General features: G+C 36.3%; 1 protein-coding gene, 1 long non-coding RNA gene and 5 pseudogenes across 4 annotated transcripts; 1 reads left to right on the top strand and 6 right to left on the bottom strand.

Moving 5' to 3' along the window:
- Positions 1–836: 836 nt before the first annotated feature.
- LOC143603157 (ethylene-responsive transcription factor ERF098 pseudogene) lies at positions 837–1,253 on the bottom strand (annotated as a pseudogene).
- A 5,148-nt stretch (positions 1,254–6,401) lies between these two features.
- Positions 6,402–6,869, bottom strand: LOC143603151 (ethylene-responsive transcription factor ERF098 pseudogene; annotated as a pseudogene).
- Positions 6,870–13,580: 6,711 nt separating this feature from the next.
- On the top strand, positions 13,581–15,199 carry LOC143603154 (uncharacterized). Its single transcript, XR_013147996.1, has 4 exons — positions 13,581–14,460; positions 14,561–14,599; positions 14,687–14,770; positions 15,041–15,199. It is a non-coding gene; the product is annotated as an uncharacterized LOC143603154 (long non-coding RNA).
- Positions 15,200–17,318: 2,119 nt separating this feature from the next.
- On the bottom strand, positions 17,319–18,019 carry LOC143603155 (ethylene-responsive transcription factor ERF098 pseudogene; annotated as a pseudogene).
- Positions 18,020–23,415: 5,396 nt separating this feature from the next.
- On the bottom strand, positions 23,416–26,121 carry LOC143603152 (THO complex subunit 6-like; annotated as a pseudogene).
- Positions 26,122–27,747: 1,626 nt separating this feature from the next.
- Positions 27,748–29,612, bottom strand: LOC143603153 (hyoscyamine 6-dioxygenase-like; annotated as a pseudogene). Its single transcript, XR_013147995.1, has 4 exons — positions 29,331–29,612; positions 28,973–29,214; positions 28,573–28,888; positions 27,748–27,970 (listed from the first exon to the last, which is right to left on the bottom strand). The product of XR_013147995.1 is annotated as a hyoscyamine 6-dioxygenase-like (transcript).
- A 13,033-nt stretch (positions 29,613–42,645) lies between these two features.
- Positions 42,646–44,902, bottom strand: LOC143603156 (hyoscyamine 6-dioxygenase-like). 2 transcript variants are annotated; one of them, XM_077080047.1, is made up of 5 exons: positions 44,678–44,902; positions 44,292–44,503; positions 43,964–44,205; positions 43,559–43,874; positions 42,647–42,978 (listed from the first exon to the last, which is right to left on the bottom strand). In XM_077080047.1, exons 2-5 carry the CDS (start codon positions 44,499–44,501, stop codon positions 42,745–42,747), a joined length of 1,002 nt encoding a protein of 333 aa, XP_076936162.1. In that variant the 5' UTR covers positions 44,502–44,503; positions 44,678–44,902; the 3' UTR covers positions 42,647–42,744. The 2 variants fall into 2 exon arrangements, with proteins under 2 accessions (XP_076936161.1, XP_076936162.1); XM_077080046.1 differs by lacking the exon at positions 44,678–44,902 and having other exon boundaries at positions 42,646–42,978; positions 44,292–44,571.
- Positions 44,903–72,089: the final 27,187 nt, after the last annotated feature.

Raw genomic sequence — 72,089 nt, forward strand, 5'->3', positions numbered from 1 at the left:
AATGGAATGTGACTCCACAAACGTCCCAACCTGGATATTAAATTCCAATTAAATATTGGCCCTAAAAATCTTAAATATGTCGAACTTGATTTTCACACGGCGCGTTGCACCAAAACAATTGGTAAAACCTCAATGTTGAAACCTGAGTGTTGGTATAACCCGAGCGTTACGTCGGTTTGAATTCAGTTAGTATCATTTACGTTTGTTACGACATAGACACCATTGGTTAACCTTAACGTTCAAAAAAATATATTACTCAAATTAACATATAAACAAAATATATTATTTAAAACGGCTTTTTTTTGGTTGATAAACCCAGGTGGTGTAAAACCCAAGTGATGTCGGGCCCCGACATTAAGGCTATAACTGCACACAGATTCGGTCGGTTTTGGCTCCGTTTGTTACGGTAAGAAAGGGGAAATATAATAAACTGAGTGTACCAATGGGGTGATGTCGGTCAGTAAACTCGGGCTTTAGTAAAACCGAGCATTGTCAGTCATGGGCGTTGAGATGTTGAGTCTATGCAAATTCGGTCGTTTTCCGTCACGTTCGGTATGATATTGGGATTAAAACAAACAAAAGAAAAAACAAAATTGTCATTTTACCAGCTTCCATTATGTTCGTTACAATAACAGAACGAAAAAAATTACAAAAATAAAAACAAAATGTTATGGACAAGTTTGGTGCCGCAAAGTGACCCATTGACGACTTAGCGGCACCAAACTTATCATTTATATATATTAGATAATGACAGGTATTATAACATATCAACTTTTGAAAAGTTTTTTATTTGCAAATACAAAAACTACGTTATGGTATATATAAATTAGAGATCTCTATTTGCCATCATCATCAAGAAGATCCTCTAACAACTTATCATCATAACACTCGATTTCAAACACTTCTCTACCTTGCACATTACTTTTAGAAGAAGACTCCGCTGATGATGACATGGCAGCTGCGGTTGAAGCATTATAAGCAGCAGCCGAAAATGTAGGTGGATATTCCGCGGGAAAGTTAAGAACAGCCATGTGGCCTCTCATTTGGAAGGCGGCTCTATCGTAAGCTCTAGCGGCCTCCTCCGCGGTTGCAAACGTCCCTAACCAAACCCTGGCACCATTATTATTAATGTCACGAATCTCCGCAGCAAACTTCCCCCAAGGCCGCCTCCGAACACCACGGTATTTCACTTCCTCAGCATCTCCGCGGCTACGATCCTTGTTGTGATCCTTAGAAGCCCTGTCATGATCCATGGATACAACAGTTGGAATTAAATGGTGGTCATGCATGCATGGATGTTAATTATAATGGTGAAAGTTGGTCAAGAATCAAACTAGTGGCGGAAATACGAGAAAGTTCAAAAAAAAGAGGTGTATTAAATTAGGTTTGAATAAACGTGGGCTTATGGAATTCAAATTGACTTCCCGGTGGCATTTTGGTTTTGTGGTCTATATCTATTCTGCACGTCATATACTAGAAAAGTAAAGTTCGAAAACCGTCAACAAGTGCTTTTCTTGCTCACACCAGACGTGACTCATGATACCCATAAAGTTTTTTTTTTTTTTTAAATTAAAGCCTATTTTTATATATTTATTACTTACTAATTTATGATGTATACATACACGCATATATAGCATAGATGCAAATACGTTAAACTTGATTACACAACCTAAATTAATAATTATGCACATACAAAAATTAATGCACTATATATAAAAATAAGTATGCAACTTATATGATAATTAAAAACCTATTTTCGTAATTACATATGTACATAATCATGAACATTATACGCACATGACATTTGGATATTGAAATTAAAGAAAACAAAATGTTTAACTTTATGTGTAGTGTTTTTCATAAAAATATTGTCGTATAAAAAATTATTAGTGGCACAAAATGAAATCAATATTTGTGAGAGAACTTGAAAACAGTCAACAATTATGTGTGATGTAGGTGGTTTGTTTTAAATGAAATCAATTGCCCAAAAGCCTTTGTACGCTTTGTACGACTATAAGGGTGATGGCGCGATGTGGTAGTGAACATAGACCCTAACATTCACTTAATATGTTAATTTGTTTATTTAAAGAAAAAACTATAACAATATCATTCTCAACTTAAAGATAATAAATGCTTATTTTTATCACTACTACAAAAACGTCTATTAACACCGGTCATAAAAATATTTTACAGCGGTATGAAGGTCAACCGTTTAATAAGATGTAATCCACCAATTTAAAAAGAACAATTTTCTAAACCGGTTGTAAATCAGAATAAACTAGCGTTGTTTATTGAACTTATTGAAAAATAGTGTTGTTTACTGATAATTAGCATTGTTTAAAATGTTGAGGTTTCCTTCATAAGTGAAAATCATTGTAAATAAGAAGAAAAGTAGCGTTGTTTATTGTACTTATTGAAAGGTAGCGTTGTTTAAAGGTTTGAGTTTCCCTCCCACCGTTGTAAATAAGTAGAAAACTAGCGTTATTTATTTAACTTATTGTAAAGTAGCGTTGTTTATTGAAAGCTAGTGTTGTTTAACGTTTTGATGTTCTCTCCCACCATTGAAAATCGTTGTAAATAAGAGAAAAATAGTGTTGTTTATTGAACTTATTGTAAGTAGCGTTGTTTATTGAAACTAGAGTTGTTTAAGCTTTTGAGGTTCCCTCCCACAATGTAGTGTTTTCATTTCCCTCATTTGAAAATTTTCATAAATTTTATCTTCTCATTTTAACCTATAAATATGGTTTTATTTAAATACTCTCTCTCTCTCTCAATCCATTCTTCAAATTTGCATATGCGTTTATCGGATTTGTTTAAAATGAGGTATACTTCGTTGATTATGTTTATAATATTAGTTAGGGCTTATGAGGCTTGATTTTGTTATGTTAAAGTTGTAGATCTCAGTTTACTTTATGCAGATTCAGTAATGATTTGTTTATTATGTGCTTATTTTTATTGATCAGAATCTGTCTAGGGTTATTGTTATGGTGAGTTTGTTGATTGTTTGATGTATCTGATTAAGATACGTTGTTACATATCCATTCTATGATTGCCTTCATTCGCTAAACATAAATTTGCTTATTAAAGGAAGATTCTTTTTCTGCAATAATTCACTATAAGTATGTATCTCATTCTTTTGCTTTTTCAAGTTTTATTTGTTTAGATAACTAATATTTAAGAAAATGAGTAATGTATTGTTTTCAGAGTTATTTGATAATGAAAGAAGCATAAAATTAAAGGAAAACATAATGCACACCAAGTGTTTGATAAATAGCTTACATGATGATTATATATTATTACACAATGTAAAGGAGATGCTAGTGATCAACATTGTCTGTTTTGAACATCGTTAAACTGTTTTTTTTCTAATCCAATACAATATGACTTATTGAGTCACACAAATTAACTTTCACTTAAACTAAATTGTGTTATAGACAAGCTGGATTTATTATGTGTTGTAACTTTCATATATTAGGTTTCTTTATGATGTACCTTAAAACTCGTTTAATGTTTGTTTCATATATAACTTATAATGCACACTAAGGTGGTGTTTGTTTTTTCTGAAAAAGCTCTTCCTGGCCTCTTCTGAAATGGGGTTGGATTCGGGTTTCTGAAATGGGTTTTGGGTGGATTTGGGTTTGGGTGAGTGGATGATCGGATCTGGTGGGTTTGATGGGAGATTATTGCTATTAGTTTCTAGTTTTTTTTTTGTTAATTATTAAAGTTTTTTTGTTATTTTCGTTAAATTATTATTAGTTTGTAGAAAGTTTAGGTTTGATGAATTATTGTTATTAGTTTGTAGCTGAAAAAAGTTTATAGTTTTTTGTTAATTGTTAAAGTTTTTTTATTAAATTTTAGTTTATTTAAATTTTAGTTTATTTTAGCAGTCTGCAACGTTAAAAAACAAATAGTCTTCTTGTTGCAAACTGCAGAGGTTTGGTCCACCTCTTCTGTTACAGATGTGGTCCAACAGCACCTAATTGTTCGATAGAATGCTTGAACTGAAACCTACTTTAATAAAGTTGTAATTTCATGTAAACGGCAAAGTGATCCATTTTAACATATATTATAGAGTTGGTTTCCTTATTTTGATATATTTTAATCTTCTTAAGTTTTGTGGAATTAATATGTATTGTTTTTATCTTTAGTTGGATCGAAAATGGACATAGTGTTATTAGAAGAAGGGAAGGAAATATGGATTCTTGTTCAAACTGTTGAAGAAAATGCATATGCGATATTGAAGATTTATAGATGTTATCCTGGAAACATTTAGAACAAATGCGGAAAAGCATAAATAACATTGCATATATATTTGTTTAATTAGATTTTATTTATAAGTTTGACCAGTTTTGTATAAATGTAAGATGATTTATGTATATAAATTGGATTTCAAGCTTTTGGTTACTACAATGTGTTAGTTACTACAAACATAATTTAATTTAAAAAAAGTTAAATTTGTAGAAGAGTTGCTTTTGAGATATCAAAGAGGCATTTTTTTAATATCATTTACAGTGGTCTTTCCAATATTTTTTTACTACAAAGAAGCTTTGTTTTCTTGGTATTGAAGCGTTTTTTAATATCATTTTGCAATGGTTTTTGAAGCGTTATTTTTGTGTACCATTTACACCAGTTTTGGAACTGTTGTTTTTAGATACCATTTTACATCGATTTCTAAACCGTTTTAAATACGTTCTGCAACGCGACATTTATAATGGTTCTTAAATCGTTGTGTAAATCCCAATTAACCGTTTTAAAATGAACTTTTTCTATACTAGCGTATGGTGCAATTATAAAAAAAATATATTTAGTGTACAAAGAATTTGTGGCCGTTAAAAAAATTAATAAATCCACTATAAAAAGAGAAGAAGAATACAATAAATTTGTTTGTAACTTTTTATCATCGCTCTTGATTTCACAATACATAGCTAAATTTTCTTACTACAAGTCTTCTATTTCTTCTCACGTATTTAATTTTTCTTGCACCTCTTCAATTATTTTCCAAATTTCTCCATTACTTCAGAGGTGCATGCGCAATGCGGTGAGGGAAATGAGACATTGGTAATCACTAACGTGTTAACTTTTTATTTTTTTTGAAAATAAAAACTTAAAAAGAAAAAAACTATAACAATATTAACAAGAACCAAGTACTCGTTTTTTTATGATGTAAGTTTTTTTAAAGGGTATTAACGTACTAAATAACTATGACGTGTAAAATTAACTGAGTAGTTGGTATAAAAGTCAATAATGTCTTTTAAAAGTAACAATTGTTAAACTCTTAAACTTATGTAAAATCTATGGATTTTCTCTTTTGAATCTAGCTAACAATATTTTGATCTTCACGCTCCAAATTTTTCAACACAATTTCTAGAAGATAATTTGATTTTGAAGACTTTGATCAAGAATACCATATAATTTAAATCTCGAATATAAGACCATTTTACTATTTTAAAACACTTAAACGAAGGGCCCTGTTCTTAAACGGACAGGGATTTCTGCTAAGAAGGAGGCCCCTGTTAACTTTCTCACGGATCTTCTTGAAGGAAGTCTACTTTACGACCAGCTGATATTCTTGTGTTCGGGTGGGCAGGGGGGAACACCCCTGTGTAAATCTTACAGAAGTGTCTCCTCTTGTTGGGCTCAGGGACCGTGGGTTTGTTGTGGGTAGGCTGCGTTGAAGATTGAATCGGGCAAAGTTGTGGAACACGAGAAAGCTTGTTTAGAGAATCAACATGTCTTTCTCCCATTTGCTTTTGATACATTTGGTTTTCTTGCCCTAGAGGCTTTGAATTTTTTGAGTAGGATTTAGCGTATCGTACATGGAACATCTTCAGCTCCTAGGTCCCAAAGCTTCGTTTTTAGTAGGATTGACTTTGCTATTCAAAAGAGGGTTGTGGCGCACCTTGTTGCATGTTTACCTGCCACTTTATTGTAATCGTTTTGTAGTATCCTAATTATAAGAAACACTTAACATTTAAAACTAAAACAACACTTACAATCTACCATCTATATAATCTCAACCATTAAGTGACTTTATCCGGTGGCTATAAAGTCTTCCAAGCTAGGCCTCTTCTTCCAACCCCCCCCCCCCCCCCAAATAAAATAATAAAAATAATAATAATAATAAATTTGAACCGTTTTCTAATGTAGTATAGGCGCAGCTACATATGTCGATATTTTGTGGAGAAACGAATACAATCGAGAATTTCAAGCCATGAACGTCATACGTGTGAGCAAATGTTACAAGATTCAGTTTTTCTTTTTACTAGTTGAAATGATAAAATTCACGATTGAATATATCTATGATCTATAGAGGTTGAGCAAGAGATGATACTGTGACGAGACTCTTGAAGATTAATTCAAACATAGCCTTTCAAAGTAACAAAGTGATTTATTATTTATGATTAGCTAAACACACATACAAGATGTATAAAAAAGTAAGACTTGACAGAGATATGATCAATCTTGGTTTTTCTTATCATCGCATCCAAAAGATCCTCTAACAACTTATCATCAAAACACTCGATTTCAAACACTTCTTTTCCTTGCACGCTCCCGCTAGAAGAAGACTCTACTGTCCCCACGGTGGCAGCCGTGGTTGAAGCATTATAAGCCGCTGCTGAAAATGTAGGTTTGCATTCCCCGGGGAAATTAAGAAAAGCTAGCTCATCTTGCATTCGGTAGGCGGCCTTGTCATGTGCTCTAGCCGCCTCCTCTGCTGTTGCAAATGTCCCTGGCCAAACCTCGGCCTTGTTCCTATTAACGTCACGAATCTCCGCTTCAAACTTCCCTGTTTTGGAAATTCGAACACCTCGATATTTCACTTCGCCTGGCCCTCCTTTGCCATCCTTGGAAGCGCCACCACCATCCATGAAATAATATTTGGTTAATTAGTCTGGGTATACAATGAGCAATTAAATATGTGACACGTGTTTTAAATGCAAGAGGAGTTATGCTTGCATCAATATGAATCGTCACAATATTATGAAGCGAATATAGGTAACAATAACAACCCAACATAGTTACGCATAAAATAACACATTATATTTACATAACAACGCATAGTTGTGTTTTAAATACGCTCGCATATGCACATAATTGCGCATGTTATCGTTTAGTAAATAAACTTTCTTTAAAACAAAAGCATTTTTTTTGTTAATGGTATATATACCAATGTTAATTATAATCAAATTAAAGATGATAAAGTTGATAACTTTATGTTTATGGTATAGTTTAAAAATAATAACATAAAATAAGTTAGTTGAGGTATAAAAAAATGACGGAAAAAGTTCAAAACCAAAAAGGTCTCCTGAACAAGAGCATTCTAAGCCCGTTTTATATAATTATGTGAGTGAGTTCTATAAATTATATAGTATGATTATAAATTATGAGTGATTGTGAGTAGAGAAGATAGAATATGTTACATGAAACAGGATCAAATACATTTTATTCTTAACATGAAAATGGTGAGAACTAATTTGTTGTTATGATTATGTTTATTTTTATAAGTGTTTGCTGCTATTTTTTGTTCGTATTTGCTAATTTTTGATTATGAGACGTTATAAGTATTTGCTTATTCATATTTTGTTGTTATTATTAGATGTTTTCTTTTACTGTTATAAGTATTTGTTGGTATATGTTGTTATTATTTTGTTCTTGATTTTGATTCTTTTGTTTTAATTTTTAGGTTATTTTCTTTGTTATTAGAAGTCATTGTTTATGTAGATTGGTATTGTTTCTTACGTTAACATTTTTAAAATAAATTGTCATTATTTTCTACGTACTCATGTTAAGATCAAAATGTACATGAACCTTCCCCTATGTTACATAAGAAAGTTAAATTTTTGTTTATACTATCCACCATGTATAATTTTTAATATTTTCTAGAAGTGTTGTGAGTGGACAAATAAAAAGAAATTGAAAAAAGTAAAAATTATATTTTTTAATTGAAAAAAAGAGAGAAAAAATAGTAACTTTAGTGTTAGATGAATTTACTCTAAGGCTGAGGGGTGTGGAGCGCGAGAAAGGGCGCGTGAGGCCATCCGCTCGCGCCCCGGGGCGCGAGCACCACACCACCGAGGCGCGAGAGGGGCGCGAGAGGGGCGCGAGCGCAGATTTCCAGGCGGGCGCAAGGGTGATCGCGGGAGAAGAGAGAGGAAAAGCTGGTGGGCCCACCCAAAAGAGCCGTTGAGCTCGGGTTTTTTTTTTAAAAAAACCTTTACAAAATCCTATATAATACCCCTAAATCAACCCATTTTAACCATATCAAACACAACTTCAATCTCCAAACTCATATATAATATCCCAAACTCCTTTATAAAACCCAAAATTTTTTTCCTATATATAACCCATTTCATATAAATCAATTATCACAACTTCAAAAAAAAATCCAAAAACAACCCATCGTCCCAATTTTTTTTTAAAAATAATGTCGTCGTACTCGTCTGATTCCGACTCCTCCGAAGAGGATGATTTGCTTCTTCATGTAGGGGGAGTTTTGACCGCAACCGTGGTCAATCTCTTGCAAAATCAAGCCCATCAACCCCGACTCCCGAGGGTTACACGGGGAGCTTCGACATGAGTTGGTTGAACATTTGTGGGCGAGGCGACCAGATGATCTTGTATTAGATTAGTTTTATTATTAAATATTATTGTTTGTTTAATTTTTAGTATGTTTTTTTTTATTATGAATTTTCAAAAAAATGTGTGTTTTTTTAAATAATTTCTTGTTTTTTTAATAATACGTTTTTTTAATACATTTATAAAAAAATAAAAAAATAAACCGCTCGCGCCCCCTCTCGCGCCCCTCCACACCAGGGCCAGGGGCGCGAGCACCACAACCAACACCCATCTTATCAAGTTTCTCTCTCTGCCACACGTCACAATATTATTGGCTGGAGCCCCCACTCGCGCCCCCTCTCGCGCCCCCCCACACCCCTCAGCCTAATGGTTGTTGGTTCCCTTTTCAGTTTTCACCATTACTCCCTGTTATTTCTGATTTGTCATCTTATAAATCAATATTAACTATTTTTTATATAGATCGACGATTCACTTTACTTTCTACACTATGTGGAAGAAAGACTTACTTAAATTTGTGTGTATTTGTTTTTTTTTTTTTTTTTTTTTTTTTTTTTTTTTTTCTTGTTTAACATAAAAACCATCATAATATGTTCATTTGATTTTTGCTGGGTTTCTCGTATCTATTTTAATGATATTTAGCAAAGCAGAAAAGATACTAAGAACGACCAAAGGTAGTCCAGTTGCAAGTAGCATAGAACACGAATATATATAAAACCATAGAAAGTCAAGAACTAAGTACCTAATTATGATGTGTAGAGATTGATCACTTGACTATTAAGTACACATCGTATCAATGACTTGATGGACGCTAGCCCTCACGCGAATCACCACGAACCAAACTCTTTAAGTTTCTTGTTGACTGATCGCTTAAATCGAAGACTGAGCGTCGTTTTTTCTTGTTGCTCACGACTGAAAAACCAAAGAAATGAAGAAGGGGCGATCGTATCACTTTTATAATTTTGATTCTAACTTGTGGCGTGAACCAATATATATAGCTAAAAAAATATTTATTGGCCATTAATCTCCACAATCATATCAAAATTAATAAAAGGAATATATTTTGTAATCAATCAACGCATTTAACAAACAATTTGCGTGCAAATAAACAAACAAATTGCATCTGTTTATTCCTTTTGACAAACTTTCAAGTTTCAACATATCAAAACATGAACCAAAGCTATAGATCTACAAATTAAGGGCAGGTTTCACATGTATCATGGTTTTATAAACGACTAAAGAAACCATAGTGTGTCCAAGTACCTATTGTACATTCTCCATTGCTACAAATGAAGCATCCCCCCAAGTGAAGTGTTAGAAGTAATACGGAGCTTATCTTATATACATACAAAAATACACATACGCAACACACTATACACTATACACATATGACACACACACACACACACACACACACACACACATACATACATACATACGTACGTCGTACACACAGTTGTAATAATATATGGGGGTGCAGGGATAGTGTTTGGTAGTTTGGTTATTCCTCTGCTACAGGATGTTTTAAATTGTAATAATCACTTTGACGGTAAATTGTGGGCAAATCCTAATAAACTAACAATGTAATGGATAGAGTATGGGTGAATGTATTGGTTTATTACAAAATATATTGCTTTTATTAATTTTAATACGGTTGTGGACGGTCGAGTTCTAACATATTACATGGAACTAATTAATGGCCAATAAAAAAAATGTTTAACGACCACTTACACCTATCTATTGTACTTCTACTCGTAAACCACTCCAATAAAATTTACTCTCATGCTGGTTTTGAACCCTGATTAATTCTATTAGTTTTATATATTAATTCATGCTCTACTTATAGCTTTGCTGTTTGTGGGACTTAACATACTATGATTGATTGATTGATTAATTCATGATATAATCAGCTAGAGCCTAGAATAGAAATTATAAAATCATTTTTTCAAAATTTGATGGTACAGTATATGAAACTAAAAAGATGTATATTATTTACTATCAAAAGATGTTTATAATATATTACTAATTTGAAAGTACTTTTAAAGAAAACAAGTCAATTTGGCAATAGTTTTGCTTGGGCTAAATGAGTGGTTCAAAGTTCAAACTTCTCTTGGGGTGCTAGGTGCACAACGAACCAGACAGAGAAATATTAACATTAATCCTTTTATCCCCTCTACAAAAGACTCCACGTGAAGACTGACAGATTGACAAAGATAACTTTTTTTTGTATATTTATGGTTCTGCAATTCTTTTCTGGTGATCACAACATGGGACTACAGTTTTTATTATGTTGAAATATGTGGTTACTTTTCAATTCAATATGAAACATGTAATATTTTCTAATTGTTGGTATTTGTGTTTCATGTACAACTGAGCTATCTTGGGCTGGAGTATACCGGTATTAGGCTGAATTATATATCGGGCTGAAGAAGGCCTACTCGAGACTGTGTACGGGTCTTTAAAGAAATAAAGCGTGGTTTTCTGATGACACGCACATTGCTCACATGAATATCTTTGAGTTTAGTAGCCTCAGTTGATCTAATCAGAAAGATTATCATATCCATCTTCATATCCAAGATTCTTAAAACTGTTTGTTTAAGAAGAGATCGTCTCTTTCAGTTTATATGCAACCTGTACCGTCTGATCATTTTTGGCATTGCGTATGTTCTTCGTCTTCTTGATACATCTCTGAATCTTGTATGTTAAAGATTAAGAGTTATTTTGATTCTGTTGTTCGTGTTGATCAGACTTTGTATCGTTCTTGTATAAAGCTTGTCTCTTCTTGTTGAGGAGATTAAATATTGTATCAAATCTTGTTTTCTAGGGTTATAATAAACATTTGGGTTTGGTAATCTTTTGTTTTGTGTTGATTCCATGATTTCTGACAGTTGCTTCAATGTTTAACTTTGATAAATCAATATTTATATTTGACAGATGTTTGTCAAACTGTGACAATTTGGATAGGTAAATATAGTTCGGTGATTAATTGATTATTGTTTGGCTGTGTTGATATCTTGAAAATTTTTCAATACAATAAAAGAAAAAAATGAACTACTTTCATTGTATTGTACATAAATTACTCTAATATATTTTTAAAATCTCTTTTGAATTTACTGAAGTAATATGAAATATGTATCGTTCAACTAGGTAGAGGTGCACAATACACCCGAACCCCAGACCTGAGAAAAAAAACCCGGAACCAGTTTTTTTATACCCGGGTTTCTAATACCCGAACTCGTACCCGACCATACCTGTAGGGTACGGATAGGGTATGCATTTCGGTACTAAAACCCGAACCCGAACATGACCCGATTTGTACCCGGTAATACCCGAAAACCCAAACCGGTCCCATACCCGGAACCCGGTTTTTATTCCCGAAACCGGGTATTAAAAATACTCGATCTATACCCGAAAAATACCTTAAAATTCCAAAAAAATAACCTTAAAAAGTGCAACCTCCTAAAAAATCCAATCTATAATCGAAAAATACCAGGAAAAAAACCAGAAAAAACCCAAGAATAAGGTTTTTTCAATACCTGAAAATTGGGTATTTAAATACTCAGTTCTATACTCGCCTCGAACCCGATGCATATGGTTTGGTTTTAAAGACAATACACGGACCGAACCCGACCCGGTCATACCCGAACCCAGTTCTTTACACGGAACCGGGTATTTGAAAATCCTGATTTATGCACCTCTACGTTCAACTACGCTTTTATTCAAGCATCATATATATATTTCATGTAAAGTCCTTTTTAAATTAAGTTCAAGTTATTTTTCAAAGGAAGATAAAAATGAGAAAAAAATAAAAATAAAATAACACTCAAAAAATAAAAAAAAATCATAACTCAAAATTAAAAAAAATAACGTTAAGAAAAAAAATGTTTCCTCCGTCTTCATTCTAGAAAAAAACAACGCTGAAGTATCATTATGTTTTTTTTTTATTTTCATCATTAATTTTTTTTTTGAAATTGTGTCTTTTTTTTCTTAATATTGTGTTATCATTACAAATAAAATGTCATTTAGTGGCACACGTTTTTAATAGCATTTAGCTCTTGTGCCACTAAATTAGGTTTTTAATGGCATTTTGCGTATGTCATCTTTGCTTATAACACATTTTTAGTGTCACTTAGTTTTAGTGCCACTAATTTACGATTTTAGTGACACTTTGCGTATGCCACTAAAAATCTAGTGTCACACGCTTTTAATGACCATTTAGCAAGGGATCATCGATTCACTTGAATTCGCGTTCAATCTTACTGCAATTACTTTCCTCTGTTTTAATTTGATTCATTCGGTTGTAATTAGGGCTCAATTTGTGTTTTTTCTATTCGCTTAACCGTTTTTGTGTTCTAATGGTTGTGATTATGAGAATTAATGACCACAGATTAGGAATTTAGAACTCAAACTAGTAATTAGGGAATAACGCTTCATAAGATTTTCTTAAAATTGATTCACGTTATTGTTGATTACGTTTAATCTATCGATTTCAGTATTCAATTTCGCTTAAAATGAATGCGGTTTGTGTATGTCAATTTGCTTGTTGATTGTTATTCTAGGGTTTCAACATAACATCTGCATTTATGAGACAAAAGTACTGATTATAGGTTAATTTACTTGCAATATGTGTTTTTCTCATAGTTGTCAATAAGTTTATACTTGCATAATGTTATTGACTAACTTTTGGTTTCAGTTTGTATCTAGTAAGTGTTAATTGACTATTAGGTTTAATCTGTTGAATGTGTTTGTGTTTGTGTTTGAATACAGAACGGTGCTCTGTATATTGTATTATTTTCTTCATGACACATATAGGTGGGTAAATAAACCGGTTAACCGAACCGACCCGAAATCCGAACCGGTTTGAAACCGATTATGTAAAAATCGATTTGGAACAGACTGAAACCAGAGGTTTGGAACCGGTTTGTAATTTTCGTCACTAAAACAGGTTCCAAACCGGTTAACCGAACCGAAACTGACCAAAACCGATCAAAACCTGAACCGAAACCGATCAAAATTCAAACCGAAATCGATCGTAATTAGTCAAGAAACCGGTTTCAACCCGAACCGAAACCGATCATAAACCGGTTTTGACTTTTGTTGACCAACTCGAACCGGTTTCAACCCAAACCGATTTTGAGTTTTAAACCGGTTTTTGCACCTCTAATGGCACGTATGGCTTCTACACATTACCATGGAGGGCCTCAATCAGGATCTAGTTTGTTTTATCTTTAAATCGGTATGTACTTGGAATATTATGTAGTATGGTTGTTGAGTTTTGATGTTTCGTTTTTTTCTTCAATGTGTAACCTATACCGGTAATGAAATATTCTTGTTTTTCAGGATCTCTTATGAATGCCCCCGTGAAGGAGAAAGTGTTTGTTACATCCCTCAAGGCCACATGGTCCATGGAACAGGTTCTAATTTCTTCCTTTACTAGTTCATTTAGGATCTTTGTTATTAATGCACGTAAATATGCAATCCTCATCTGGTTATTATGGACTTAAACCTTTCTTATTTCACTTCTCAACAGTGATTGCAAATCATCATTCTTTAATTTTACTTTATTCTTGTTATGCTCAGTTTTAGCGTTTATTTATACCTCCAATGACGAGTTTTGATTATTATTCTTACAGCTTGAGGCACCCATGCATCAGGGATTAGATCAGCAGCTCTCGTTATCTGACATACCCGCAAAGTGATGAATGTTCAGCTACGGGCACGTTTATAGTTGGGCCCATAAGTTTGATGCGTCATAACAGTTTTTGTATTTGTTTGCATTTTCTAACGAATCTTAATTTGTTTGCAGGCTAAACCAGAAACTGATGAGTATATGCAAAAATAACTCTGTTGCTAGAACCAGAAACTGATGAAGTTATTTTTATTCAGGTATGCCTTGTTTCTTGCTGATTTATCATTTTATCAATTACTTTTTCACATGTTTCTGTCGACATTTTTTTTGTTTCTATTACTTGTTATCACATTGCAGCATAGTGCTGAACCTGAGGTTGTGGATCTCTTAATGGAGGTATTTTGCTCTACAATTATTGACATATTTGATATACTAGTTATAAATATGAATATGAATATGAGTTTTAGCTCATAATAAAAGCAGGTTGAATTTTTTTTATCTAGTGAAGCATGTCGACAAGACAAATTACAAGACAATTTTATGGAGCCATATCCCTTTCAAGCTCAGGTTCGGCTCGAGCTCAATTTGTTTGTTATTTAATAATTAATTTATATATATTTTTATTTATTTTTGTGTATTAGAAAAACCTTTAACGAGCCTTAACTCGGCTTGAGCTTGATGATACCTTAAACGAGCTAAATCTCAGCTCGAGCTCGGTTTTGCAACGTAAAATTAATACATGGTACAAAATTGGAAAAACTTAAAAATACACAAGGCTCATTGAAAAGTTAGTGTCCATATATTTACGTATTGAAAGATTTTTATTTTTCTTATTAGGTACCTTGCATGAAGATTGAAGATGGTGAAAGAGGTTAACGAGTGTGGTGATGTTTTTACTTCTTATTCAAATATTTGTTACTTTGCTTTTTATATGATTGATATGTTGACTTGACTTGAGAGTTATTTTAATATGCATTTGGAATGTGATTGATATGTGTTTGGAATGCCACTAAAAGTCCAAAATGGTTTTAATGGCATACGGAAAAAAATTGCCACTAAAAGTCTAAAATGTTTTTAATGGCATACGGAAAAAGTCACTAAAAGCCCAAACGTTTGTAGTGGCAGACGAAAAAAGTGCCATTGAAAGTCCAATATGTTTTATGGCATAAGGAAAAAAATGTCACTAAGAGTCCAAAATGTTTTTAATGACATACAAAAAATAGTGCCACTAAAAGCCCAAAAGTTTGTAGTGACAGACGAAAAAAGTGCCTCTAAATGTCTTTAGTGGTATCGCTTCTAGTGACACTTTTTTTGTGTGTCACTTATTCCAACAAAGTTCTTTAGTGGCACATATTTGGTTTCTTGTGACACTTTTTGTTTGCAATTAAATGGCTTTTTATTTGTAGTGTATATTACTCAACGTCATGTTATATTTTGATCAGCATTGTGTTATATTATTCGATCTATTGTGTTTTTTAATTTATTGTTGTGTTTTTTGTTTATTTTGTCTTTTTTCTCAACATTGTGTCTTTTTGAAGGCTACAAATCCTTACACTTTTCATTTTTATCACCCATTGTATTTAACCTTTCCTATAAATTATACTTTTTTGCCATTCTCGCCTCGATATGATCGTAAGTGGTAAGATGAATAAAATGTAGAATAAAAAGTCAATGGTTCATGTCAGTTTACATAAAGTGTAATAACTTAAATATATATAAACGAAAGCTCTTTAAATTATCTCAAACCATCAGATAATTTTATTTTTAAATGAATGTTTCTCATGCATTTTACCCGAATTCATGAATATGGGTCTCATCAAACCCAGGTAGCCCTTAAACGGGTTATAACATCTCATTATATTAAAATTAATATTATCAAATATTTGATATGAAAATCCTATAAAATATTGATATACTAAAAATTAATATCTATTTCTTTTAAAAGGATATTATTTATAATTAAGAAACAACTTTATAGTAAAAATAAATAAATAAACGGTCATGGGTTTTATTAAACCCAAATAGTTTTTAAACTGGTATAACATCTCATCTCCCTAAATTCTCTCAAGCTCAAGATTACTTTATTTTTAAATAAAAGATTCTCATGCATTTGACCCGAATTAATGGGTATGGGTCTCATCAAACCCAGATATCCCTTAAACATGTTATAACATCTCATTATATTTAAGATTAATCTTATCAAATATTTGATATGAAAATCCTATAAAATAGGGATATACTAAAAATTAATATCTATTTCGGTTAAAAAGATTTTATTTATAATTAAGAAACAACTTAATTTATGGTAAAAATAAATAAATAAGCGGGTCATGGATCTCACTAAACCTAGATAGATTTTAAACCGGTATAACATCTCATTTACTTATGAAATCCCTTTATCATCAAATTCTAAGTATATTATTAAATTTCTTACAATAAATAAAATTAAAATTCAAAAAAATATATAAATATTATAAACGAATAATGTAAAACAACATATGAGAATGCAAATAAATTACAATACATGTTGGGTGTATTGTAATTTTAACTTTAGATATATATAAACGAAACCTTTAAAAGTCTCTGGTTGTTTCTTACATTCTCTCAAGTCACCAGATTGTTTTATTTGTAAATAAAGACTTTTCATGCAGTTATCCCGAATTAACGGGTATAGGTCTCACCAAACTCAAATAACCTTAAGTGGGTTATAACATCTCATTATATTAAAAATTAATCTCACCATATATTTGATATGAAAATTCTATAAAATAGGGATATAATAAAAATTAATATCCAAATTTTTTAAGAAAAAGATATTATTTATATTAAGAAAAAATTTTGTAGTAAAAAAAATAAGTGGGTCACAAAACATAAAACTTTTAAACAGGTTATAACATTTTATTTATTTGTGAAATCATTTTATCATCAAACCATAAGTAAATTATTAACTTATTTACAACAAATAAAATTAGAATCCAAAAAAAAAATTAAATAATAGACACTAAAAAGAAACACAACACCCGTAATAAGGGGGATAAAAACTAGTTAATTATAAACACAATGTATTTATGCAACGTAACATTCAAATACATGATATAAACATATATATAACAGTAAGAAATTTCAGAGTATAACATCTTTTAAAAGTAACACCTTGAGATATCACTTTTTGTATTTATCGTAATCACAATTAAGAAGATCCTCTAACAACTTATCATCAAAGTACTCGATTTCAAAAACTTCTCTTCCTCGCACATTACTACTAGACGACGTGCCCCCCATGGTCGAAGCACTATAAGCCGCAGCCGAAAATGTAGGTGGATATTCGGCAGGGAAATTAAAAACAGCCATGTGGCCTCTCATTTGATAGGCGGCTCTATCATAAGCTCTAGCTGCCTCCTCAGCCGTTGCAAATGTTCCTAGCCAAACCTTGGCACCATTCCTATTAATGTCACGAATCTCCGCTGCAAACTTCCCAGACGGCCGCATCCGAACACCACGGTATTTCACTTCCTCTGCCCCTCCTCCATCGTCCTGGTTGCGGTCCCTTGAAGCCCCGTGACGATCCATGAAATAGTTATTATTATTATTATTATTATTATTATTATTATTGGTGGTATATACAAGATGAATATATAGGTAGTAAATGGCCATGCATGCAGGCATGCAAGTTATAAAGGTGGGAAATAGTCAAGAATCAAACCAACGTGACAGGTAGCGGCGGAAATACGAGAATGTTTGGAAAGTGGTTTGAATTTAAACGTGGGTTAATTCAAATTCGACTTTTTTTGCTGATGGCATTTTACATCTCCATGCAATGTGTATGCGTCATACTAATATACGCTAGAAAGGTAATTAGGGGACTATTTTATAAAGCTAGCCAATGATTTTATTACTAGAAACAAAGAAAAGTTAACCTCTCTAATATTAAACTATCCACAATAACAAACTCATATAGAACGTCATATCATCGTCACGTCATATTTTAAATTTTTTCAGAAACCTCACTTTTTTCACAATAACAAACCTTATTTAAAAAATATTAAATATATATGCATATATGTAACATTATATAATATGGGTGTGTAAGAGAGAGTGGGGGGCCATACTCTAACTTTGCAACAAGTTTGCATATTCAAACATAAAACAATTCTTAATTCTCCACAATGGTGAAGTTTGGTTCATTCCGAGTTTGCAAGTTGCCACATGGATTTGGACATTGGGGTGTGTAGCCCATTGTGAATGCTATAAGGCCGAACGTAGTGGGCGAATTTGGAGGGGCAAAAGGGGCATTTTGGGGGGAAGGACACCGCCCCCATCCCCCCCCCCCCCGGCGGTATTGGGGGGGGGGGGGATTTGTCGCCGGTGGGAAGAAAAAATATTATTATTTTATTAATATGTTATATATATATATATATATATATATATATATATATATATATATATGAGATGTTTATAGTAAAAAGAAGTAGTTTCCTCGGAAGACTAGGAATACATCATAGCAATTGGATCATGAAAATCAATGGTTGAGATTTAAAATTACCAAAAACCGACATAGTTTCCTATAATTACTCTTTCACCACTATAACCGACATAGTTTCTTAGAATTGTTCTTTCACCATATGTTGTAGTGCCACTTGTCAAAAATCTATTAGTTCTTACCATTCTTAAAAAACTCTTTCTTTTTCATTTGAACTCTTTTCTATACATACATATACGGAGAGGATCATGAGAGAACTTCATTTTATAGAGAGAACTAGAGAACTAATAATGAAGTATTTTTAATTTAATTAAAAAATATTTTGAAATTTTTTTTTCCTTCATCCTTCTTATATGTTGTTATTCTTCACCACAAAAAAATATAAAAGTGAAAAAAAAATTAAAAAAAAATAAAAAAAATTAACGAGTAATGCATATATGCTATACACCGAGTTTTTTTATAATGCATATGCGCAATAGTGTGCATTTTGATATTTGAAATAGTGTTGCATAGCATATATATAGTTGTTTGTATTGTATATTTGCAATAGTGTTATATTATATACAAAATTAAAAAAAATCAATATAGTGCATATGTGCATTAGTGTTGTATTACATATATGCGATAATGTGTTTTGCATACAATTATTAGTGTCGTATTCGCATATATTCAATAGTGTGTATTTAAATAATGTATTTGTGTTGTATTATATGCAATAAAACACTATTTTATATATACAATACACATTAATGCATATACGCATTACATCGACGGTTTTTTTTAGGAACAATATCATCTTATTAGAAGGAGAAAAGAAATAAAAATCACAAAATAATTTTTTTAAAATAGTTAAAAATAATTCTTTACTAGTTCTCTAGTTCTCTCTTTAAGAGAAGTTCTCTCTAGATCCCACCCCCATATATATATATAGAGAGAAAGAGAAAATGGTTCAAATAAAAAGAAGTTGTTTCCTAGGAATGTTAAGAACCAATAGAATTTTGACATTAAAACCTATGGTGAAAGAATAATTCTAGGAAACTATGTCGGTTATAATTGTGAAAGAGTAATTCTAGAAAACTATGACGGTTTTTGGTTATTTTAAATCTCAACCATTGATTGATATGATTCAATGGCTATGATTTATTCTTAATCTTTATAGGAAACTACTTATTTTTAGGATAACCCTCTTATATATATATATATATATATATATATATATATATATATATTACTATTTGTAGCCCATACACCATTACACATCAAAAACAAATTATCACTCCTTGCTGGCAGGGCGCCACATGTCGCAATTCGTCCCAATTTGTAGCTCCTCCACTACGCATAACATAAATGACTTAAATTCCACTTATTTTCATTTAATTTTGATTTGTTGATGTTTGGTTAGCCTTTTCCAACCATCATTCTTTGTAGCTCCTCCACACGTCGACACACTTTACGAGGCGAGTCGTCAGGATGGAAACACCTTCTTTGTTGAAACGTTGGTGGTATGCGACACGAATATCGAGGAATGTCGGTATTTTGGCACGGTTTATGAGGAAGGATTTGGCACGAACTTCGAGGTAGTTTCTAGAGAGAGTGTGTGTTTTAGAGAGAGAGAGAGAGAGAGGGAAGCTGTGATTTGGATGTGTGAAATGAGAATACCCATAGCCGCTATTTATAGGCAAAATCAAAGGTCTCATCGCGATACGCGATGGCTTCTGATCAGCCCGTCGCGTATCGCGACGTAGCTGTGGCCAGTCATCACTAGCTTTGCCACGTGGCGGACGCGGTGCCACGTGGTGATACGTTGCGATACACTATGCCACCGTCTGACACGTGGGAATACTTGTCACACTTGTCAAATCACATCATCGCGATACGTGATGGCGTTGGCTCTTTAACGATCGCGTATCGCCATTGACCAATCTTCTAAAATTTTTTACTAGGCCCTTCGCGATACGCGATGGGCTTGTCCTTTGTCCTGTCGCGTATCGCTATGAGACAGAGAGACACAATTTTCATTTTAAACCCTAAGGTTTAGATTTTGAAATTTTTGGTCCTTTTACTTTAGAAACTTGATATTTTTTATCCGATATTTTCATGATGTTACATAAAGCGATGGTTCTAGTTCGTTCATCAAGTGTTTTGTGGGTTCAATGATGCAATAAGGAGATGGGTTAACAAAAGTTGCAATGCTTAGCCATGTCTCATTCGTTAAGTATTTGTTGTTATTATTTTGTTCTTGATTTTAATTCTTTTGTTTTAATTTTTAGGTTTTTTTCTTTGTTATTTTAAATCACTGTTTATGTAGATTAAGATTGTAATTGATATTGTTTCTTATGTTCTCATGTTATATAAATTACTATTATTTCCTACGTTCTCATGTTAAGGTTAAAATGTACATGAACATTCTCCAATAATGACATATACGCTTGAATATTATTTTAGTAAGTTACAACCAAAGTCGGCCCTATCGTGTATGAAAAAAATATGTGACCGCTTTATGTCCATGCATTTATAGGCATGTAAATTTTTTTAGGGATTTAGTATATGCAATGAATTGTAATGAGAGTGAAAGATTCATATCTTTCATGAAAGATTCAAATCTTTCATCTATGATTTGTGAATTGAAATATTCACGGAGATAAAAGCAATGAAAGAAGATCCAAATGTTTTATCTCCATGCTGCTGTTTATATTGGGAATTCACAATAAAAACCTTGGATAATTTGAGAGACACGTCATACACTTTCAGATTGATTTTTTTGGTTGTTTGCCCGAAAATCAATTGGATATAACTTAGGCGAGACAAGAAAGACGTATGGTGATTGCAAGAATTCAAGAACTAGAGACTAGACCAAAAATGTCGATATGTAATCTTTGAAAACCGTATTTGGCAATTCATTTTAAATTCTTGATTGCTTCCAAAGTGTGCGCATCTTTACTTACGGTTTTTAAGTGTAACGGATTCAAAAATTAAAACTCTACTGAGTTTCTTAATGAAGCAATAATCATCAAAATAACTAACATGAATTCCAACACTATTAAGTGTCTTTTTCAAGATTGGAGTATACATGCTAAATCGTGTAAAGGGTTAAAGACCATATATTTAACAACTAAGCTCTTAAGCAGCTTAACTCCAACAAGGGGCTCTTATCCTTGTATCCTATCCCCGCACCCCCGGTCAAGAGGGTGTTCTCCCTTGGTACCCCCAATGCATAAGGCTTCGCCTCTAAGATCACAATAAACAAAAACAATCGTGCATTCTAAACCTCCTAACTTGTTTTATGAATATTATGATTTACATTGGTTGACAAATCAATCAAGACTACATAAAAATATCTAACATTTTTAATTATGTTAAGTTTAATATAAAGATAAAAAGAAATCATCGCTTGTCAAATAAACCATTTTTCATTTATTTATTAGTCCTTCTGGCATTTATGTATCGAATAGAAAAATATTAAGTTTTTATTTCTTTATTGTTTTTTTTGTCTTTATAATTATTAATACTATTATTTGTATTTTTAATATTATCAATATTGGTAAAGGTAACTGACTTTTGGTAAGATTATAAATTATTAGTAATAAAACCAATAATAAAAAAATATAAATAGATTGAAAACAAAAATAAAACTTATTAGTTTTTTATTTGATATTTTAAGGAGTTGTAAATATATAAAAAATAGAAGGACTAATATGCCATCTAAAGAAAATGTCGTTTTTTTGTCGATGAACTGACCCTAGCGTCAAATCGAACACAAACTAACGCGGAGCGTCGAACCGAATGCGAGCTGATCCGGGGCGTTGACCCAAACGCGACCCGAACCGGAGCACTGAGCTGAAAGCGCTAAGACTCGGAGCGTCGACCTGAATGTGAACACACCCGAAATGTCGACCCTAACGCGACCATGTTAGTCACCCAATTGAAGATTCCATCAAATTTACTTGAATTCCTTCAGATGATGGAAGGATTTGGAACTCTTTGTTTAAAGGAATTTGAAGGAATTAAATTCTAATTCCTTGTCAACCGAACACGCTATGTCATGGGATTTTAATTCCAATTCCTTTGAATTCTCACGAATTCTGTGAAACGAACGCGCCATGAAAGTTTATGGAAATAGTATGTTAACAAGGGTCAAGCACGTTTGACCTTACCCTGAAATTAAAAGCTTGATGTGCTCCATATACATAATCTTTTTCTTATTTCTCTTGTACTGAATATATTTAAAATAATAATAAATTTTGGATGACACTGAAAACGAGATATCAAGATCAAGTTGCATAAATAGATGAAAGCGAAGTCATTTAGGGGGTGTTTGGTACAGAGAATGGAATTGTAGAGAAATGGAATAGAGAAATGGAATTGCAGAGAAAGGGAATTGGTCTGGAGAATGAGAATTGACTGTTCTGTTTGGTAGTACAGAGATTTCAGTAGAGAAATATAGCTGAGAATCATTTCTCTTGTTTGGTACATAGAAAATAAACAGAGAATTATATCAACTTTATCATTAGCACAAGTATTTTTTTCATAACAAATATTTATTAAAAAATAAAAAACATATAAAAAGATGCATAAATTCCAACCAAAATATGCATTGATCAAACCAATTCACATACAAAACATAGTTTTTAAGCAAAAATCATCAACCATAGTTAAAACCAATTCACATACAAAACATACTTCAACCATACACAACTATCCCATTGAACCATCGGTATACAACTCGACCATCTCAATGGTTAAAAATAGTTAAAAATCTTTTCGGAGTTGAATACAAAAAAGGAACTGGAAACGAGGAACATACACCCGATAAATGCAAGGAAACAGAAAATGTTGACCGAGGTACGCATTGTATCTGAGACAGCATAACACCGTTTATGTCATATGACTCAAAACTGGTTCTGCACCCACAGCTAAAATCTGGAAATGATCGAAACAACATAAGTAAAATAAACAAAGGGAAAATAACTTTCACATAGAGTATATGGCCCACAAACTAAAATAAATAAAAGTAGTTACTTGATTATCATCAAAGCATATATCTTGGATGCAAGCACGTGTCGTGATCCCTGAAATTCTTTCAGAAACTGAAAGATTCCACACTGATAAATTTCGCCCAGACCCACATGCCTACAAATATATGTTCAGTATTACTTAAAAACTAAAACAGAAACACATGTGAAGGCATGTGGTCACAAAAAACTAGAATATATATAAAGATTGTTGCCTTACCAGCCACTTTTCATTAGCATCAAGAGCAATGCAACTGACATATAAAAAGAACTCTTTAGATTTCTTATCTTTTCCTGGCTCAATAACATTAGTACACTTTCCAATTCTGCAATCTGCAATAAACTAACCAAATTAAGAGTTGGCCGGTCGATAACTAATACCTATAATTCGATTGCAGAAACTATAAAAAATAGCAATCTAATTATTTAACCAAAGTGTTTTGGGATACGTACCCCAAATTCTGGCTGTTCCATCCTCTGAGCCAGTTATAATCTACAAACAGAGCAGTGGAAAACAAGATTAACTAACAGAATACATTAACTGAAAACAAAATTAAGTGAGAAGTGAAAAAAAACGTATCAGCATATACCTGATTACAAGAATTTCGGGCAACAACAGAATGTAGATAACCAGAATGCCCTTTGAAAGTCAGTTTGATTTTAGATTTCTCCTGAAAACGTATTGCACAACATAGAACTCCATTTATCCAAAAAGGGAAAAAGAAAACTAATCTCTGTATTTGATTATTTAATCACATTCAGGAAATACAAACCACATCCCAACAATAGGCACATGAATCACCAGCAGCTGCATATATGGAACCTCCCTATGGTACATGAAAAATCAACTCAAATCTTACATACATGTTTATCTAGTTATAAATGCCGACAAATGTTTTTTTTAAGGAAAAGCTTACAGACCTGAGTATCAACAGCAATAGCATTAGTTTCAGGGATAGGAGAAAGTGCACCCCAAGGACCTCTGAGGAGAAGAAAAAAAACATTACTTAGAACTAAACTAACACACTCATAATTTATCATCGTTTTAAGTTTATGTGACTAACTTATGTTGAGGATTTGCTAAGTCAAGTTGCGGCTTCAAAAGGCCACCTGCAAGAATAATGTGTAGAGTGAATAAAAAGTGTATCAAGATTTTGTCAAAGAACGAATATATCACATTTATTGGACTGTAACTCAAAACTTAATAAAATGATAATGAATAGAATTTCGCGTGACAAACCATTCTGCTTTGCTTCAAACATATCCATCCACTTCCATCCTCGAATCCGACCATCATCACCACAACTAAATAAAAACATAAGTTAACAGATATAAGACGATGTTAATCCAACATAAATTGTTTACAGAACGAGCATGAGAAAGACATTATCTTAATAACAACTAGTTCTAAGTAATTCTACAGCGTTCATCAATTTATCTTTTCCGACCAAGGGTACATATCATCAATCCGGGAATATGGTCCACTTTAGGAAATAATAGTTTGTATTGTTCTCAAAGTAAAATAGTTATACTTTTTCTTACAAACTAGACTCGATTGTTGAATGGATACTATGAAAACTAAACAAGTCTAAACAAACAAGCAAACAAAAAGGAATTGCCGACCCATAATAAGTATATAACTAGCAAGCATCATTAGATGTTTACCTCAACAGCAAGGAATCTTCAGCAGCGCCATAGAACTTGACATCATAAGTAGGCCCATCGTGTCCATTAATTAAACAATCTGGTTCAGCTACAAATAAACTAAAGAAAACTACCATAAGCAAGCCGCAAACACACACCCTCATTAAGGGGGTGTTTGGAATCACAATTGTAAAATTTGAAAGTGATCATGTGTAAGGACTAATCAAAATCAGATACTCAATCATGATCATAGAACATGAAGCTGTAACAATAATAATAATCACATATTCAACAAACACAATCTAAATGCATCCTTAAAAGGCTTTGTATAATCACTTTCAATTCATAAACTATGCAGTCGATATAGGTGATATATCACCTATATCAGTTATCGGTCCCTTGGTAAAATATTGGCCAGAATATCAGTACCGATTATATCGGCGATATTGATTGATATATCACCGATATTCCCTATATCAGTGTTTAAATTCTTCATTATCCATTTTTAGTGCTCAATGTTAGTATTTTAAGTCTTAATTAGTTCCTACTTGCCACAATGGTTAGTGTTTTGGCTGTTGCAAAAGGTTAATCTGTTAATAGTAAGAGAATATATTGAATTTTACATGATATTAGAATTAGCGAAATCCCATCGCGATGATCGATATCTCAAATATCAATCCTTGACTGATATCCGATATTTATCCGCATTCACTACTTAATTCATAAATAAACAATCATAAAATATAAACTACTTACTTTTGAGCCCTAGAACTCCCAACAGCTGGTGACTGTAAGCAAAAGCAAAGAAATGCATATAAAATTGGTTGGCAAGTATAAAAAAATTAGAGAGTAATAGCAGATTGATGTAACTACAACATACGACAGAGGATATTAGAGAGGATAGCGAATACGATGCGATTGAACCGTCGCTAGAGGCGGCGACGATGTAATTAGGGTTTCGGTCATCAGTAGTAGACGGAGGAGAGAAGACCGTACGGAAGATGGTGAGTGAACTGGATTCCAGGTCATCTAGTATGCTGTCTCTGTAGGCATCTTAAAAATGGCCGTGGAGGAGTTGAGACTGAATGAAAGATGAGAGAAATGGAGGAAAATGGGAGAAATGAAAGCAGAGAAATCCAATTCTCCGCTTTTTTTAGAGTAACAAAATCAGAGAAATGGAAATGGTTTATTTCCATTTCTCACCTCTTTCTTTCATAAACAAACAAGAGAATTCTTTCCAATTCCATTTCTCACCCCTCAATTCCCTCTACCAAACACCCCCTTAAATCGGACGGTGTCATCATTTGCCTTTTTTTATCCGTGAACTAGATTCATTGTTTCTATATGAAAGCGACGATGAACTCATTTATCCATGACCTCCTTTTTGTCCTCTTCAACATCAGAGTTTAATCTTAGACAAACTTAGGGGTGTTTGGGATTGCTTATTTTCATCAACTTATAATTTTTTAATTTCTTAAAAAACAATGGGGTGTTTGAGATTGATTTTGTGAGAGGAAAAGTTCCATAAGTTACACTTTTGTAACTTATTAACTTATTGAAAAGTTATAAGGAGGTAAAATAAGGAAATCCCAAACACCCCCTTAACCGCTTAGTCCGTGTTCATGTAAACTCAACTCGTGTCTCGATGAGTTCACTCATTTATAAAAAATCAATATTTTATATGTTTTTGTTTATACAAGACACAAATAATAAATAAAAACAATTTTAAATGATACTAGTTTCATATAACACGATGCAGTCTTGGTGTGCGAAAATTTGGTTCGGTTTGGTTAGGGATACTTGACCAAAACCATAAGTGTTAGTCGGTTAAGCACTGATCGGTTAACGTCGACTACGGGTTGGTTTCGGTTAAGTTCAATTAATTGAAAATGTTTCAGTTATTGTGTTCCAAGTTCGGTTTTGGACATTTGCAGAATGAATTCAAATGTTTGAAGCTACAATTGGAGGTATAAAAGCTGGAAATAGAAGTGTAAAAGCTAGAAAATGATCACAAACCTACAAGGTTCGATTTGATTTCAGTTAAAGTCGGTTGACGAGAAGACATTACCATAACCACAACCAAATAGTCAGTTATTCAGTTAATCAATTCTCTTATTGGATACATAAATAACAATTTTTCTAAGCCACTATCCTTTAAAAGTGGTTCTTAAATTAATGCATTCTATTCTTGTTTACTAAAAAGAAAGTTGTTTTGGAAATCCCATAGTTCAACCACTTGAGTAGTCAAGGTCCCAAGGAGAGTAGGAAGTGATGGTTTATGGTACAAGCAAATAACACGCAGAAGCTACAGCTTAAACATCCCAACGTACAACAAATTAAGCACAAAAATGCCATAAATTATTATTAGTATATATTATCAAAGTTATATAACAAGACCACAATATCACCTACTTATAACCTAGCATGGTACCAGTGTAGTCACCAAATGCGTTGAAGCGGTGAACATAATCTTTATATACGCTAGCGGTGTAAAGCGGTGGTTCTAGTTCGTTCATCAAGTGTTTTGCGGGTTCAATGATGCAATCAGGAGATGGGTTAACAAAAGTTGCAATGCTTAGCCTTGTCTCATTCGTATTATTTACCACTTCTAAACTTCCCGTTGCTAATTATCTGTATCAATAAATGCAAAATTATTACTCGTCAACTGTTAATGCTATAAAAACGTGTCTTGAACTTTAGGGGCAATGTTACATTTATATATAAAAAACACACAAATCCTAGTAGAGTAACATGTAAAATAGATGACGTTATTAATTACATGTCGCGGTGATTAATGTCGTAAGATATTTGTAAAATAAAAAAAACTTTGTCCAAAATGGACCTACTGTAAGTTTACATTAAACTAGAATGACTTTTTTTTGCCCTGAATGGAAACTTTATAAATCTACCCCTCATAAATTAAAGTATTTTCTCTGAACAGGTACAATGAATAAGGTGCCAATGATTAAATACACAATACCCTTTATATCAATGTATTATAATTTAACTAATGGACTCAAATATACAATAATAGAAAAATACCAAAAAAATATATTAATAAGTAACAACTATTTAAACAATCTCAAAATGTTCCCCACCACCAACCACCCTAATATATTTATTCAAGGGCAAACTAGTCACATTATGGGTTTAATTGCGGCCCATTCAAAACCCTTTTATACTCACAAAATATCTGTGGAATATTATGAACTTATGGAACTAACTACACATACCTCAAGTTGGTTACCTAAGTTAACAACAAAGGCATTAGGACTGGCTCCAACATTGACCCATTGACCATCTTTCATAAACTGAAGCCCAGTTGTACCCCCTTGATAAAGAAGGGTTATAAGACAAGGATCAATGTGTGGTAATATTCCCAAAGTTAGACTCGGGTCCGGGCACGGCGGGTAGAAGTTAGATGACAATAACTGAAGTTCACTTGTATCTTTAAAGTACCCTTCCTTCAACCCCAATCCTTCACAAATCATCTCTAAAAGCCTTGCACTTAGTTTTTGTATTTCCACAAGATACTCCGCGATTACCTCCCTGAAGACAATATAACAATAACACAATTAAACAAACATTACTAAAGTGATGTTTATATGATTGAAATGAAATATTACAACTTACTGATATTGTGTTGGTGTATCTGGCCATAGATGAATGCATTGGTTTAATGGATGACAAGGAATCTTATGATTTTCCCTCCATAAATACACACCGTCTTTCGCGTAATCAGTGCTGCTTGTGTAAATATAACTTTTTTTAGGTGGAATGATTCCACTTTTATCTTTGGGTTGCATGTCAAAGAATTCCTTAAGAACATTCATTGCATCAGTCAGTGTCTTATCTGGGATTCCATGATTTATCACCTGTTACAACATTTAAAGTCTACAAAAACTAATCTTTTGTATACAAAATTCGAAACATGAAAAATAACAAAAAGATAGAATTTTTATCATGGGTTAAACTAATTACTAATACGTACATGAAAGAAACCGAATTCTTGAGAAGCTTTGAAGATTTCTTCGACTAGTTGGCTATGTTCATTTCCAGGCTTTGATTTCGCAAGATCTATAACCGGAATCGAATTACAAACAGGAGTATCAAGATTTTGAGGTCTGTAGTCCTTTGAGAATATGTACTCCTTCGGTACACAATCGAGTTCAAACCACCTTGGATCTTGATCTTCCTTCATCTCAATATGCAAATAAAATGAACAGACACAGTGTTACATACACAGATCGATATATATACACGCAAATTTATAAATTTGTTTTCACATATTTAAAAATTAGTGCAGATCTAAGACTCTTATTTAAATGCACAACTTGGCACGCTCAAAATTCCCACCTGGAAATACTATAAAAAACAAAAAAGTTAAAAGTTATTTTCACACCTATATGGGAGTTAAAATCATACATTAAGAATTGGAATCAAGTGGTTGGACCCATGTGATTACTTCCAGGATTTGCACTTATGCAGTTATGCTATGATTTAATTGTATTATTCTACACACCAGGGGCGGACCTACATAGTAGCCGTCGGGGTCCCGGGACAACAATGTTTTTTAAAATTTATTTAGAAGCGATATAGAAAATTTTTGAAGGACCCCATATAAATTAACACTTGGACCCCATATTAATATTACCATTCTAGTCTGGTGGAAACCCCCTTCCAATACCACACGAATGACCCGAGTTCGAGCCTTGCTTTTTCCCGTTTTTTTATGTATTTCGTTTTTTAAAAATTTACTTTATATTAGTTTTAGTTTTGACTTTTGGCCCATGGGTTTTAACATATCCCAACCCAACTCATCAGACGTAACACCCTCCACACACATCTCAACCCCACTGCTTATCCCTAACTCACGCCTCTCTCAGTTTTTCCGGCCAGCCTCCGCCCATCTCCGCCCATATCCGCCAGCCTCCGCCTCACTCCAGCCACCGTTCACCCCTCTTTGGTCTTATAAGTCTTTGTTTCCTCTGATTTTGTCTCAAACTAAAGGTAATTTTAGGGCTAATTAGTTGATTGATTTTATATATAATTATACATTTATACTCATGTTGGTTATTGTATGTTGTATATTGTTGTTAGATTGTGACTTAGTTTTCTTAAAAACTTGAACTTTAGGGTTAATTATGCAAGAATCATTGAAAAGAAAGTTTGAGCCCTCGTCTTCTTCAAGTAATACATCTAAGAAAATTGATTTGGAAGACCTTCCATCAGATTACGTTCATGTTTTTCGGGTATGAATTAAAAGTGTATGTTTCATCTAGTTTCTAATTTAGATTCTTTCTACTTACTCGTTTCCAATGACACCATAGTTCCGTGTTTTATTATGTTCCTCGCCTCGACCCGACCCGAATAACGACCGACCCGAAAAATTTTGTAAACCGAAAAATTGGGACCCCATCGACAAAAAATCCTGGGTCCGCCACTGCTACACACCACTAAGAAGCTGATGTTGTAGGCACTGAGTATATTTATTAAGGACCAATCTTGAAGAAAGTGGTATAGATATATGTTCTTCTCATGATTGGGCAAATGTGTAATACATTGAGACAGAAAGTTAATAATAATATAGCTTTATGAGGGCATAAGCTTTTTTTAGTGAAAAGGACAACAATCATGCAAGTTAATACAAGACCAAGAACCAAATATATAAATTCTTAATTATCTGGTCCAAACCAGCAGTAAATCAACAAAAAGCCGACACGGCACCGTAAGTATATATGCTGCTAAAATGTTCATTGTTTAATAACTTTCTGCAACTTAGCCCCTAAAGTGTATGGAGTGTGATTATCAAAATGGAGTTGTTCTAACGACAGATAAGTCAATGAAACTCAATTGATCAGAACTTTGATTCAACGAAAGAAAGATGCAGCAAACTTTGGATATTTTGAAGTGGTGAGATCAGAATTTCAATATCAGTATGTAAGAATGGTTGAAACTTTGGATAATTATCTCGTGGTAGTTTTCTTTTCTCGATTGGGTAGAATGGTTGAAACCCATTGAAACATTTCAGTCATTACTACCTGAAGAAACACTAATCGACCCCGGGCAGATTACGGACAATCTGGGGGTTAAATAGATGTTTCCCACGAGGATGAGGTCCAGCAAAGAAAGTTGTTCTTCAGGTGACCTGCAAAACAGATACCGTAAGCTCGTCACTGAGAAGGGGGGGTTCCTCCTTGTGACCACCCTCCGGCGTGAGAATCAGACTAGATTGCTCTGAATATAAGTGTATATTAAGAGATTGCTAGAGAAGATAAGATAATGAGATATCAGATGATGTCCTTACCATTCCAAGGTGTTGGAGTATTTATAGCCGAATGTAGGTTTCCAAGAAGGTACAACCGGCTGAATAGTATCCCTGTTCTACCAACAGTGGGCTACGCACAAGCCATGCTGGTTGGTGGATAGGCTGCGGCCGATAGTGACAAGGCCGGCTGTATACTGTTCCTTTACTGCCGGCTATGCACTATTCCACCAACTGTAGGCTACGCACGTCCCACAGTGAGGGTTGGTGAGTAGGCAGCGGCTAATAGTGACAAACAGTACTAGAGGGTGCTCCTCCTCGTACTGTTGTCGGTGAGCTGTCACCCTATGATTGGTTCATGGGCTGTTTTGGTTAGATCGTCTATTTTGCCCATACCTTGGCATGTATAGTACAAAAGATCTTCCAGAAGCATACGGACTGGCTCATTTGGGCGGGAGTTTTCCCGCCTTGCTCATTCCTTCAGGTGACATTACTGAAGTATCTAGCCTTGTGCGTGTAGCCTTGCTATCAGTGCGGGTAGCCTTCCCTGATGGCTTGTATCCGCAGCTGCGGGAACAAGCGGGGTACTTCACCATTGGGAGGCTTTCCCTGCGGGAACAGCTGGCGTACTGCGCGTAAGGTCTTCTTCTCTGAGCATGGTGGGTCCTGCGGAAGCAGTTGGTCCTTGCGCAGACGTCCCTCTTCAAGGTGAGTCTTGCGGGTCGAACTAGGCTCTGCTGAGACCTACCTCTTCACTACCAAAGTCTATAGGATTTGACTGGACAGGTGGTTGAATTAATCTATTGGTTGGACAGATACATGAACTGGATGACGCTATAATTAAATTTAAATATAACATATTACATAAAATGTAAATATTGTATTAAAGATAAAGTTAAATATAAGTATGTTGTTCTTGTTAGTTATTAGTTATATTTAAAACATTAACTAAATATATTTTTTTCACTTAATTAATAATTTAAAAAATTATATTAATTAAAAATAAAAAACAGATTAAATGAATCTGGATGTATTTATTTTATATTTTAGAATGCATCCTCCATAATTTATTAATCGAGTTTAAATGAATCTAGATGTATTCATTTCATATTTTAGAATGCATTCTCAGTATCTATTAATTGGGAGTGTTTGGGATTGCTTATATTAATCAACTTATAACTTTTTAAAAAGTTAAAAAAGTGTTTGAAAATAATTATTGTGTGAGGCGATAAGTTGAAAAGTTTAACTATTGTAACTTATAACTTATCTCAAAAATAAGTTATAAGGAGGCAAAAATAAGAAATCCCAAACACCCCTTAGAATATGTGAATGATCTCTATCTCTCTCTTATATTATGAATGCTAAAAGACCATTTATAAATTCATATTAAAAACAGAACATTTTTATCCTTAGTAATCAGCCTAAAAGTAAGAGGATAACTTATTGAAAAAATACATTAATTTAATCCATCTAACTCCTCCTACTCCTTTCCTTTCCATCCTAAAAAAATTCAAGAACACCCATTTTTTAACTATCCTTAGTTTTCCTTTCCTTTCCCTCATTTAAAAAAACTCAAGAACAGAACATAACATAATCGATCCGACCGGCTAAAGCAAACGTGCAAATCTGGTTTTTGGTCCGACTGGTCAGGCAGGTCGAGCCCGGTCATCAAAAGAGTGCTTCTAGATAATATATATTAATAAAAACAAAAATTGAATTCCAAAAGGAGTATGAAAATAAAGTTTATTTGAAACTTGAGTAGTTGACTTCAAAGTTGGTCAAAGTCCTGATGTGAAATCCATTTGCTTGTCTAACTCAATTAGATTTGCACTTTGTTATCTTTTACTTTTTGTTAGTTTTATTGTAGATCAAATTTCATAAGAAAATAACTTTTGTGTTCTACTTTTCTGGTCAAAGGTTTCAAAGTCAAATTGAATTAGTCCTAATTATTCAAAGACAGGTGTTGATTTTTTGAACCTTCAAAATTGAGTAGGAAAAAAAATAAGCTGCTCCATCCAAATATTTCCTTATGTGCTGGATGGTAATTAGTTACAACATTTGCGAATAAGATCGAAATGCTAACTTTTCTTTACCCGTCAAAGGGAGTTGAGACGGATTGAGCCGTTGAGTCATAGAAGTTATTTCATACAATCATTTTGTTTGTTTAAGGCAAACTATTCTTAAAAATTAAAAGTATTACTCGCTAAATGATAAGAATCTATACCTACAGAGTGCACGACAACATTACTAACTTCTACTTTTGTTGCAAGAAACAATCACAATCCAACGAAAAAGTAACTAAGTCTATCCCTAATTAAGAAACTTACAAATGAAAGAGTGGGGTTGACTATTTTACTTATACCTTCACAGCAAAAGTGAAATTTAAAATTGTTATTTTGGTCACATTGTCAAATATAAGTTGTTATTGGCTAATGAATTATAATTTGAATTATCAAAATCTATTCGTCACTTATTTAATAACTAATATGTAGATATAAAATTTGTATCAATGAATACATTTAGTATGACATTCAACCTGTCAGTCCAAAAATTCCTTTAATCTTTTAACTTCGTTAACTTGATATGTAAAGATAAGGTATGAAGTATAAGGCCCAAATTTCAATCTGGTAGCCTAAAATAAACTCTAGCCCAACTTGTATCTAGCTGAAACAAGAAGCCCTCCTCAGCATACCAATCATCCGATCAAGTGAATCGATGGTTATTTTGTCCCGTTAAACGACTATGCTGGTATCAGCGTTGATGTGTTCACACTCACTAGAGCTGCAAATCCTGACCGGTTAACCTAGCCCAAACCGAAACCAGTTATTAACTAATATTAACTATGGTTAGGGACCGGTTAGGCATTTTAGAACATGAAACAACTAGAAACTGATTATTTTTAGTATGTTAATAACCGGTTAGAAATAAAATTTTGCTCATTTTTAAGCTGGTATATTGTCGTTAGAAACCGGATTCTGTTCATTTTGCTTCCATGTGTTGGTATAAATAGGTATTGGTGCATTGGTTTGTTTACATAACTTCTCTGGCTCTAAAAAAGTCTAATAGATGAAAGAACGCTAAAAATCCTCTAAAGGTCTTAATCCTCAAAGGCTCAAATATTGGCAACTAAAACAAACATGGTAATGATATTACAAATAAATAGAATTCCTGAAATTTTCATGAAGTTCGATTTATGTCTAATGTCAGACAATACTGAAATGACTCATTGAAAAACTTGTAACGCGTTCCTCAAAAACAATCGGTTACGGTTCCCAACCAATTTTGAAGTAAAAACAATAACCTTTGTAGCCAGTTAGGTTAATAATCAAACCCGATTAACATATAATCAGTTAAAATAACCAACTTTTTAAGAAAAGATTTAAAAATATCAAATTAACTAATAAAAAAAGTCATTTTGTTATATTAAAACGGAAATTAAACGACAAACATTGCAAAAATAAAAAGTGTCGCGTTTTGGGCTTAAAACGTCGGGGGCACACCCCCCCCACCCCCCGGGTTTTTTGGCTAGGCGTTTTGGGCAAAGCGTTTCCTACAAAACGCGATTATGGAACAAACTTTAAAACATTTGACCGTTAAAAACAGTCATATTACCGTTTATTAAAAGAAAAACAATTTTTTTTTTATATAAATTATCTTCATCCCCAATCAAAACTCACCAATTTATAAACCTTTCTTTCTTAAACTCTATATTTCTCACACCAAATTTCCTATAAAACCTAACCTATGGATTCTCCCACTTCTAAACCAATTTTTCGGGTCCGACCAACAAGTCGAAGACGACGCGGAGGAAGAGGCGGTTACGAGTGCGATTGTTCACACCCCGACCAAAGGCGGCGGAACATGCCGGGGTGCAACGGATTGCTCAAAAACACAAGACACTATTAAAGTGACAATATTTAATTAACTCATTTAAATTTATAAAATCATAAAATGTCACATAACTTGTTCATACAATAACCGAATTCAAACATAGAAAATAATATATTGTTCGTTTTGCTAATATCCTAATAGTCCTGGCAACGTTTTTGTTCAAGTTCTCGAGTTAACCTAAATTCAAACATGTAACATTGCATAAAATATAATTTGTCAACACAAAGGTTGGTGAGCAATTTCATAGTTTTGAACAATAAGTATATAATAGGAAATTCCACAACTTGTATACAAAACAATAAATAATAGCAACAATTTAGATAATGAAATCGTTAATAAGAATACATTAACGACACCTTGTTATAAGGGGATGCCAAATAGACTCGGATTTTATATGAAATAATTAATAAGAATACATTAACGACACATTTCTATAAGGGGATCGATGCCAAATATACTCGGATTTATGAATCAACCAACCAAAAGCGGTAAACACATTAGCAATTAAGCATGTAAGTATATAACACCAAATCGAGCATTTATTTAAGTAAAATATACAATAAAGTTTGTGGTTTAAGACTCAAGTATAAAACATTTAGTTTGAATAGGTATGCAATATCACCCCCAAAACGAAAGATGGAAAACGGGGAATGTAAAATACTCACATTCAAGTAATAAACTTGATCGGTAAAATGACGAGTAACCGGAAGGATGCGGGTTAACGAGCAAAGCCTAGATGAAAGGAAGTCTTGTATTAGAAAGGTTGTCTAGGAAGTCTTTAAATAAAATAAATGATAAGAAATGTAAACAATTAAAGTTTAAGGTTTAAAATGTAAATATTTAAGAAATTATAATAATAGTCTTTTAAAAATATAAGTTTGCTCGAAACCGGGTTAAAGTATCTAGCCCTTAATTTTACTCAACCTATGTTAAGTAATAAGTGGGTAAAAATGCAAGAATGCAAGTCCCTTTATAATATAGATACTAAAACGGGTTTTAACGAGTGTTCGGGTTGTTGGTTCGGGTCTTGGTAATTGGTCAAACCCAAAGTCAACTTTCCAAAATAATGAATGTTATGAGATAACTCAATAAAATTTAAGAAGACTTAACCAAGTATGTAGTTCTATTGTTTTAGAACTCACAACGTCCGTTAAGCGGGTGTTCGGTTTTGTCGGTCCAAACTTTGTTATAAGATCAAGTTGGATTCAACATTCCAAATACTTTAAGAAAATAATTAAAATCATTTTATAAAATATTTTTAAAGAAATATACAAGTCTTGATAGCTATAAACACACTTGTGTGTCTTAAGCGAGTGAAATCGGTTTAGTTTGGATTGGTTCGGTTTCCAACTCGGAATAAGATCAAGAATGGTTTCCACGTGCCCAACCATCAAAGAACTTGTATAATAATTTATAAATTAAGATACTTAAGTTTTACAACCAAAAAGTTAACAATAAAGTCTTTAAACAAAAGTTCGGTTTTCGGTTTGGATATTGTTTCGAGTTAAGACCGAGATTAGATTCTACAAACCCATAACCATGGAACTCATAAAGATGATTTTAGAACCATAAATCTAACATAAAGCATGTTTATACAATTATTTAACAAAACTAGTAAATAAAGTTTGGTTTACGGTTTAGAGCTAATTACGGTTAAACCGAGGCTAGTCTCTGCAAACCCATAACCATATAACTTCATAGATATGATATACAAACTAAAATGAGCATAAGTTAAGCATGGTTAGTAAGCATAAACAAGTTATATAATTATATATATATCAAGGACCACGTGAGTCCTCCATGTAGCCTTGCCTTATGAGTTCCGACAACACTCCACCGACCAAGACTGGGGAAGTGGCCACCAAAGTTAAAAAGGGATGTATATTATATATATGTTGTATAAAAGTTATCAAGTATTAATAAGAGCTAATAAGTTGATTAAAATGAAAGACTATGGTCAGTTTGACTTTTAAAAGTCAAACTTCCAAGAACAATGAAAACAACCTTTAAAACCTTGAATTTGAGAAAGAAGATGAAGTATGAGCAGTGATTAATGGAGAAGAGAGTCTTGTATATATAGGATAAGATTGAAAGGGTTATGCATGAGGTCTAATGTATAAAAATCGGATTTGGATAAAAGGATGTAAAGCACAAACAACATGCAGACCTAATAAGGGTCGCGTATCGCGACGGGGCTAAGGCCTCACCCATCGCGTATCGCGATGGGGTGGGCGGCCACATTTTTCAAATTTGTAAAATGACAGTTTTGGCCCCTGTAGTTGTTTTAAAGCGTTTTTAAGGCATTTTAAGGACCGAAAAGGATGTTTTTGAGACTCGACAAGTATAAAACAATATTGTAACATAAAATCCATCATTTTGATTATATTGAAGGTTTCGGTTTACAAAACGGATCGGTTTACATGATAAACGAATACAAATAAGACCCGAAATTGACGAATGTCACAATTGTGCTCGCAACAACTTATATGAATTCTATTAGCTCTTCTCCACCCCCGGTTTCGAAAAGAACATATATCGAACGAGACCGTATTTGCGCCAACGATCGTTTGATGGCAGATTACTTCAATGAATCGTCGATATACAAGAACCAGAAGACTTTTTTGGCGTCGCTTTCGGATGTCTACTTATTTATATGCATTACCAAAGATTTGGAGCGTGAGATTGATTACTTTAAGCAAAAACCGGACGGTCGAGGGACGCTAGGATTCACAACTATTCAGAAGGTTACGTTATCCATACGCGTGCTCGCTTACGGAAACACGTCTAACATCAATGACGAGTATTTAAAGATGGTCGATAAAACAACTTGGGACTCCTTGCAGTATTTTTGTTACGATGCATTTCATTTTTTTTAAATAATTATATCATATGTTTACTTTATAATTTGTTTTTAATTAATTGTTTTTAATTTATTACTAAATGTAGGAATATATAACTATATGGACCACATTATCGAAGAAAGCTCAACTGGGACGATCTACTATATCTTTACGAGGCATATGCAAGCATGCATGGTTTACCCGGCATGATCGGGAGTGTAGATTGTACACACTGGGAATGGGTTAATTGTCCAATTGCATGACGAGGTCAATACACACGAGGTGATCAAAAGGACCAACAGTAAGCCTTCAAGCGATTGCTTTATACGACCTTTGGACTTGGTCGGCGTTCTTTGGTATTCCTGGTTCCAAAAATGACATAACCGTCTTAGAACAATCGCATGTGATGGAGAGTTACATCTTTGGGACCATGCTTGTCGCTTCGATTTGGGCTAATGATAACTTCTACGATCATGGGTTGTAACATCCTAAATTTTCATATTTAATAAAGAAAGTTACGTTTAGTGATTTCGCGTTAATAATTAAAAGATCGTGGGCTTAGATTAATCAAGATGGGATTACGGATAAGATGGGCTTAGGGTCCATGGGCCTTAGGAGTATAAATACTCCCTTAAACCACCCTTAAACCCTAAACCCTCATTTCTTTACATCTTATTCTCTACACACTCAAAAACACACACATCCTACACCACTATACACGACCGAGAGATTTGAGCGAAGTTAGAGATCGAGTGAACGCTAGTTCAAGTAGATCTTTATCACACAATCTAGATACGAGATCTAGAGTTGATAACCAAGTTTAACGAAATCCAAACGAGCACTAAAGGTACGTCTTTTACCTTAAAGATTACGTTTTTATTAACGTTTAACCTTGAAACTTAGAACGAGAATGGATCGGGGGTAAATGAAACATAAAGTTGTAAACTTGAGGCTAAAACGAACTTACAGGACCTGCAATAGGTGCGGCTCGTTTAAAGATAAACCTTAGACCTAGTATTAAACGTTTTTAATCATAAAGGTCCAAACTTTATATGTTTTCGAGCCGAGTCTTATCCGAAAATGACCTTAGGAGTGTTTACGAGATTGATTAACGACCCCTCAAGGTTCGCATGATTGAAACAGAAAGGATTACAGGTCGAAAATGAAATCCCGTCGATGCTACGGATAACCTCCCTAGACAAGTTCGCCCGTAGATAAGTTCGCACCATGTGTATGTTTACTGGACTCTAAGTTCGATGAACCCTATGTTCGCTGGACTCTAAGTTCGTTGAACCCTATGTTCGCTGGACTCTAAGTTCGCCGAGCCATAAGTTCGCTGAACCTTAAGTTCGCTGAACCCTAAGTTCGCTTAAGTTAAGTTCGGTAACGAATCGGATTACGAATCAGACTTAAATCGCTTTGAGGAATGAGTTAACGAATTAGGAAATAAACTGAAATCCTAGTGGAAAATGTGTTAAGACAGTTAATGAAAATAAAATTTTTTCAAGCTGACCTGGCAGCTTAACCCCACTTATGGGCTCTGCCCCTTGGACCCCGCTAGGGGCTGCCGCCCCTAGAACCCCGCTGCCAGGGGCGCTGCCCCCGGACCCCCGTTCGTTGAGGGTAATAATTAAACTAGAAAGATGATATGGTAGTGATAGAAATTGATACGTGTAATTGTTATACAGTTAGCCGTGCACAGCTAAGGAAAGGAATTACCATTAACGGTGAACGTAAGCGTATTCAGGTGAGTTTCTAGCCCCATTTCCTTGTTATGTTTTCGGGGCTGTGTGCATACTCGATGTGAATGTTAATACATTTATCCTAAGTGATAAGTGTATGCCTTATGTGATTATGTTATGTATGATGATTTCTTGACGGTGCATGAACGATCTTCGGATATTCATGTGCCGTCAGGTGGTAGTTAGAGATATGATTGATATGTATGATGTAAGATAACGTGTATGTATGGGTATATGTGATGTATGCATAATGTATGTATGATATATTGATGGTACGTGAACGCTCTTCGGAGATTGCACGTATTGTCAAGGAAAGTATGTAAGAACAGGTAAGAAACAGTTGCACGAAACAAAGGGACCAGACCCTTATAATATCTGTGATGGTAGGGACCAGACCCTAATAATATCTGTGATGATAGGGACCAGACCCTAATAATATATGTGATGATAGGGACCAGACCCTAATAATATATGTGATGTTGGGGACCAGACCCTTTCTATTATCTGTGATGTTAGGGACCAGACCCTTATAATATTTGTGAGGTTATAGGGCGAAAGGCTCTTTAAATAGGATGAATAGTTATATATGAAGAGTATGTATGATTAATGTACACCCCTTCGGGCACGTGTGCAAGCATGAGAACAGATTGTATGTTGTATGATTAACTAGAACTCACTCAGCGTAGCTGACTTTTAGTATGCACGCAGGTGAGTAGAATGAGGCAGCTTGCATGAGGGGAAGCACATGGCATGATCTTGAAGAAGCTGGCATCTCGAGAAATGTTATGTTATTTTAAAAGACAATGTTTTATGTTTAAATAATTTGAATGCCCGATAAGACAAAAATTATGGTTATGGAATGTAATGGTTTGGATGTTTTTAATGTTCCGCGAATGTTTTAATTAACTCTGATATTTAGAACTGCGTTTATGAGTAAATTCAACGTCCAATGTGAGGCACCGGTAACGGGGCCTTACAAGGGTACTATCCGGGCGATGGAATATATTCGGAGTATCGTTTATCGTGAAAACATTTAGAGACCCGTTGGATGAAAAAAGACAGTGTTTTAAGAAAGTACAAGAGTCTTCGAGAAAGGATATCGAGAGATGTTTTGGGGTTCTTCAACAACGCTAGCATTTTGTTAAAAATCCTTGTCGTCTATGGTCGTTAGAATGAATGAGAAGTGCTATGTATGCGTGTATCATAATGCATAACATATCGTCGAAGACGCTGGAAGAGCAATATATCCAAATTTCATATCGAACTTGGATCCACCACGAACTCCAGCATGTATGGAGTAAAGACTTGAAAAATCGTATTTCGTGCGGCCAAGAGAAATACATAACACACTTATGAGGGATTTGGTCCAACATCTTTGGATGAATCGGGGTTTGCCAGGTGAAAATGAAAACCAAAACGAGGGCAACGATGAATACGAAGACGAGATCGATGATGAAGACGACAACGACGAGGGTGACGATGGAGACGAGTAGTTTTTGTTTTTATATTTTAATGTAATATTTATGTAATAAAATAGTATTATTATTATTATTTGTTTACTTTTAATAAAATATTAAAAAAAACAAAAAAGTGTAAAAGTGACTGGGCGCACGTGACGCAAAATGCTCAGGGTAAGGCTTTTTGACTACACTCTCTTTTTACAAATTTTAGAAAAGCTGACTAGGCACTACATGACGCAAAATGTCTTATACAATCATCGTTGCCCTCGAGTTTTTTAAGAAGCATTATCATCATCTAAAACGTTTTTATTTAATTTGTTATGAAACAAAATAATATATTATACTTGCATAACACAGAATTGCAATAAATAAAGAACCAAGGTCAACACCATTGTATAAAGGAATAAAATTAAATGCTTAGATGTACTACATGTAAATAATCTTTTCATATTTAACCTTGTAATAAATATTTAAACCAATAATAAGTTTTGGATTTATCTTCAAGAATGGGATATATCATTATATCAAGATCAAGATCCATAAATAGAAGAAAGCGATTAAGTAATTGAAATTGCATGGTGTCATCATTTACCTTTATTTTTCCATAAACAAGATTCGTTGTTTCTAAAGGAAAGCGAACACATTTAAATCGCGATGTGACATCAATTACCTTTTTTATCCATGACCTATGAACATGAGATTTTATGTTTGGCCAACGTTAACTTTAGTTAATTACAACACAAGTCAAGTTGTCTCGGTTTGTATTCTTTCAAACCGGGATGAAAACTTAGTTCGTACCCATGTAAACTCGATGAGTTGACGCATTATCCTAAAAAAGTTTGATGATTCCGTATGTTTTTGTTTATACAAGTCTCAAATAACATAGTAAAACAGTTTTAAATCATACCATTTTCATATAACACGATACAAAATAACTTTTTTTAATCTAATGTGGTTTTAAATGTGACGATTAAAATTAGTGTATATTTTTTTTGTTTAACTAAAAAGATGTTTCGAAAGTCCCGAATTCAACCACTTGGATTGTCAAGTCGGGTAAGAACTAGGAAGCGATGGTTTATGGTATAAGTGAACGCTACAACGAATTTACAACTTAAACAACACGAGATTCAACAAACTAAGCACATATATCATGAATTATTATCAGCATATTCTCAAAGTTTTATAACAAGACCATCATATTACCTACTTATGACTTTAGTATGGCACCGGTGTAGTCACCGAATGATTTGTTATGGTGAACAAAATCTTTATATTGAGTAGCTCTGTAAAGCGGTGGTTCCAGTTCGTTCACCAACTGTTTTGCTGGCTCAATGATGCAATCTGGAGACGGGTTCAAAAAGGATGCCATGCTTAGTCTTGTCTCGTGTGTACTATTCACCACTCGATGTATAGCACTTTTCAACTTCATGTTGCTAATTATCTGTATCATAAAAATAAACTCAAATTGTCAATCGTTAATGCTATAAATGCCTCGTGACCTTTAGGGACAATGTTACGTTTATATATAAGCAACAGGCGGATCAAACTTGTTGGCTGATAGGTTAAAATACGTAACTTTTTTAAGTAAAGGCCGAAATGGATTTATAAAGTAAACGTCCAAAATGGCCCTATTGTATTACAGCTAAATTGGTTGAAATTACCTACATACCACACATTGACTCTTTTGCCCCTGAAGGGAAACTTTATAAATCTACCCCATAAATAAAAGTATTTTTCTATGTACAGGTACAATGAATTAGGTACCAATGATTAAATATACAGTGTCCTTTATATCAATATATTATAACTTGACAAATGGGCTCACATATACATTAAAACAAAATACAGCTTAAAAAATATTAACAAGTAACAAGTATCACCCCAATAAATTTCTTCAAGGGCAAACTAGTCAAATTAAGGGTTTTTTATTGTGGCCCATTTATTGATTTATAACCGTTTTGTACCCATTTAAAATATCTGTGAAAAATAACGAACTTATGGAACTAATTAACTACACATACCTCAAGTTGGTTACCTATGTTAACAACAAAGGTATTAGGACTGGCTCCCACATTGATCCATTGACCATCTTTCATAAACTGAAGCCCAGTTGCACCCCCTTGATAAACAAGGGTTATAAGACTAGGATCAATGTGTGGTAATATTCCCAAAGTCAGACTCGGGTCCGGGCAGGGCGGGTAGAAGTTAGAGGAGAATAACTGAAGTTCACTAGTATCTTTAAAGTACTCCTTTTTAAGTCCTAAACCTTCACAAATCATCTCCAAAATTCTTGCACTCAATTTTTGTATTTCCACTAGATACGCCGCAATTGCCTCCCTGAAGACAATATTGCAATTATACGTTTAAACGGTTATTTAAACCATAGTTATATACTGATATGATGAAAATGAAATATTAAAACTTACTGATATCGGGCCGGTGTATCTGGCCATAGATGAATGCTTTCCTCCAATGGATGACAAGGAAGCTTAATATTTTCCCTCCATAAATGCACGCCGTCTTTCATGAAACCAGTGCTGCTTGTGTATATATAACCTTTGTTGGGTGGGATGATTCCACTTGTATGTTTGGGTTGCATGTCAAAGAATTCCTTAAGAACATTCATTGCATCAGTCACTGTCTTTTCTGGGACTCCATGATTTATCACCTGGTTCAAGGTTTATAGTTTACAATATCCGTCAATATCAAATATTTTTTATAGAAATTTGGAAAACAAAAAGATAAAACTGTTACATGAAAGAAACCGAATTCTTGAGAAGCTTTCAAGATTTCTTCAACTGGTTGACTATGTCCATTTGCAGCCATTGATTTTGCAAGATCTATAACGGGAACCGAATCACTAACAGGAGTGCCAAGATTTTGGGGTCTGTATTCCTTTGAGAATATGTAGTCCTTCGGTACATATTCGAGTTCGAACCACCTTGAATTTTTATCTTCCTTCATCTCTGTAAGCAAATTAAAGTGTGAAAAAAATGAACACACAAGTGTTTACATAGACATATTTAAAATTTGGTGCATATCTCAGACTATTATTTATAAGGTATAACTTTGCACACTCAAAACTTCCACATGGAAATACTATAAAGAAAAAAATATTTTAAAAAGAGTAAAAAAGTTACTTTCAACTTATCCTAGCCAGATGGGTAATTGGGTAACTTCCTAGTTGGGTGTTAAAAATTGGAATCAAGTGATTGGCCCCATGTGATTACTTCTAAGATTAGCACTTATGCTATAATTTGTAATATTCTAAACACCACTAATTAAGAAGATGATAACCTTGTAGGCACTGAGTATATTTATAAAAGACCAATCTTGAAGAAAGTGGTGTAGATATATGTTCTTTTCATTGGGCAAACATGCAATACAATGAGACAGAACAATAATATTAATATAAACCTATGAGGACCCAAGTCTTTTATAATGAAAAGGACAACAATGATACAAATTACTACAAAATCACAAACCAGACATTCAAACTGTATATTATGTGGTCCAAACCTGCAACAAATCAACAAAAAACAGACGTCATAACGCACTGTCATTAAAATTAACTCTATTATACTTCATATGTAACAAACTTATAATAGGCAAAGTGTTATAGAAAAATCAAGGTTGGTGAGTGGTGACACAAAGAGGAATAGACCATTCTATATAGAAAGTATATTGGTATTACTTTATAACAAAAGTTGAGGGACACCATCTGATAAAATATGGATTCAATCTAAGAATTTTCTCTTTAAGCCACTTTAATATACACATTTGGAGAAGATTGATAAGTTGGTTGATAGAAGACAAATGAAAAGTTAAACGAACATAATACGTCCAAGATGAGATAACGATTCCCACTTGAAATTAATGAAACAACAAATTCAAAAGTTTTGATGAAATAAATTTGTGTCACATGGATCATACAAGTTACTAGAAAACCAAAGTAGAACACGCCAGACTGACCAACTGAAGAAGGGAGTCAATATACGGATGATACAATATCCAAATCTTTTCAACAGTGAGACGTTCATGGTGAGAACGCTAGCAAAGACTAGCAACTATATTGATTCTCACGTTGAAGAATGGTTAGTGGAAGTACCTCCTTCATGTAACAAGGCTAGTAGTGTCTATTGTACATGATTAGCTGTTGGTCTTTGCTAGTGTCTTGCCAAGAAGGTCTATTGTTGAAAGGATTTAGATATTGTATCATCGTATCTAGACCTCTTTCTTCACTAACAAATAATGCCACTTCCAAAAGAGGTCATGCACTTTCAATTGGGTGGTTGTAAAGATTTAATTTCAAGATCCAAAAATGAAAAAAAAAAAAAAAAAATTAGAGTCATGTGAATTAGCAATCAATAACTGGACCTTACTTTATAAAGGCAAACAAGGGAAAGCCGGAAGTGATGGTGGTGCATGTGAACTACACTATTAATGAGAACCTATTTTAACCACAAAACATATTAGGAATGTCCCAACTTTAATCCATCACCGATCCTAAAATTGTCCATGCCAGTTTTCATCCCAAAAATAATGTCACTGTACTTTTGATCATATATTCATAGGATAAGATTCCCAGAGCAATCTAGTACTTGAATCACTTCATCCCTTAAAATCAGGCAACATTTTGAATATTTTTTTAACTCGCTGAAAATACACAAAGTGACAAAACCGATTAAAATACGTTGTTTGGTAACCTCTTAATGGGTAATTTTAGAAACATGTTGACCGATTCAGAGATTACCTCTTAATCGTTCAAGTTTCGTAATGGCTTAGCACGAGATTGTCAATAAGCCTCTATTGATATATGGACATCAAGCCAGTAAGCGAACTGTTTCATGATGAAATTAGATTTAGTTCCGACGTTTGTGGTTCGAACATGAAGTTGAAAAATTAAGCATTTTGTGTGTAAAAATTAAGGAAATAGCAACAGTATATATACCTTTGGAGTTTGAATGATCTTGGATGCAAATCGATTAACCTCGTTAGGATCACACCGCATGCAAACTGGTCACTCTTGTGGTTGCACAAACTTGGAGGCAACCGGCTTTTTATAAGCGTTTTCCTAAATAAATATTATTGTTTTTTTTGTATCTGAAAATTTATTAAAATTTTCATATTAATTACATCATATATCAATATTATTCAGATCACCATGGTTTATCTAAATGTATTTTTTTATTATTTTTTTTATTTTATAGTGTAAACGAGTCGAGCCACCTGTGAATCACCAGAGATTGTCTTGTTAAAGGTTCGAACCGATCCAAGCTTAAATTGAGTTGAGGTTAAATGAAGCTCATTATAGTCATATCATAATCATGATCATATTGTATCATATCAAATCGTTCCATACCGTGTCTTATCTTAGCTTTAACTTTACCTTTATCTTATTGTATCATATCATATATAATCATATCATATCCAATCGTATGTTAACATATCATATCATAACATATCATATCATACATATCATAATAACAAACAACAATGGTTAAACTATAAGTTTTAAAAGGCAAAACAATATTATTGATCTGAGCTTAAAATGAGTTGTGGTTAAATGGAAGCTCATTATAGTCATGTCATAATCATGATCATATCGTATCATATCATATCAAATCGTTCCATACCGTGTCTTATTTTATCTTTAACTTTACCTTTATCCAATTGTATTGTATCATATATAATCATATCATATCCAATCATATCTTCACATATCATATCATAGCGTATCATATCATATATATCATAACAACAAACAACATTGGTTAAACTATAAGTTTTAAAACTCAAAGTGTAAGTTTTAAAAAATCATCATAGTGATCCCCACTATCTTTGAAAGCTAACATTGTTAATAAGAACCTATATTTATGATTTTTCATATATCACAAGGATCAAGCATCATTCGTGTAATTCACTCTTGTTAGTATATCTATCACAAAAGGGTAACTGTTTATTTATCGTAAGTCACCAGCCAAATGTATATTGACGGGTGAACCATAGGGAAGCCTTTAAGCGAGCTAAAAGATTAAATGCATATGCTTAACCAGTTGATTTCATAGAATTAGTTTACTATGGTTACTCGTATAATTGCAGGTAGGAGGAGATAGAGGATGAAATCACGAGAACGTGGGCGAAAACGGCGAATAAAACGGAGTTGAAACGAGAAAGATATGAAGAAAATAAAAAACTGAGCAAGAGCTCTACCGTGGCCTACAATGTTGACCGGGGGCCACGGTCAAACTGGCACCAAAACCACATATTTCACGTACCGTAGCCATTCTGGTCACCGTAGCTGGACCGTGGCCCACGATCCGAGTCCTAACTGCAGTTTTCATTCCTCTTTTTAGACGGTTTTGGGGTGTCTTTTTCACATACTTTTCAATTGGAACAAGTCTGGCGATTTTGGGTGTGCCAAACAAGATTTTGGGTGATTACAATTATTGGTTTGTATCTTTGATTTCTATGAACAATACAATTGAAGTGATGATGATTCTTTAAGTGGCTAATTCCATTGGTGATCATCTTGGATGTAAGGTTTAATTGATACACTATGTTATGCTTGAATTTCTAAAATAATAACTTTACTATGTTTGTTTAGTTGTTATGGTGTTTGAATAATTATTTATAAATTGTTGCTTGTGTTTGATCATAATCTAAACCATACGTTCTTTGTGCCATTGGCAATCGAGATATCATGGGAGGAATTAGGGTTGAATATTAGTTAATTGATTATCGGGTAACAACCTTGCATCATATTAATCCAAGTACGTAGTTCCCTTTTATCACAAACAAGTAATCAAACAATGTCTATGTGGTTCTTTCTAGTAAGCATGAACATTAGTGTTGATTTAAACCTGAAATCTAGGATGATCTCTTTCTTTTAATCGGTTTATTAATCTTAATTATTTTTTGCAAGTTATTTTATTTCTTTTTAGTTAATCAAATCCAATCAATCAAAATCTGAATTTACATTTTATGCAATTTATTTTAATTTAATTGCCTGTTAAAGCTACTAGTAAACACGCATTCCACAAACTCTATGTATTCGACACCCACTTAGTGCTATCTATTTAGTTGTATTTGGTTTATTTTTTAGTGAGGCTTCGACCTCACATCAAATTTTGGCGCCATTGCAGGCGAGTAGTACGCAACGTGTGTTGTGTAGTTGTTGTTTGTTATTTTCGGGTTTACGCTCGTTGTGTTAGTGTACAGGTACTTACAGGTGTATGCATACTAGAGGCTCTAACAGGTCATCACCACTAGTTTTTTATCCCGAGATTGAACGAACGCTTAGACGAAACCGAGTTTTACTTCGGGAGAACAAACTTCTTGGTTCTCCGACTGCATCGAATAGCACAATGGAATCACCGACTCCCACTTCGGGTCAAACATTACTAGCCATACCTCCACCAATTTCACCTCCACCAAATTCCACTACCATGCCTACTTCATCAAGAGAATTGATACCAACTTACACAACTGTGCCCATTGTCGGTCAATATTCATACCCATCTTCATCAACATTGCCACCTGTTTCCCAACAATTTCCTAATTTCGGTCAATCATAATCCCAACAATACCAACCACCTCCATACCAACAAGAACGACATATAGTGCACTAGGGATGAGATTGGGACAGGACCGATACCGAAAATCCTGATCTCGAAAAATGCAAATATATGGTACCGATCCCGATCCCGATCCCGAATATTTCGATTCGGTACCGGTTTTTCAGTATGTACCTATTTGGTACCGAATTTCCACAACTATTGTAAAATGACTTTTTTAATGGTTCCACAAAATGAGATATTGTTGTCATATGAATGATAGCTTTGTTATATAAATAATTACCTGAAAATTATGAGTATCATCTTATAGAAGAGGGTATTGCTCCAGATCAAAGAAATTTTGAAGTACTTCTGGTGATACCAGACCAAGATCTGATAAACATACAATACAATGCTGTTATATATGTATGCGTAACAATTGTGACCCATTTGGGTTATATTTCGTGTCAAATGGGTCAGATAAAATATTAAACCAATACGGTCAAAGTTCATGGCATGAACCCAAGAAAATGACACAAATCACTCCGAACACAACACGACCCTGAAAATCATGTCAAGCCTATAACCTGAACACGACAATAATGCCCGCGGTTGACATGAATACAACATGTTTAACCCGAACTTTATTTTATTTATTTGTTAATAATTCTTTTGCATAATACTACTTTAGAATTAAAATTTTACAACAAAAACATACATGTTTATAAAACAGTACAATATTAGTTATAAAAACTTATGCCAATTTCTCTTTTATGCTTTAAATTATCACATAATATACCCAACTAAAATTGTGACATAAAACATATATTGTAAAAAAAAATTAAAAAATAGTTGGGTTAAACATGTCAACCCGCTGAATTGACATAACCACGACCCGTTTAGCTAACCTCAAAGGCTCAAAGTGACCCAAACTCGTTTATACAAAACCCAAACCTGGGAATTTCGTGTCAGCAAATCCAAACCAGGTCAAACGAGTTAAAAGTCAACCCACTAACCTGTGGCAAAGCATCTCGCCTTCTGCCAGCTGCATTCATAACCCGAGCAATTTCAGCACGGTGAAAGCAATTCCTGGTGCAGGGTCTAGCAGCCGAATACCATAAACAATCAGCAACAGTAACTTCACCCTCCCATTTTATATACTGCGTTTCGGGCCCACAAACACTTTGGATTTCGTGGTACAAACGGCCCTGCATTACATATTTAGAACATTTGAACACATTAACTTGATAAATTTTGGTTTTAAATAATTGTATGTAGACATGTACATGAACCGAGCCAGCACCGTTTAACTTTAACTAAACAGACAATCGAAGTGACTCACCATATCATTTAACAAAGCAACTTGACAATTACTTCTGATCATGATCACTTATAACTGTACCACATGGATACACTTCCTCCACTGCCTGCATTGTCACACAGGATTATTTAAATTTCATCATTAAAAATAAAAATAATAATAATAATATGAAACTATGAAAGATGAGGTCAAAGGCAATACCAATTCTACCCCCAACAAAATCATAATGTGCATTAATGGAGGCAGTGGACACGTCATCAATAGCTTCAAATATTCATTGCTTCTATTGCATCAATAGCCTCAAAAATATGTAATCATGCCTAGAACGGACGAGCAAGCATGTCATGGTAGCCTACATTAAGAGGTAGGTCCCAGCAGAGCCCAGTTGGACCCGCAAGACTCACCTTAAACAGGGACGTCTGCGCAGAAACCAACTGGATCCGCAGGACCAACCATGCTCAGAGACGTGACGTCCTTACGCGCAGTACGCAAGCTGGTCCCGCAGGAAATGCCTCCCAATGGTGAAGGACTCCGCCTGTCCCCGCAGCCTCGGATACAAGCCATTAGGGAAGGCCACCCGCGCAGCAAGGCTACACGCACAAGGCACTTAGCTCTCAATCACAGTGTCACCTGAAGGAATGAGCGAAGCCGGGAACAATCCCGCATAAGGGCGGGAGGGGGAATACTCCCGCCCAAATAAGCCAGTCCGTACGATACGGGAAGATCTTCTGTACTGTACCTGACGAGGTATGGGAAAAAGATCTGACTAAAGATACGACAGCTTATGGACAACAGTATGGCGAGCAGCATGCTCCTACACTGTATGTCACTATTAGCCGCTGCCTACTCACCAACTCTTGTCATACCACGTGCGTAGCCGGCAGTTGGTGGAAAAGGAATAGTATACAGCAGGTCTGGTCGCTATCAGCCGCTACCTACCCACCAACTACCAGCAGGGCACGTGCGTAGGCTACTGTTGGTAGAACAGGAACACTGTTGCAGCCGGCCATACCTCCTTGGAAACCTACCTTCGGCTATAAATACCACAAATGGTATGACCATCTCATCTTATCATAATCTTATCACATTATCATCATATTATACCTGATATCTGCTCTAGCAATCTCTTAATATACTTTTATATTTAAAGAGCAATCTAGTCTGATTCTCACGCCGGAGGGTGGTCACAAGGAGGAACCCCCCCCCCCTTCTCAGTGACGAGCTCACGGTGTCTGTTTTGCAGGTTATCAGAAGAACCATCTTCCAAGGGTCTAACCCCTCGTGGGAAACATCTATCTAACCCCCAGATTATCTATAATCTGTACCGGGGTCCGGTTAGTGTTTCTTCATTGGCGCCATCCGTGCATAAAGTTAGAACTACATTTTTCTCCAGTTTTTTCAAACTTCTACAAAGATGGTTAGAGAAATTCTGGTAACCACAACCCCAGCTACTGGGGGAATACCGGTAACACAGTTTTTACAAACACTACCCCGGTTACCCAAGCCGGGGCAAGTGAAGTAAATTTTACGAACACTACCCCAGTTACTCATGCTGGGGCAAGTGCAGTAAATGATCGCCTACTGGGATCCACGGATACCCAGGTTGAGAAACGAAGACTCCCCCGCCAAACTCTCGATGAAGTCAAGGCATGGGCGGAGGCACGACAAAAGGAATTCCAGGCCGAGTTAAACGAACGCTTGCGTTCCGTACAACAGGCCGACGAATTCGAATACTGGGAGGATGACTCGGAGGAATCCGACTCCGACGCGAACCCTCGCCATAGGGCAAAAGGGAAACGTAAGGAAATGGAATCCCAACCGAAAAGGCATTTTGGACAAGCCTTCAAACCAAAAAGCACAGGTGGAAGTCCACGAGACTTCTCCAAAACGTTCAGACCAAACATTGCAAATGCAGGAACGTCCAAGTTTGCAAGGGACATTGCGGAAGCAATCGCCCCAAAGAGTGCCAAACAAATGCCTAACATAGGCACATATGACGGTATATCTGATCCAGGCGATCATTTGAACAGGTTCATAGCGGGGGCAACCGTCAGCAATTGGACGGAACCCACGTGGTGTTACATGTTCCAAATGACGCTTGTTGGGGCTGCTAGAGCTTGGTTTGATCGTCTACCGGTCAACCACATCTACGACTGGGCAGACTTCCAGCAGAAGTTTAGCCAACACTTCAGCCAGCAACGGAAGTATACCGAGTAGCAATGGACAATCCTCAAATGCATACGAGAAGAAGATGAATCTCTGCCAAACTTCATCACTCGCTTCAACTCAAAGAAGCTAAGTTTGGGCAATATCAGCGAAGATCTTGTTCGCGCTGCCTTCATCCAGGGCGCGCATGACCCAGAGCTCATCCGCACCCTAACGGGTAAAGATGGCATGCCATCCACATGGGATGCCATCATGACAGCAGCAAAACGCTATGCGGAAACGGAGAAACAACTGGGTAGAGATCTCCCACAGAGCACAAACCTCTACACTCAGAAGACGAGAGAAGACAATGTCCTCACCGCCCGACTAAATAAAAAGCGGAAGCTAGGCATTTGGCAGTCAAGGGTAAACTTTGACACCTCATCCGGCTTGCAACATCGATTGGGCGGAAGGGATAATGTACAGCCGCACCGGAACTCCAGATGGACGCTACTCACCAAAAGCGTCACTGAGATATTCGCCACTGAAGAGCTCCCGTGGCCAAAGCCTCCAATAATCAGACATCGTCACGATGCTGATCGGAGCAAATACTGTGACTTTCACAAGACAAAAGGCCACAACACTGAAGAATGCATAGACGTAAAAGACATGGTTGAAGCATTTGTCAGAGATGGGACGCTCGCGCACCTCGTGGCGCAATAAAGGCTGAGCAGGCGGGTGCGTGTACAACCCCAGCTGGGGAAAACACGAATAAAAATTCCAGCTTCAATGTCGAGACTACATGCTGCGTAAAGAACGAGATCCCGAACCAGGTGCGTATCGGCTCGATGGCACTCCCATCCCAACAACATGGAAGGGAGCTCATTTACACAGTTTGCATGTAAATCAATTCCAATTTGTAAAGAAAAGGCCAAGAGCCACTTCTAATGGAAATGATTCTCTTTAGAACATCGAAGCTGATGATTTTACTTTTCTGAACACTAATATGACGATATTCACATTATGTGAAGTCGTTGCGTGGGAAGGCGGTTCTACCCGCACAAACCCAATAATGTGAAAAAACCTTCACGCAGGTCAGTTGAAGGGGAAAGGTTCAGCACCCAAAAATGAAAGTGCCGGTCTATCCGCACGAATCATAATGAGGAAACTGAACAATAACCTATCAACAACCGCGCGTCGAACGGTTAAACTATGCAACACTGGTAACGGCATTCACATTACGTAAAGTCGTTGCGTGGGAAGGCGGTCCTACCCGCACAAACCCAATAACAGGAAAAAACCTTCACGCAGGTCAGTTAAAGGGGAAGAGTTCAATTATCCCATTAAATGAAAGTGCCGGTCTATCCGCATGAATCATGAAAGGAAACTGAACACTAACCTATTGACAACCGCGCGTCGAACGGTTCAAAACAAAATTCTTAAAAGGATGAGGAAAACCTACACGCATGTCAGATAAGGGTAAAGTTTCGCCATCCTACTAAGTGCAAGTGACGGTTCTACCCGCACAATCACGAAAGAGGAAGCAAAACTTCACACCTATTATCAACCACGTTCAAAGATTAACTTATCCTCAAAGGATAAGGAAGACCTACACGCAGGTCAGATAAGGGTAAAGTTTCGCCATCCTACTAAGTGCAAGTGACGGTTCTACCCGCACAATCACGAAAGAGGAAGCAAAACTTCACACCTATTATCAACCACGTTCAAAGGTTAACCTGAACACAACACGACCCTGAAAATCATGTCAAGCCTATAACCTGAACACGACAATAATGCCCGCGGTTGACATGAATACAACATGTTTAACCCGAACTTTATTTTATTTATTTGTTAATAATTCTTTTGCATAATACTACTTTAGAATTAAAATTTTACAACAAAAACATACATGTTTATAAAACAGTACAATATTAGTTATAAAAACTTATGCCAATTTCTCTTTTATGCTTTAAATTATCACATAATATACCCAACTAAAATTGTGACATAAAACATATATTGTAAAAAAAAATTAAAAAATAGTTGGGTTAAACATGTCAACCCGCTGAATTGACATAACCACGACCCGTTTAGCTAACCTCAAAGGCTCAAAGTGACCCAAACTCGTTTATACAAAACCCAAACCTGGGAATTTCGTGTCAGCAAATCCAAACCAGGTCAAACGAGTTAAAAGTCAACCCACTAACCTGTGGCAAAGCATCTCGCCTTCTGCCAGCTGCATTCATAACCCGAGCAATTTCAGCACGGTGAAAGCAATTCCTGGTGCAGGGTCTAGCAGCCGAATACCATAAACAATCAGCAACAGTAACTTCACCCTCCCATTTTATATACTGCGTTTCGGGCCCACAAACACTTTGGATTTCGTGGTACAAACGGCCCTGCATTACATATTTAGAACATTTGAACACATTAACTTGATAAATTTTGGTTTTAAATAATTGTATGTAGACATGTACATGAACCGAGCCAGCACCGTTTAACTTTAACTAAACAGACAATCGAAGTGACTCACCATATCATTTAACAAAGCAACTTGACAATTACTTCTGATCATGATCACTTATAACTGTACCACATGGATACACTTCCTCCACTGCCTGCATTGTCACACAGGATTATTTAAATTTCATCATTAAAAATAAAAATAATAATAATATGAAACTATGAAAGATGAGGTCAAAGGCAATACCAATTCTACCCCCAACAAAATCATAATGTGCATTAATGGAGGCAGTGGACACGTCATCAATAGCTTCAAATATTCATTGCTTCTATTGCATCAATAGCCTCAAAAATATGTAATCATGCCTAGAACGGACGAGCAAGCATGTCATGGTAGCCTACCTTAAGAGGTAGGTCCCAGCAGAGCCCAGTTGGACCCACAAGACTCACCTTAAACAGGGACGTCTGCGCAGAAACCAACTGGATCCGCAGGACCAACCATGCTCAGAGACGTGACGTCCTTACGCGCAGTACGCAAGCTGGTCCCGCAGGAAATGCCTCCCAATGGTGAAGGACTCCGCCTGTCCCCGCAGCCTCGGATACAAGCCATTAGGGAAGGCCACCCGCGCAGCAAGGCTACACGCACAAGGCACTTAGCTCTCAATCACAGTGTCACCTGAAGGAATGAGCGAAGCCGGGAACAATCCCGCATAAGGGCGGGAGGGGGAATACTCCCGCCCAAATAAGCCAGTCCGTATACGGGAAGATCTTCTGTACTGTACCTGACGAGGTATGGGAAAAAGATCTGACTAAAGATACGACAGCTTATGGACAACAGTATGGCGAGCAGCATGCTCCTACACTGTATGTCACTATTAGCCGCTGCCTACTCACCAACTCTTGTCATACCACGTGCATAGACGGCAGTTGGTGGAAAAGGAATAGTATACAGCAGGTCTGGTCGCTATCAGCCGCTACCTACCCACCAACTACCAGCAGGGCACGTGCGTAGGCTACTGTTGGTAGAACAGGAACACTGTTGCAGCCGGCCATACCTCCTTGGAAACCTACCTTCGGCTATAAATACCACAAATGGTATGACCATCTCATCTTATCATAATCTTATCACATTATCATCATATTATACCTGATATCTGCTCTAGCAATCTCTTAATATACTTTTATATTTAAAGAGCAATCTAGTCTGATTCTCACGCCGGAGGGTGGTCACAAGGAGGAACCCCCCCCCCCTTCTCAGTGACGAGCTCACGGTGTCTGTTTTGCAGGTTATCAGAAGAACCATCTTCCAAGGGTCTAACCCCTCGTGGGAAACATCTATCTAACCCCCAGATTATCTATAATCTGTACCGGGGTCCGGTTAGTGTTTCTTCACTACCACCATGACGAGGGGGCAACCTTCCCTAAGGCCTGCTTTCTCTCAACCCACATGCCCCTATATATGCATTCTGAACATTTAGCAAAGTGACAGGAATAGATTAAATTTTTGAGGAATCATAATTTTTGAAGGCACCCATGTTGGCTTGCCTTGGCTGAGTTTTGCATGCCTTGGTTGTGCCTTGGCCTTGGCCATAGGCGCCTTGGCATGCCTTGGCCGTGCCTTGGCCTTGGCCATGGGCGCCTTGGCTTGCCTTGGCCGAGCTTTGGCATGCCTTGGGCGTGCCTTTGGCTTGCCCATGGGCGCCTTAGCATGCCTTTGGCTTGCCTTGGCATGCATATATATTCAATTGACCTGAAAAAGGTCATTTGCAATTGTATTGTTGCTGCCACCACATTAACAGCCTTAGAAATAGGTAAACTGTTGCTGCAAATATTCAGTTGAGCTGAAAAAAGTCAGCTCCAACACATTAACAGTCACAGTCAGCTCGCTTAACAAATATAATGCCACATGCATCATTCATGTCATGAATAAACACACAAGCAAACACATAAAAATTAAAAGAAGCAAACATATAAAAATCTAAAGGTTTATACCAAAACACATAAGTTGTTACAAATGTTTCAAGCATAAACCGATCAACCTATCAAACCGAGAAATGGCTCATACCAAAAGATACTAATGTTAAATATGATCAAAAAAACATGTTTAACTCCACGTGATCAAAAGTCAAATATGATCAAAAAAACATATATGATCACTAAGGTCCATTTCCTTGAGTTTGCTTAAGCCTTGTCACGCGCTATCCCTTTCTCCTTTTCATTTTGCTTTCGTAGTGCATCTTTAATCTCTATAGAATTAACAAGATCCGAATAAAGTTAACACCCCATTATAAAACCAATATATTATGATATAAAGAAATCAATAAAAAATTAGTAGTCTAGTATTACCTATGGCAACATCGTCATCCTTTAATATATCGTCCACGTCATCCACAATCAGTTTTTTTGACTTTCTCACCCAATCTTGGGAGCTAATCAAAGCTTCAACAATGCTAATTGACAACCTTGTTCTGTAAGCGTCTAGTACACGACCGCTGGTGCTAAACGCCGATTCGGATGCGACGTGGAAATTTGAATTGCCAAAATATCTAAGAATTATACAAACTTAATAAACTATAATATAACAAATAATGATAAATAAATGATAAAAGGTAAATCAATTTACCTCGAGCCATCCGAGATGCAATTGGGAATCTAATTGCATTTTGTTTCCACTACTTAAGTATATCAAATCCCATACTAAAATCCACTATTTGCTCGTTCAAGTACCTTTGTAACTCAGTGTCCTTACTAGCTGATTGACTTTCACCCTTATTTAGGAAGCTCATAAAGAATTCATTGCCTTCATCACATACAACGACATCGTCATTACGTGCTTCTTGGATAAGGAAGACCTACACGCAGGTCAGATAAGGGTAAAGTTTCGCCATCCTACTAAGTGCAAGTGACGGTTCTACCCGCACAATCACGAAAGAGGAAGCAAAACTTCACACCTATTATCAACCACGTTCAAAAACTTATCCTCAAAGGATAAGACCTACACGCAGGTCAGATAAGGGTAAAGTTTTGCCATCCTACTAAGTGCAAGTGACGGTACTACCCGCACAATCACGAAAGAGGAAGCAAAACTTTAACCCATTATCAACCACGTTCAACAGGTTAACTTATTCTACACTTGGAAAATTGCTAATTTAAACTAAGTATGCAAGTCATAAGTTTATAAAGCAAGAAACCCAAAGAAGGAAATAACAATCTTATACGCAAAAAGATTTATATTTCACAAAAGAATTATTACAAGAATGGCCGGGTAACTACCCGCCTACAAGAAAATAAATCTATACAAGCTAAAACTATCCTAGCAGTGGGAAGGGATCTTCAGGATCAGGCTTCAGGGCCACTTCCACTTGGACCAGCCCCATCAGTAGAGCGTGGCAGTTCAAGAAAAGCTTTGAGGATAGCTAGCCCATCATCAGCAGCAGCAACTTCGTTTACCTTCTCCACCACCGGATGCGGGAAGGCGGCGTATTGGTTCACCGCTTGGTCATATGCAGCTTCGGTGTCCGCATCGAACAAAGGGAAGTTGGAAGGCGGGACGCCTTTCTCAACGAACCCTAGACCAAGCAGGAAGCCGGCCTTTTCCCCATCCTCATGAGAAGCGTTGAGGGCTGCGCTCATGGCATCATCGTAAGTAGTCTCTGAGAAGACCCGATGCACAACCTACAAAGAAAATACAAGTGTCAAACACCTTTTCTATGTACAAAGGAAAGCGTGAAGACGTAAAGCCAAACATACCTGAGGCAACGCTTCTCGAAGAAGCCATTCCTTGGCAACCAGAGCTTCTTGGAGGGCGGCTTGAGCTTGGGTGCAGGCGCGTTCGGCTTCGCTTTTGTTAAGGTTGGCAAGTAGCACTTCCTTTGCAGCAGCCTCTTCAACGCCCTTAAGCTTCCGCTCGGTGTGATCAAGCACGCCCCTCTGGTCCAGGATCTCTTGAAGTTTCTTGGCATCCTCCATCGCCAAGGCATCATGAGCACGTTGGAGAGCCTCCAATTTGGCCTTGAGCTCCTCGTTCTCCACGCGTAAAGGCTCAGCAACGGCTTCAGCCTTGGTGGCCCTCTCGGTTGCGTTCCTCGCAGTCTCCTTAGCCAGCCGAAGCTGTTCGTTAACAGCTTGGGCAGCCTTGGAGCGGGCCTCGAGTCGCGCTTGAACCTCAACCTCGAGGGCCTTGAAGGCCTTCTCCTTCTCCGCAGCAGCTGCGGCCAACTTTTGGTTCTCCTCCCGAAGAGCCCGCGCTTGAGATACTTCCTTGGCGCGAGCTGCTTTTAACTTGTCGTTTTCACGACAAAGCAGCTCGACGCGCGGCTGCATCCGGGCCTGGAGAACCCGAAGCTCATTGGTTAGCCTATCCTCCTGGTAGCTAGCCATGGCTTCCCCCAACGCACCATGGGGAGCAGCGTGGCGAGCCCATTCCACGCACTCCACAGGGGTACGAAGGGTTGTTCCTCGGCGTATGTTCCATCGCGGAACATACACTTCATTGGAATCCGACACTGCAAAAAATAAAAAAAGCAGTTAGGAAAAGATGATAAAAAATAAAAGTGAAAAAGGGCCAAAGGAACCCTACGCACCTGTAGGGTCTATAACAGGCCGATAGCCGCCGAACCCATCACCTAAACCCAAAGGAAACCCATCCAAAAGGTCAGGCAGATGGGAAGGTGGCAAAGATTGGCGAGTACTCCCATGCGTACCTGATGGGCCGGCCGTCGGTGCCGGTGGCGGGGGCATGGTGGCAGCCGCCGCAGTCGCTGCTGCAGAATCCGCAGCAATCGTAACCGCCGGCTCGGTGAAAGATGCTGTAAAAATCGCACTTACCACCGGCGGTGACGTCATCTCGGCTGGAACAGTCGGCTCAAGGGACTGAGCAACTGATCCAGCGGAAACAGGCGCAGGCGCCTGGGTCGTCGCCTCAGATAGGCTGACCGAGCCTACCGTCATCGGCGGAGAGGTACTCCTCTGCGCTCCACCCTGGAATGCGCCAACATCCACACCTGCGTAAAGAAGAAAAGTGTTAAAAAGACTTGGAAGATTAAACTACGAAGATAAAAGCCAAGAGTTGTACTTACGGGTTTTCTTGAGCTTGAACGTACGGACGGGCGGGGACGAACCCGATGGAGCCGGTCTCTTGATGCCGGTCACCGTCGTCGCCATTGGTTCTCCGGAGGTAACAGTCGTAGCCTCCGGAACAGTGGTCTTCTCACCACCGGGGTTCCCCGCCACCTCTTCACTATCTGACTCAGTGTCAGATAGGAGCACTGGATCGGCTATGGAGGCCGCCTTCTCCTTCCCTTTCCCGCCGGCAGCCCTCTTCTTCCGCACTAACGGAGGACCATCTGCGGATTCCTCAGAAGAAGACAGGATGTCAGGAATTCCAGCAGCGGGTACAGCACTGAGGGGTGGAGGAGAGAATAACGCCTTACCTGGCCGCCGGTGGCTCAGGATCTCGTGGCCCAGCGGATAGACATCCACAAACCGATCCGCTGTTTGCTCCAGGATGGGCAACTCGTTCTCGTCAAGAGCACGAGTACCCACCCGCACTGGACCGTCAGCTTCCCGCGGGTACAGGAGCGACTCCAAATTGTTCCCCTCTGAAAGAAAAGAAACAGTTAGAAGACAAACTCATATCAGCAAGAAAGACAAGACATACCATAAGGAGTAGAGTTCAAACCGTATTCAAGAAGGATAGGAACCTGAGACGCCTCCTTCCATACCCGGCTCATCCCCAGCATCACCATCCCGGACTCCGCAAACCGGTAAACCGGAGATTGGACCCGGGATATCTTCGCAAACCATTCCGCCTCCTGGTAGTTGGTGGCGTGGTGGCTCGGAATTGCTTGGCCATTTTTAAACTTCATGGCAATGGGGACGGCGCGGGCAGAAATGTAGAAGAACTCCCGCTTCCACGATCGGAGACTGCGCTCGGTCGCGCAAATCTTCAAACCCTTGATCCGAGTTGTCAGGGTGTACCACCCCTGGATGCACCTCCAAGTATAGAAGGTCATCAGGCGGTCCACATAGGGCTCAATACCCAGAATCCGGCACACCCACTCGAAGTGCCGGATCTTGGCAATCGCCATAGGATGCACCTCGGTCAGGTGCACACCGTGCCTCTCCAAGACACGGTACATAAACTTTGTCAATGGGAACCTAAGGTTCCCATAAACAAAGAATGCAGCATATACCCCGATCTTGCCACTGGGGGCATCGTACACAGTCTGGTGGGGTTCAGGAAACTCAGGCTCAAAAGACTCAAGCATGAATTTCCTGACGACATACTGGTACTGATCGACAGGTAGAGCACACTGGCACTCGCCAGCAGTACTCCTATCGTCGGCTACAGCTTCAGCATCATGGGAAGACATATTGCAGAGAAAGAAGAAAACGATTTCGGGAAAATGCTTGCCTGAAAAAGGGAGTATTTGCAGGAAATCGCTAAGAAGAAGAGAAGGGTGAAAGTGTGGATTACAAAGAACCCTCTCCCCCTTTATATAGTAATCGCAATTAATGCGGTGAATTTAATGCGGAGGAGAGAGAAATCGAAGGTGCAATGAAACTATGACACGTGGCAAAAAGCAAGCTGGCAACAGCTGTTGACAGGACGCGTACCATTAATTTCGCGGCCACGCGCCCGAATAATCGCGCCCACGCGCCTGAAAAGCGTCTGGAATGACCATGTACTGTCACGTCACCATAACTTCCTGCACGTCCTGACACAGTCAGAAGAAACCGTCGCACGACGTTTCAGAGATTTGGACTGTTCCTATCTTTCCACCAACCTTTCGAATTTCAAAATTCAAATTTTGAAAATATTAAAAAGAAAGCGGGAAAATACCCCTTACCTTGGCAAACAAGTAACCGTAAGACGGATGCGGGTACAGTGTAAAGGCAAAACCCTTCACGTACCTAGCACCCGCAGGGAATTGAAGCCAAGTAAAACCTTGGCAAACAAGTAACCGTAAGACGGATGCGGGTACAGTGTAAAGGCAAAACCCTTCACGTACCTAGCACCCGCAGGGAATTGAAGCCAAGTAAAACCTTGGCAAACAAGTAACCGTAAGACGGATGCGGGTACAGTGTAAAGGCAAAACCCTTCACATACCTAGCACCCGCAGGGAATTGAAGCCAAATATTCCTCGGCAACCAAGTAACTATAAGACGGGTGCGGGTACAGTGTAAAGGCAAAACCCTTCACATACCTAGCATCCGCAGGGAATTGACGCCAGGAATACCTTGGAAGTAAAGTAACCGTAAGACGAGCGCTGGTACAGTGTTAAGGCAAAACCCTTCACATACCTAGCGCTCCGCTGGGAATTGAAACCAAGAAGGATCTTCTGGGCAATGCTTGCGGAAACGGAAATAACATCCCCGCATAGCGGGAACGTCGAGAACTACGTTGTTTGAAGCTCCAGGATGGAATTGGTGGTTTTAACATAATTGATCACTATGTTCAAAACTACCAAAACCTCATGGAGAGTCCACAAGTGGGACTCAACGCTCCTGACTTGCGAGGAGGTTACAGACCTACCCGCATCATACCCAAAGACCAAGCAGGAAACTCGGGAATTTCTGCAAGTGACAAGGACTTCCGCGGGAAGAATCCCCATGGAAAACCTTAAAAAACCCTTTTCAAAACCCTTTGCTTAAGTCCAAAAGTTCACCTCACTTTATTAAACACGCATGAGAAGAACATTGGACTGGGGGGACTTGAAGAGGTAGGTCCCAGCAGAGCCCAGTTGGACCCGCAAGACTCACCTTAAACAGGGACGTCTGCGCAGAAACCAACTGGATCCGCAGGACCAACCATGCTCAGAGACGTGACGTCCTTACGCGCAGTACGCAAGCTGGTCCCGCAGGAAATGCCTCCCAATGGTGAAGGACTCCGCCTGTCCCCGCAGCCTCGGATACAAGCCATTAGGGAAGGCCACCCGCGCAGCAAGGCTACACGCACAAGGCACTTAGCTCTCAATCACAGTGTCACATGAAGGAATGAGCGAAGCCGGGAACAATCCCGCATAAGGGCGGGAGGGGGAATACTCCCGCCCAAATAAGCCAGTCCGTACGATACGGGAAGATCTTCTGTACTGTACCTGACGAGGTATGGGAAAAAGATCTGACTAAAGATACGACAGCTTATGGACAACAGTATGGCGAGCAGCATGCTCCTACACTGTATGTCACTATTAGCCGCTGCCTACTCACCAACTCTTGTCATACCACGTGCATAGCCGGCAGTTGGTGGAAAAGGAATAGTATACAGCAGGTCTGGTCGCTATCAGCCGCTACCTACCCACCAACTACCAGCAGGGCACGTGCGTAGGCTACTGTTGGTAGAACAGGAACACTGTTGCAGCCGGCCATACCTCCTTGGAAACCTACCTTCGGCTATAAATACCACAAATGGTATGACCATCTCATCTTATCATAATCTTATCACATTATCATCATATTATACCTGATATCTGCTCTAGCAATCTCTTAATATACTTTTATATTTAAAGAGCAATCTAGTCTGATTCTCACGCCGGAGGGTGGTCACAAGGAGGAACCCCCCCCCCCCCTTCTCAGTGACGAGCTCACGGTGTCTGTTTTGCAGGTTATCAGAAGAACCATCTTCCAAGGGTCTAACCCCTCGTGGGAAACATCTATCTAACCCCCAGATTATCTATAATCTGTACCGGGGTCCGGTTAGTGTTTCTTCACTACCACCATGACGAGGGGGCAACCTTCCCTAAGGCCTGCTTTCTCTCAACCCACATGCCCCTATATATGCATTCTGAACATTTAGCAAAGTGACAGGAATAGATTAAATTTTTGAGGAATCATAATTTTTGAAGGCACCCATGTTGGCTTGCCTTGGCTGAGTTTTGCATGCCTTGGTTGTGCCTTGGCCTTGGCCATAGGCGCCTTGGCATGCCTTGGCCGTGCCTTGGCCTTGGCCATGGGCGCCTTGGCTTGCCTTGGCCGAGCTTTGGCATGCCTTGGGCGTGCCTTTGGCTTGCCCATGGGCGCCTTAGCATGCCTTTGGCTTGCCTTGGCATGCATATATATTCAATTGACCTGAAAAAGGTCATTTGCAATTGTATTGTTGCTGCCACCACATTAACAGCCTTAGAAATAGGTAAACTGTTGCTGCAAATATTCAGTTGAGCTGAAAAAAGTCAGCTCCAACACATTAACAGTCACAGTCAGCTCGCTTAACAAATATAATGCCACATGCATCATTCATGTCATGAATAAACACACAAGCAAACACATAAAAATTAAAAGAAGCAAACATATAAAAATCTAAAGGTTTATACCAAAACACATAAGTTGTTACAAATGTTTCAAGCATAAACCGATCAACCTATCAAACCGAGAAATGGCTCATACCAAAAGATACTAATGTTAAATATGATCAAAAAAACATGTTTAACTCCACGTGATCAAAAGTCAAATATGATCAAAAAAACATATATGATCACTAAGGTCCATTTCCTTGAGTTTGCTTAAGCCTTGTCACGCGCTATCCCTTTCTCCTTTTCATTTTGCTTTCGTAGTGCATCTTTAATCTCTATAGAATTAACAAGATCCGAATAAAGTTAACACCCCATTATAAAACCAATATATTATGATATAAAGAAATCAATAAAAAATTAGTAGTCTAGTATTACCTATGGCAACATCGTCATCCTTTAATATATCGTCCACGTCATCCACAATCAGTTTTTTTGACTTTCTCACCCAATCTTGGGAGCTAATCAAAGCTTCAACAATGCTAATTGACAACCTTGTTCTGTAAGCGTCTAGTACACGACCGCTGGTGCTAAACGCCGATTCGGATGCGACGTGGAAATTTGAATTGCCAAAATATCTAAGAATTATACAAACTTAATAAACTATAATATAACAAATAATGATAAATAAATGATAAAAGGTAAATCAATTTACCTCGAGCCATCCGAGATGCAATTGGGAATCTAATTGCATTTTGTTTCCACTACTTAAGTATATCAAATCCCATACTAAAATCCACTATTTGCTTGTTCAAGTACCTTTGTAACTCAGTGTCCTTACTAGCTGATTGACTTTCACCCTTATTTAGGAAGTTCATAAAGAATTCATTGCCTTCATCACATACAACGACATCGTCATTACGTGCTTCTTGGGATGTTGAATTGTGATCAACCTTTTCAAGTCTTTCTTTGTATGTTTGAAACAACTTATTTAACCTACTTACAAGCTCAATCTTCTTCACCGATACCATCTTTTTAATGTCTTCCGCACTCCAATTATCGTCCTTGGATTTGTTAGAGATTATCATATTTTCATAACAATGTTCAATAAAACGTAATTTCATGGTGGGATCCAAGATAATAGCAAAATACATGTAGTCATTAAGTTTGTCAAACGACCCCCAATACTTGTCATATTTCTTACACATTGAACTAACCATTGTGGAAAAAATTGGATCACAATCCCACACCCGTAGATGTTTGTCTACATCAAGGATTTCTCTAACAAATATGTGGGCCAGTGGCTTTGATGTGGCCGATGCAATTTCTGTTTTAATCTTGAACTTTTTCAAAAATTCAACCAACTTTTCGCAAGCACCAAAGTCCGAATGTTCAGGTAGTCTTTCTAAATCATAAATATAGTTGTTATCCTGAACTTCATAAGAGAAAAATACCTCCCTTAAATCCACCGCCGTTTTCAACATCTCATAGGTGGAATTCCACCTAGTAGGCATATCTTCACACAAAAACCTACTTGATTGAACATTTGACTCTTCTATGAACTTTTTGAACTTGGTTATCCTTTGTGTTGAGTTTCAAATATACCTGACTGCTTTTCGTATACACCCAACATGATAAATGTTTTCTGTTAAACCATCTTTAACAATTAGGTTTAGTATGTGTGCCATACACCTAATATGAAAATGTCTCCCCTCATCATACAAATTAGGCAATTTTCTCAACAAATAAGCAATCGCCTTATCATTACTAGACGCGTTGTAAACCGTCATAGTCATCACATTTTTAATACCCCAACCATGAATATACTGCAATAACTCTTGACCAATATCCTCCCCTTTATGACTATGAATGGGTCTAAAATTAATTATTCGTTTATGCATTACCCAATCATCATCAATGAAGTGTGCCGTCAAAACCATGTAGTTAACCCGTTGACATGAGGATGTCCATGTGTCGGTGGTCAAGTGTACGGTGTTGGTAGGTTTACTTACATATGCTAGCAGTTTGTTCCTTTCCTCAATATAATACTTTGAAATATATTTAAAAAATTTATGTCTAGATGGCAAAACGAACTTTCCATTCAAAGCATTGGTGTATTCAATAAAAGTCGGATGCTCCACAAACTTAAACGGTAATTCGGCAACAATAAACATATCTAGTAAAGATTTCATGATTCTAGAATCGTCATGTTTCCAAATTGTCACACTACCTTCCCCACTAGGTTCCTTTTGAAACACTAAATTAGTTTGCTTATTGACTAACTCGGGATTTTTGACACAAACCGGAGTGTGTTTTTAAGACTCGATGTACCGTTTCGATATGGATCGGCTCTAATATGCTCTTTACACCACTTGCACGTACCATACTTCCGTCTCACGCCATCCTTTTTTTTTTAAATAAACATCATAAAGTTTCCAATACACAGATCTCTCGCCTCCTGTTTTAGGTTTCTTTTCGAGAACATTTTTCTTTGGTGGTTGTTTTCTCTTGCGACTCAATTTTGGTTTCACCTCTTTACTCAATTTTTAATCATCACTAAGGTCAACATGGTCATCTGGAAGGGCTTCAGCTGCATATGTTTCATCATCATCATCATCATCCTACAAAGTACAAACCACATAAAACACTAAGCCTTATACAAAATTACAAAGGTAACTTGAAAACCCAAAAAACAAACTTACTTGAGAATGAGGGGGTTCATTCAAAAAAGACGAAGACGCCCTCCCTAGTCCGTGACCAGTCTGTAAATGACCAACAAAACTCGGCAATTTTTAGATATAACTTGAAATTAACATATAAACTAGGGTTTTAATGTAACTTACAGGTGAAAAATTAGGGAATTGAGGTGATGCCGACAATCACAAACGTCGTGGTAAGGTTGGCGATTAGGTGTTAACAGCAGGAAGGAGGCACAGGAGGTGGTGTATGAACGTGGTGTGCTAACTGAGTTGGTGAGGGTGATATATGTATAAAGTTATATAAACTATTAAACTGAATTTGGTATAAAATGTCGGTACTCAACCGGTACTACTGAAAAAAACCGGTACCGGTACTGATTTTCCCGATCCCGAATTGTGAAAATACTTGGTAGCGGTACCGGTACCGAATTTGTTCGGTTCGGGGTTTTCGGTACCAGTACCCGGTACCAAATGCTCATCCCTATAGTGCACACCACTCCGATTTTTCAATAACGACAATTAAGTTTCCAATATATCAATCATCGCCTTTTGCAAAATTATGATACTCTTAGGTCCAAATTCTTTTATTTTTGAGCTACCCCTGGATTTTATTTTTATCTGCCACTGCCCATTAACATACCGTACGTTGGGCATGAAAATTACACATCCAAAGTTATTATTGTGCGTCGTATTGTATGTTATGCGTCGTATGGTATGTTGGCTCAACATTTTCACGTGATATTTTTGGAGTCATGTACCTACCTCATGTCATGTACGCTTGCATTCTCACTTAGCCACTTAGGAGAGTGTTAATATAATATAATGTTTAATGTATACTTTCAGGTAAAACACATCAAAAGGAAGGTTAATCAAAATTGGGCCGAAAACGGGAATCACCACCATATTTGTTAAGATCGGAAAAATGTTTTTGTTTTCAAACAATTATTATCCGCCTTTTGAATGCAGTGGCGGAACCAGAACTTTTCAATTAGGGGGTCGTAATAGAATATTTTTTTCGGGAAAACGCATCAATAACCTTCCATTGATGCAGCAACTACTAATTGTAATCAACCCCCCCCCCTTCTTCCAAACAGCTAAAGGCAGTTGTGTAACTACTTTATTTTTAACACGTGAAAAACATTCTTTCAACTTAACACAATAATGAATCTTGTTATTATTTTCATTAGAGTTTAACGAATTTCATGAATTTTTGATATCTTGTTTGGGTTCCTTACCAAAACTATTGTTCTATAGTTGCATTTCAACATAAAAATAATAGAAAATAATGACAAAAAGAATGACATAAAAAATAATCTAATTCAATTTCTTGAATAAAAGTTAAATACGGTAAAACAACCTTACATAATTCAATTTATAACTTTTATTAATTAAATTGGATGCACATAACTTTTATTTATAACTATTAATAATTAAATTAACAAATAAAACCTAAAACAAAACTAAAATAAAAGAAACTTCCTTCAATGGTTGAAAAAGTATGTATGTACACATATTACTTTTTAGAAAAGAGAGATAGCCGCGGCACATAATGTCTTAATTTTTCATTGAATTGTAAAACACCATTAATAAAAATTTAGGTTTTTAAATTTAATTGTATAGTTGGGCCAAGTTATTTTAAAAAGCCCAGTTCAATTCAACTATGTAACCCAATAAATAATTATATCCTACTACAGTATTGCATATCGTCTTCTTCTTTGTAACTTCACCGAACAGCACCGGACCTTTGCCACTACCGCTCGCCACCGTTGGAAAACCCTTTCTTCATCTTTTTTCTCCTTTCTTCTAACTTTAATGCCTTTAGGAGAACAATCTAGAGGGTCAACTATAGAAAAACAAATTATGGAAGAATTTTCTAATGCCTTAGAATTTGGCCGGCCGGAGGGTCAACGGACCCTCCTGTAGTTCCGCCCCTGTTTGAATGTGTATAAGTTCATGTAAAGCTTATTATATGATGAAACTAAGTTGAAGTCACACTTTATGTGACTTCAACATAAAGTAATTGTTATAAACTTTTACCATTAAACCCTATAAATATTTGGTGAGATAAAAATTTCAAATTTTATATATAATATGTTTTACGAGGAGCTAGATATAATTTATCCATCTATACATATTCTGATAAAGTTTTAGTTCGGCTCTTGATCTTGAATGCAAGATTTCTTTGGTATCATTCAATCCCGGCCATGTCACGTTTTAACAAATTGTTATATAAATAAAAAAATAGTAATAAATTAAAGAGATGTATATTATGTTTGGCAAAACAAGCTGGTAGCTGTAGCTGAAAGCTGGTGGCTGATAGCTTGAAGCTGGTAGCTGAAAGATGGTGGTTGGTGACTTGAAGCTGTAGTTATTTAGATACTAGTCAGGTGTCCGCGCTATGCAGCGGAGTACGTGCGCAAACCCGATGACAGTGCGTTCGTAACTCGAAATTGGACGTGTTACACGTGCAAAGCCAGTACGTGAGTAACTGACAGTTGAAAACGCATAACCGGCACCTGAATGCATGTTACATGCATTAAACATGCTTAACCGACATCATGTGTGTAACTCGCGTTTATTACTTGTGCGTTACGTGGTGTTGGGCGCTTACCAAGGTTGGGTAATGCTCGTTACGTGATGTTGGACACGTGTTTATCGGGTATGGTACGTGTAAACAATGTCATCACGGAACTAATGCCGAAAATGTACACAATTTCAAATAAATCGATTTCAAACCAACCCGTTTTGACCCGAAACCCATCTGGACTAGACACCGTTTTAACTCGAAACCCGTTTCGACCCGATACCCTTTTGACATGACCCCTTTCGACCTGAACCGAACCAAATTAACCAGCTTTTGTATTGACATGTTCCGACTCTAATTCATTTTGACCCATGATTCGAACCGCCCGACCTGACCCATTGTCGTTACAAACTGGTAATCACGTAAATGTTAATTTTTATTAAATTAATAAACTTTAGCAATATCATACTCAAATTAAAGAAGATATAATGTTCGTTTTTATAGAATGATTTTCTTAAAAAATTATATTAACGTGTGAAAAAATTATGAACGTTTAAAAGTCGGGGAGGTAGTTTGTTTTAAATAAGGGGTAGGTGTGTAATTATTCTATAAATTAACAAAATTTTATTAAAGTTATAGGACCAAAATTGAAACTATTATGTAAGAAACTAAAGTAACTATACATGTGTGCTATAAAGACAACATTACCCTTAAAATTTCTTAAATCTATGCATAGCATGTTGTACAATAAGCAACAAGTTAGGTACCTCCTAAATTTAAGAGGTCCCTAACTCATGCTTTATATATAGTAGAGATATTTAGATGTTTGGCAGAGTAGTTGGAGTTTTTAACAAATATATAAAATTACTAAAATGGGCATAACTAAAAACAACAATAATAAATGTATTTATTTTAGAAGGTTATTTAAGTAAATTAAAATGTTAAAAGCTTGTATCTCTTTCTAAACGCTACTAGTAGAAGTTTTAAGCTTTAAGTTTTTTCTTCCTGACCTAAAAGCTTAAAGCTCATTGAGCCAAATAGGTTTTTAATTGAGTATGAGTTTTTTTTTAAAAGCTTGAAGCTTGAATCTCTTAAAAACTCTTAAAACTTCCTGCCAAACATGCCCATAGTCAAGCTTTTGTTAAATTACTTAATTAGTAACTAATTTGTTATTAAATAATTAATAAGCACGCGCCGAATAATCGCATAAACTAACTATTTCTTAGCATTTTCCTCAATCAAACTCGTATTATTTTTATTTAAGCAAGTTAAATACAATTTTGAAAAAAAACAACTTATCATGTTTGTTGTAAGGAAGATTCTATATGTTGGTTTGATTGAAAATGAAAAATGTTAGTTTCACATGTCGTTAATTTAAAATGTTAATATTTAAACTAAGATTTCAAGGACTAAAGATCATAAATCCCTCTAGTATATTTTAGAGCATGTTTGGAACTGTGTTTGAAAATAACTTATTGGTTTATTGATGTTTTCAAAAACCCAATAAGCTAAAAAGTAATTACAAAATCATTTTTATTTTGGTATTTTAAAATGGTTAAAAAACAGTTTTTAAAAGCCTCAAATCCTGGTTTTGTAAAATAGCTTATTAAAAACGATAATAAGCCAATAAACAGCTTGCAAACTCAATCTCAAACATGCTCTTATGTGTACATACTTGAAGATTGTATCATTTGTACCCTTGGTCTTCCTTCACCATAAATTAACCCACGATTAATAATCGGACAAAAAATCAAAAACTACGTATTTTTTTAATTTCGTTCATTAGTAAGATTGACATATTTTTCTGTTGATAACATAAGTCTTAGGGAGAAAAATGTCTATATATCGAGATAACGTAGATACGATGCATGTGATTAACAAGATATTATTACGTACTTATGTGGTTTTCAAGTTTGTTAATATTAATTTACTAGCTTTTATCCCCGTATATAACAAACCACAAAATAAATAAAAGGAAAAGTATGGAAATGAAAGGAGAAAATTTCATCCCACATTGGTGAAGGAAAGAAAATGAGAGGCTTCCACCATGGTATAAATAGGAGTGTAAGTACTTGTCCCACATCACTAGATTATAAAACTAGTGAGCTCTTTATAAGAAAGAAAATTCATATGATAATATTCTTATAAGGCATATCACACCCAATGGTCCTAGCGGAGGATGCGGAGCACCCGAACTCGCTAGGGCGAAGTGCTATGGGTGCAATGTGGCGCTTTGATGACGCACTTTGCACGCTTGCATCGCCAAGGGCCGCCTTAGTATTTTTGTGGAAAATTAAGATTTTTAATAATCCTTCATCGCGATACGCGACATGTTTAGATTAGCTCCATTGAGTAGCGCGATGACGTGTAATATTATCAAAAAAAATTGCGGCATAGCGATACGCGATGACCTGTCAAGGTAAACCCATCACGTATCGCGACGTGGAGGTTACACTGACGAGACACGTAGCCTGCCACGTAGCAGGTCTATGGCTGATTAGGCAAAGCTATAAAATTCTCGCGATACGCTACGCCATTTGCCTATGGCCATCGCGTATCGCGACGGGGTCCAAAATCAGCTATAAATAGGGAGTGAACGGGACATTCAAAATTTGCA

This window comes from Bidens hawaiensis, unplaced genomic scaffold (assembly GCF_021521415.1).
Source record: "Bidens hawaiensis isolate Kalapana, Puna unplaced genomic scaffold, B.hawaiensis_p1.1 tig00060892_1, whole genome shotgun sequence".
NCBI classification, from domain to species: Eukaryota; Viridiplantae; Streptophyta; class Magnoliopsida; order Asterales; family Asteraceae; genus Bidens; species Bidens hawaiensis.

Excerpts from the sequence above, each read along its gene's own strand:
- LOC143603156 (XM_077080046.1), bottom strand. The coding sequence starts at position 44,501 with ATGAAGGAAGATAAAAATTCAAGGTGGTTCGAACTCGAATATGTACCG. Across the intron at positions 44,206-44,291 it reads AAGAATTCGGTTTCTTTCAT|GTGATAAATCATGGAGTCCC; the intron begins GTAACAGTTTTA and ends ACCTTGAACCAG. Across the intron at positions 42,979-43,558 it reads ACATAGGTAACCAACTTGAG|ATAATTAGCAACATGAAGTT; the intron begins GTATGTGTAGTT and ends TTTATGATACAG.